Source organism: Podarcis melisellensis (genome assembly GCF_964234715.1).
Source record: "Podarcis melisellensis genome assembly, chromosome: 11".
Lineage (NCBI taxonomy): Eukaryota > Metazoa > Chordata > Lepidosauria > Squamata > Lacertidae > Podarcis > Podarcis melisellensis.
The window spans coordinates 13,458,072-13,530,160 of record NC_138543.1 but is presented as its reverse complement, the minus strand read 5'-3'; the positions used below and the strand labels follow the sequence as shown (position 1 = coordinate 13,530,160).

General features: G+C 43.8%; 1 long non-coding RNA gene across 1 annotated transcript; it reads right to left on the bottom strand.

Annotated features, from left to right (window-relative positions):
• Positions 1-39,857: 39,857 nt before the first annotated feature.
• LOC309380716 lies at positions 39,858-50,520 on the bottom strand. Its single transcript, XR_014173068.1, has 3 exons — positions 50,301-50,520; positions 45,254-45,414; positions 39,858-39,992 (listed from the first exon to the last, which is right to left on the bottom strand). It is a non-coding gene; the product is annotated as an uncharacterized lncRNA (long non-coding RNA).
• Between the last annotated feature and the right edge of the window lie 21,569 nt (positions 50,521-72,089).

The window sequence follows — 72,089 nt, the reverse complement described above, 5'->3', positions numbered from 1 at the left end:
GTAAAATATGCTCCGCGAAACTCCTCCTGCACCCAATATACACTGCGTGACACTCAATTTATGTTGTTTCATGAAGCCATCATTCATCGCTAATTGTTTCTGTTTTCCTTTAACCACAGTATAAGCCATACTGTGCAGCCTTAAGTACCATGATGCTCAAAGGCTGCAAGATAAAAAATTTAGGCATACACATAAATCCAGTTAGGGTGCTCTGCATAAGGAATCAGGCTCACACATGCAAATCGGGGTTGTTTTTGCTGCTGCTGCTGCTGCTGTTTTAAAAATCAGGAAGCTGTGACTGTGGTTCTCCTTGTGGGATTTGAAATATACTCGGAGTCCTGTAGCGACTTCATGCTCTTTATTGCGGCTTGCAAAACAGTGACTGAATTGTCCCCCAAACCTCAGGCTTATATATATTATTTACACAATGAGTCCCGTCTGATTGGCTGATTCTGCTTCCCTCCTGGAGCCTGATTGGTCTTTTCCTGCAGGCCAATCCGTTGTTGCATTCTACGATCCTACCATCCTAATAGGCTGATTAACTTCCTCCTGGAGCCTGATTGATCTTTTCCTGCAAGCCAATCAGTTGTTGCATTCTAGGATCCTACTTGCCTATTGTTCTAGGATCCAAGCTTAGTACATAACAGGATTGCAGATGTATTTAAAACACCACTTGCATAGCGGACCACACTGTGACAAGTTAGATAATAAAAGTCTAAACCGGGGGTTCCCAAAGTGTGGTTTGCAAGTGGTCCACACCAGCAACTCAGTGGAGTAGCAGAGCTTCATGGGTGTGAAAAATGGTGGTCTCAGGAGCATTTCCCATTAATTCATGGAAGCTGATGGTCCACCTTGAATGTGAATGAGACAACTGGAGGAAGCTCTCCCTTCTTTCAGTGGAATGAAGCCATAGCTGGCAGCAATGGGTAGGAAGGCCCCAAGCAGGGACAAAGGGGTGGAGAGTCAATACATGGGGATGAAGAAAGCCATAAAAAATGGGAAGAGTCTAAGAGAGACAGCATTCAATAGAAGGAGAATGATTCCAAGTGAGAATTGCTAAGCACATCCAACACATATTCATATTGATTTTTCAATTGTATTTTATTGCTTCTTTTATTTCTTATTGTACTTTATTGTATTAAATTTTGAATTGCATATATTTCTTTTTTTAAAAAAATACAGTGCATTACAATTGCTAAAAAAAGAGGCAGAAAAATCATGGAAATTCCTTGGTGTCAAAAAAGGTTATTTATGTATGCCACAACTGCGGCTCATGTTTTGTTAGCCCCTAAATAGAAAACAAGCGAAGTCCCAACTAAAGAAGAATGGCAACATAAACTGCTAGAATATGCGCAGCTTGTGGATCTAACATACAGAATAAGAGAACAAGAACAAGGCAAGACACGGTGATAGCAGCAAAAACCTTTATTGAACTACATAACTGGATAACAGGGGCAAAGCAACTGCTTATATACATTTCTGACGGACTGGGCCACTCCCATTCCCATCACGAAGAGGCCAGCAGTGATGAGGGATCCTCCAGTGAAGACGATGACGTGCACCAGACAAAGTGGGAGTGCAGGAAGTTCCAACAAAAGTCCAAGGGCCAACCGGAATGTGCCGGCTGCAGAGGCAACCGTTCCCGTGCCAAGTGTCGATTCAGAGATGCCATCTGTCGGACGTGTTCCAGAAGGGGCCACATCGCTAAGGTCTGCTGATCGGCTCCGTCTGACACCCCCCCCTTCATCGACTCACAAGTCCAAGTCTTCACTCCAGTCTGCCAAGGAAAGCTGTTTCGCTCTCACCAACTGCCACTGCCCGTCTGGAACCACGATTGGGCAAACCGACTCGCCTACGCGATGCAAGCTGAACGTCACGGTGCTCATTGAAGGAGCTCCATGTGACATGGAGATCGACACCGGGTCTGCCCTGTCCATCGTGTCTTGGAGTACCATCAAAAGACTGGTACCCAGAGTGTCCAAAAGGCAATTCGACTCTCACCGTGTACACCTGAGAGACTACCAGGGAAACGACATTCCTGTGGTAGGCGTTGGCCAGTTCCGGATCACCTTCAAGGATTTTTCAGGCCTGCCCCAACTGGTGGTGGTCAAAGGTCAGTGACCAAGCCTCCTAGGGCTAGACTGGTTTGATGCCCTCAGCCTGGAAGTCACCGACATCAACTGCATCTCTAACGCAGAGACTGAGGTTCTGGTCAAAGACTTTGCCGAGGTTTTTGATGGCACTTTGGGGCAATATACAGGTATGCCCATCTCCTTTAGCCTTGATCCACAAGTCGCCCCCATCAAGCTAAAGCCACGCCGGGTTCCCTTTGCTCTCAAGGCTAAGGTGGATGAACAACTGGACAAGCTGATCGCCCAAGGAGTTTTGGAGCCGGTTGACCACGCCAAGTGGGAAACCCCCATCGTCACGCCTGTCAAGCCAGATGGGTCGGTGAGAATCTGGGCTGACTACAAGTGCACAATCAACAAGGCACTTCAGCAGCACGCTTATCCGGTTCCTGTTGTCCAACACCTGCTGCATTCCCTGGGTGAGGATAAGGTCTTCGCTAAGCTGGACCTTGCCCAAGCCTATCAACAACTGCCCGTCGATGATGCCACTGCTGAAGCCCAGACGATCGTCACCCACCGAGGGGCATTTCATTGCCGCCGGTTGCAGTTCGGGGTGAGTGTGGCTCCTGGCATCTTCCAAAGCCTTATGAAGCGTCTCCTGCAAGGGCTTCCGGGTGTGGTACCATATTTTGATGACGTCTTGGTGTCCACAGACTCATACCAGCAGCTGTTCGAGCACCTCCATGCCGTGCTGACCAGGTTCCAAGAGGCCGGGCTCAAGGTAAAGAGGGAGAATGCCAGATCGCTGTGCCACAGGTGAAGTTCCTGGGCTATCTTATCGACGCCTCCGGCCTTCACCCGACCACATCCAAGATCCACGCTATCCAGCAGGCCCCCATCCCAAAGAACAAGACAGAGTTGCAGGCGTTCCTGGGGCTGCTGAACTTTTATAACATGTTCCTGCCCCACAAAGCCACGGTGGTTGAGCCTCTTCACTGACTCCTCAGCACAAAGACGCCTTGGTCCTGGGGTCATCGGGAGACAGCGGCCTTCAACACGGTCAAGGCTCTCCTTTCATCGGACAGTGTACTGGTACAGTACAGTGAAGCCAGGCCGCTGGTCCTTGCCTGCGACGCCTCACCTTTTGGCATTGGCGCTGTCCTTAGTCACCGTTTTCCAGACGGAAGAGACGCACCGCTCACCTACTTTTCCAGGACGCTATCTCTGACTGAACGGAATTACAGCCAGCTCGACAAGGAGGCACTGGCACTTGTGGCTGGAGTGAAGAGGTTCCATGAATACCTCTATGGCAGGACTTTTGACCTCATCACTGACCACAAGCCGCTCCTGGGCCTTCTCGCCGGTGATCGTCCAACTCCACTGGTCCTCTCGCCGCGCATGCTGCAATGGACTGTTTTCCTGGCTGCCTACCACTACCGGCTCATTCATCGCCCGGGGAAATCGATGGGCCATGCCGATGCCCTCAGCCGTTGCCCTCTTCCAGCGTTTGTGGAAGACCCGGCTCCAGCTTCATCGCTCCTCCTGATTGAGGATCTTCCGGCAGCGCCTGTATCGGCTGCCACTGTGGCCTCCGCATCTGCCCAGGATCGCACCATCAGCCATGTGCTCAACTGGGTGTGGAGGGGGTGGCCACAAGGGCCTTTTGCATCGGAGTTCCAACCATTCGCAACAAGACAACATGAACTCTTGGCTCATCACGGCTGTCTGCTGTGGGCTGACTGAGCCCCTCAACTTAGTTCTGTTCTGGCATCTGAATAAAGAAGAGCTGTTTGAAGAATCGCTGTGTCGTCTGATATGTTTGCCCACAACTTAACAGATATCATGTATCGAATCAGAACACAGAGGCCCAGAATCCTTAGTCCAGACCATAGCTGTCCACGTTTCCCTTGTTTTAAGGGAAATTCCCTTGTTCCAAATAGGATTCCTCGCAAGAAAAGGGAAAAGTTGACAGCTATGGTCCAGACTCAAGCTTAGGCAAACATAGACCACTGAATACATAACAAAATCCTTTTTGAATCTGCAGTAATAAAACTCACCACAAATTCACCTGTTTGTTTCGCATTATACCCAGGTGTGTGTGTCACAGGGAAATGTTTGAACGTTTTCCAGACTTATACCTTTAACAAACATTAAAGCTTATTTGAAGAAAAGTTGGCCTTACATCTCTGCCAAGGCTACAGCCCTGCAACTAGTGGAGCATATAATGGAAAGGGTGGAGGAGGGTTCTTAATGTTTTAAACCATCATTATTACAGAAAAGAAGATATGCTCTTGCTGGACTAATTGAATTGCTATCTGATGGTGTCATTAATAGCTAAAATTTCCTGGGGGTGTATATTATTGACGATGGCCAGCGTGCAGTTACAGACAGTGATAGTTCTCAAATCATTTGGGGCCTCAGCAGCATTTTACGGGGGTTTTGCTTTAAATGCATATTAATTGGAGGGAAATGTTGTGCAGCCAGCTTTAGAAATTTAATTTCCTGCATCTTCTATACAACCAGGTAGCATCTTGTGGGCATTTTTAACTGGAGATCCAATATCAAAGAATCTTGTTCTACGCAGTAATGAAGTCTCATGGCCTCTGCGTGCAGATTGCCTTGTTAATCATTTTCTCTTGAGGCAGAGGGAAGCAATTCTTTCCTAGAGAGATCCAGAAAATCACCTGATGGATTCTTTCACCCAATATTTTAACATTGTCCCTTTAATGTGACAGATGCAGCTCACAGCTTCTTTCATGTTGGCATTTTTATATATATTTCACCTTCTCAAATAAGAAGGTCTGATGGAATAAGCTGAAGACTGTTCAAAGCAGTGCAGATGAACAGTTTCAAAGCTTTCTCAAATGGTACACCTGGGGTGAGAGATTAAGACCATCCTCTCTCTTTAGTTCCCAGCTACCTATATTAGTTTCTCCTTGGTATACGTATATGATTTAACTCGCACCCGTCTGGATATTATAGGGACTTTTGTACATATCCTTGAAAAAATAAATCAGACTGAAGGCCTCTCCACAGAACATAAGAAGATGCCTTATATTGAAGCAGACCATTGGTCCATATAGCTCATTATTGTCTCCACTGATTGGTGGTGACTGTCCATCTGTACCTAGAGATGCCAGGGACATCTTCCCCAGCCACTAGGGTGGGTGGTAGGGTTTGGTCACTGTCTGAAGTACCACCATGCAGAAGCCTTGAGCAAAGGCTTCATGCGGAGGCTGTAACGCTTGAACAGAGACAATATTCAGTTGAGGGTCTGCAAAGGTTGTGGCAGTCCACAAGGCAATCTGACTTGCAGGTTTTCTTTGGAGCAAAATATAATGCATCTATTAGATCATGACTCCCCCTGCATGCGTAGAAAGGCTCTGGGAGATTGAACAGACGCAACTAAGTGTGGGTCCAATGGTCAAGAAAGTGGTTTCTGTTTCTGTATGAGAACTGAGGGACAGATGGGGCTCATCAACCTGGGAAGGTAGCTCATCTAGAAAAAGGGAAATCTGACCCCTTACGGGGTCCTTGCCAAGGGAGCACATCATCCAGTGCTTTACCAACTGCACTGGCTCCTGGTGGAGGACAGGGTCAGGTTTAAGGTGCTGGTTTTGACCTTTAAAGCCCTCATACCTATGGGACCGCCTCTCCTGGTATGCCCCGCAGAGGACCTTAAGGTCCACAAATGACAACATTTTGGAGGTCCCAAGTCACAAGGTGGTTAGATTAGCCTCAACCTTTTCAGTACTGGCCTCGACTTGGTGGAACGCTCTGTCACAAGAGACTAGGGAACTGCGGGATTTGACATCTTTTCTCAGGGCCTGCAGACAGAGCTGTTCAACCTGGCCTTTGGTTTGGACTCAGTCTGACCCTTATGTTTCCCTTCCCTTATGGTTTTGATCTATGGACTACCATTAAAATGAGGCTGCATTTTAAATTGTATTTTAACCTGTACAGTGGTACCTCAGGTTAAGTACTTAATTATTTCCGGAGGTCTGTATTTAACCTGAAACTGTTCTTAACCTGAAGCACCACTTTAGCTAATGGGGCCTCCTGCTGCCACCATGCCGCTAGAGCACGATTTCTGTTCTCATCCTGAAGCAAAGTTCTTAACCTGAAGCACTATTTCTGGGTTTGCGGCATCTGTAACCTGAAGCGTATGTAACCTGAGGTACCACTGTATTTTAATAAATTGGTTTGTGTGTGTGTCCCATTATGTTTTTATTTTAATTTTACTGGTGTTAGCTGCCCTGAGCCTGGCTCTGGCCAGGGAGGATGGGGTATAAATAAAAGTTATTATTATTATTATTATTATTATTATTATTATTATTATTATTATTAACCTCTGCTGCATTGTGGAATAACTTCAGGAGAAGAAAAGGCTAAGGCGTAAACCCTACATAAATCTGGTGGACTCCCTAAGATGGTTGCCTTGCATGCCTCCTTCCAGAAACTTCTGCAGCCAAGCTGGTGCTCTGCTTTCCTTTGGATGACATCAGTGTGCAACTGCTTCGTCTTGCGCCTCAGGGAGGCTGATGCTGCTAACACAGAGGTTTGACTTCACCTCCCGGGGCACACTCCATTGTCTCTTGAGACAGATGGGTGCCAACAAGAACAAATGAGATCATGCAATATCCGGCAACAGAGGTTGTGGGTCAACTCACTAACATATTGTACATTTCTTGCACTAAAAAACAGCTATGCAAAGAGTGTTTTCTATACTGCATTATGAAACGTTCTTCAGAATTTCTCTTACAGTCACTCCCAGAAATTAAACGGACAATATAATATCTGCTTTGGTCTTGTTTTTACCTCAACAACATATAAAGAGTTCCATTCATTCTTATAAGTGTTTTGAAAGTTTTTCTCAGACTAAAAGTCTCCATTGATAGGCACCACGTGCCCATTCCTGTAGGTATTCGAGCATGACAATTCCAACTCTAAAAATAAATCTCCACACGCAACATTCCCTGAAGCCTTATGGAGTTTCTGCCTGCCCTCCTTTTGCTGCCCAAGCAGCAAAATCATTTTCTTTTTCACTTGTAAGTGAAATACCTGGGAGTGATTGTCAAACTATATAACTATTGGAAATAAGTAATAATGGTAGCCATCAGACCTGTGTGCAGCCATTGCCACAAAAAGCACAGCGTCTTATGTCTCTTGAAAAGTAGGCAAAAAAAAATCCCTACCTTGACAAAGGAAGTGGCAGAAATCTTTTGGGAAAGATGCCTACTTGTTGCAGAGGCAAGGCCAAGGAAGTATCTCAGATGTACCCAGTGCTTTTTTCCGGGGGGATGTAGGGGTACAGATACCCCTAAACATTTTGTGAGTCTAAGTTTGGCCTCATTGAGGGGCAGTATTTCAATATGAATAGGAAAATGAGAGGACAGTGGTACTTCGGGTTAAGAACTCAATTCATTCTGGAGGTCCGTTCTTAACCTGAAACTGTTCTTAACCTGAGATACCACTTTAGCCAATGGAGCCTCACACTGAGCCAGGCAATTTCTGTTCTCATCCTGAGGTAAAGTTCTTAACCCGAGGTACTATTTCTGGGTTATCGGAGTCTGTAACCTGAAGCATCTGTAACCTGAAGTGTCTGTAACCTGAGGTACCACTGTACCCCTAAACATTTTTTTAGGGAAAAAAGCACTGGATGTACCTGATGGTTGATTATCATGCCAAAGGTTCAGATTTGGATGGAGGAATGACAGGTGAAGCACTGTTTCTCAAACCCTATAAAAACAAGACCTGTTCAGGTGTTCCAGCTCCCCACAGCTCTCTCCATCACAGCATCACCTCTTGGCTCCATTATGTCCACATGTAGACATAACTGGCAGGAGCTGGACAATGTTGGGGTCTGGTTAAAGGATGTTCTCTTCCCCCACCCCCACAATCCTTTCCTCACACTTTCAATAAGCACCAAAGTTGTGTCTCTGTGTTGTGATCCCATGATGCAGGCCATGAAGCAATTGTATGAGCAGAACCAGTTACAGTTTTTCAAGCAGAGTTCAAAGCAAGTATGGAGTCACCTTGTCAAGAAAGTCGTCAGCACTGCTCCCCCATTACAACTAACAAAATATAGGCAAGTTTGCATAAGCCACTACAGTTTCAAGGGGCTTGCAATGTCCCCAAACCTTAATCTTATGAATTGCTATATTGGTGCTCACAGAAATTTGTGTTCCTGGGTCTCTAAGGAGTTGCCAAGTGCTCAAATATCTGACAATGACAATCTGTTAGGAAGCCTAACAATGCCTTGAAGGTTCAGCTTGTGTGCCAAGCCTACAGTTTTGGGGGAACACATTACCCAGGCAGGTGCGAATGGAGGTCCTGCAAAAGAGATGAAATAAGGATACAGATATTGTGTGAAATTGGGCCAAATCTTTATTGACTACAGACAAATTTTGTCAGCCACCACTAATCAGTCTGTTAACCCCCGTTGTTATCCTAAGGTAACTGTGCAAAATATTAACAGCAAAATACATGGCATTTTATTTTATTTATCTGCCAGACGTAGGACACCCAGTAGCAAATGCTCTTATACCAAAGGAGAAAAACATTAAAAGTTGGGGAAGTGGAATTCAAAAATCTGACAGCTATATAAAAGCAGCAATTAAACAACAACAAAAAGCCACATGCTCTTTCTGACTATCTTGTCCTATTTGTGAAACGCTGAGCTCCACTTGTCAGAGACAGTCATTTAGCTATTGTTTACCTCTTTGCTTTTCTCTGGGTGAAAGAAACAGGAGTCATGAACTCCTAATATTGCCAGGAGTTGTTGATGCTTTTTCCTGTCACTTCCACCATGATTGTGCAGGCAGGCCAGAGGTTGATAAGAGAGGGGGGGTGTTATCCTAGCTAAATGTGCCAACAAGCCACAGATAAGCAAACTTCCTGTCAGCCAACTGCAAGATGGGTGCAATGCAACTGGTGCCTTATCCAAAAAAATCCAAATCTATTTGCTGCCCTCTAATAGCATTCAAAATTACCTCAGCTTAGGTCTCATTCCACTTACGGCAGGGCCATCCTTTGGTCGTTCAGTCAAGTTGTTACACATCCCTTCCCTTAACACAATCTGCTAAACTTGGCTGAGTGCAGAAACGTGATCAGAAGCGACACATTCATTGAAGCTTGAGCCAAAAGCCTGCTCAGTCCAACCATGTTTCAGTAGCCACTCGTGAGAAATCATTCGCTAAAACCCTCTGGAAGTCCAGCATGTGACCTAAAGCCCTATTGTTATGAGTTTGTGGGTGCCAGACACCTCAAAGCCCTGGATCTAGCAAGTGTTAGAACCTAATCAAGCCAGGCTAGCTTCCTGACCTACTGGATTCAGCAAGTGCTAAAACATTAGCCAAGCTTGCTTCCTGAGGAGGTAATCACCTGGGCGATGGGCCATTAAGAGAGGGGGGAAAGGAAAGATGACAAATGGGTAGGACACCTCCCTCAACTCATGGATAGCGAGAAGGGCCCCCTGTGCTATAAACTATAAGTGAAGCAGCAAGCTGAAGGGGGATCAGAGAGCAATGTTAGAATCCAAGGTTGCAGCTATGGGAGAAACAAGACCCTTTGGGGATGTTAATGCTGGGAATCCCTCCATCATAGACTCAGGTTGTATATAAGTGTAAATAAACTATAAAGACCCCACAGCCTCTGCTGTGCCTCATTCCCAAAAGGAAACACAAACCCCAGATAAACACCTGGAACCTCTGGAATCTTGGGGTGGCATGCAAAACTATTTTACCTCTGAATTGAATAAAGCTAATAATAATTATGACGATGATTTATTATTTATACCCCACCCATCTGGCTGGGTTTCCCCAGCCACTCTGGGCGGCTTCCAGCAAAATATTAAAATACAATAATTCATCAAATATTAAAAGCTTCCCTAAACAGGACTGCCTTCAGATGTCTTCTAAAAGTCAGATAGTTGTTTATTTCTTTGACATCTGGTGGGAGGGGCATTCCACAGGGAGGGTGCCACTACCGAGAAGGCACTTCCAGACTGTCATTATTTTGGATTCAGTAATATACAGGCCACTTCATGAGAAGAGAAGACTCCCTGGAAAAGACCCTGATGTTGGGCAAGATTGAAGGCACAAGGAGAAGGGGACGACAGAGGACAATATGGTTGGACATGAGTTGGACATGAAGCTACCAACATGAGTTTGACCAAATTGTGGGAGGCAGTGGAAGACAGGAGTGCCTGGCCTACTCTGGTCCATGGGGTCATGAAGAGTTGGACATGACTAAACAACAACAACAATATACAAGCAAATTCAAGCTTCCCAGTTATAGCTAATGGGGAGGTCCCGCACAACAAATCCACTTCCCCAAAGTTTGGACTTTTTGTCATAAGGAAATTGATGGGACAACGTGCCGAAAAGTGTGTGATAAAGGTTGCTTTGATGAGATGCCTTCCCACCTCCCCACAAACAAATCACAATGAATACTCAATAACCAGGTCATCTGCAAGCGTCTCAGTCTCACCAAGCAGACTTGCATAGGATTGAATTACAGTATATAATGCATGCTATGCATAGTTGAAGAAATGCCTTTAGCCACACAGATGGAGCCCATCAACCATTTTTATATTCAAAACAACTCATCACCGTTTACATGCCACAAAAGTGGCATTTTCCCATTTTTAAAGTCTAAAGCGGAACTATCCCTGTACTGATATAGCTGTGCCAAATAATTGCTTAATTTTCCTCTCTTGTAATACTTGGGGGAGGGGGGTCTTTAGCACATTCTTGGTATTTAGCATTGGTATTGTATACCTGATATTTCATGTTTCATTTCAGTACTTTGACAGTTTATTTAGATTTGATGGTTGACTGATTTGATCCTATTTCACAGATAGCATATAACCTTTCACTGTACAGTGGTACCTCTGGTTAAGAACTTAATTTGTTCCAGAGGTTCGTTCTTAACCTGAAACCCTTCTTAACCTGAGGTACCACTTTAGCTAATGGGGCCTCCTGCTGCCACCGCATCGCCAGAGCACGATTTCTGTTCGCATCCTGAAGCAAAGTTCTTAACCCAAGGTACTTCTTCCGGGTTAGTGGAGACTGTAACCTGAAGCATTTGTAACCTGAGATACCACTGTATATGATAATTGACTGTATGTGATAATTGACTTAGTAAAGGCAAAAAAGAAAAAGAAAAAAGGTAAAGGACCCCTGGATGGTTAAGTCCAGTCAAAGGGGTTGTGGCGCTCATCTCGCGTTCAGGCTGAAGGAGCTGGCATTTGTCCACAGACAGCTTTCTGGGTCATGTGGCCAGCATGACTAAACTGCTTCTGGCACAATGGGACACTGTAGCGGAAACCAGAGCACATGGAAACACCATTTACCTTCCCGCGTTTTATCTACTTGCACTGGCGTGCTTTCGAACTGCTGGGTTGGCAGGAACTGGGACAAAACAACAGGAGCTCACCCCGTCACGGGGATTTGAAATGCGGACCTTCTGTTTGGCAAGTCCAAGAAGCTCAGTGGTTTAGACCACAGTGCCACCTGTGTCCCCAATTAACTTAGTATCTAGGGTGGAGGGGGATGAGGAAGTATAAACCCACATGGGATACATCCAGTGCTTGGATCCAAGCTGCAAGAACAGCAGCGTGAATCTACATTGTAGATCCTTTCCCATATAATAGTTAAACAAATACACAGTTCCTGGTTTCATTAGGAGTCCCCACTGCCCATTTTGTCAGAGGGGTTACAAGAACTGCCATGGAAATCAATGGGAAATCTAGGATTTGACAGGAGAAGCAGCAGTTGGAGGCAGCCATACTGTTCTGAAAACCAGTTGCTGGAAACCACAAGATGGAAGAATGCTCTTGTCTGGAGACTGCACAGGGTTCGTAGCAACTTCCTGCCAGGCCATGTAGCAGCCAGAGATTACACATCTGAGCATGGATTGCTTTACTTCTGTTGTGCCATGTGGGATTCACCTGTTACTCAAACCAATATTGTGCTTGTCCATACAATCCTGCTTTGTAACAGTCGTTGCTTACTGCAACCGCTACTATGCTATAAGATCACCATCCTGTAATATTACATATGGTATGTATAGTTGTTTATGATTTTTTATATTATTTTTGCTGTAAAAATATGTGAGATTACAATATTGTATGTATTTGCATTACCTAGAGCCTGTTCTACTGATGAAGCCTAGGATGGCGAAACAAGGCTAATATTCCGAAAATCCTTGTCTTAGACTCTGTGAAAGGATTCTGTGGGACTGTAGCAACCCTTCATGTAGATTATTGGACCCTATGAACAGACAGGTGGAATAGACACTTATACATGTAAGGACCTTGTGCATGAACTGACTAGAGAATGAACTGATCTACTGGGTCTTCTGCTTTTTTCGTTGAACTTTGTGAAACTTCCGTTGAAATCTACAATATGATACAATGAATAGTATACCTTATTTATTCAAAAGTACAGCCAGTTACGTCTTGTGTGTTTATTGCGTGGCCCTGGGTGACATCCTGCCCAGCCACACCATGTTGGGATGGCATCCCATCAGGCCTCCTCTGCCCCTCAAAATTGGGGGGCTAAGCCCCATCCCGGTGGACATTGGGGGGTTGTAGAAGCCTCAGTCCCATAGACTTGATGTGCCTGCTTCCAAAATAGAGAAGGAAGTGGTGTTCGCAGGAGGGATATGAAGAAGGCAATGCTAACTAGAGCACCCCTACTCTTCCAACATCTGATTCTAATCCCAAAAGAATAATGCCTTCATAAAGCTAAACACTTTCTTCAAAAACTGATGAACACAACCAGCAAGCTGATGGGATGTGTTTATCTCAGCAATTAGTGGTTTTTTCTTTTCTTTTGTGACTAGTATAAGCCCTACTGAGCAAATAAGAGGCTGTGATAAGTTAGTTACAAGCCCAGAGCAATGTTGCTGAGGCAGTGGCAACATTTACTATTTGACAATTGACGTACAATTCTAACATCTGGCTGTATGTGCATGCCAGCAAGCAACGAGCGTCAGCATTTGACAATTGTCGACACCTGAAAAAAGTTCCTGCTAGGATAAAGAGGAGCTATTGGAAAGAAGAGGTTTCATATGTTACACATTTTAACCTACTTATTGCTTCTACTGCTCTTCCTTTCTGTGATTTTTGGATTCCAGAAAGCGACAACGCCAACAAATTCCATTCCAAGGAGGAAGCGGGTCAATATTTGCTCAGGTTGGAAAATTCTTTTTGTTGACTCGATGGCCAAGTCAAGACTTTGCTGCCTGCTCTGCAAAATGGTTCAGGATGTCATGAATTGTTGCCTGTTAACCAGCTCCTGTCTTTATGTTCAGGGAACTACCCTGGACAGTGTCAAGCAGAACCAAGTTTGGCATGAAGCCAGACGAAAGTTGCTTGGGATTCAACAACTGTCAGTATAATAAATGTGACCGCTGCTACAAAGGCAAGACCTATTACTTGCATCCATCTTTCTCCTGCATTACCTCTACCTCTGTTCCACCCCATCACCAGTGTTTCTTAACAGTGGGGTATTTTAATTGTCATCCAAGCACAAAACAAACTTGCCTAAGTGCCATTGATTTCAGCTGATGTTACTCCCAAGCAAATGTGCTTTGTATCAAAGCCAATATAGGACCAGGCGTCCTTTTTGTTGCATTGTCATGATCATTTGCACTCATTATACTATCAGGGTGGTTGTATGCAATCCAACTCTCAATACCACTTGTCCCTGCAAAAGGTTTGGGATGGGCAAAGCTGCTCCATTTCCAATCAATGCATGTCCCATAACTTCTGCTGAAGTCCCATTTTTTTCATATCTCAAAGGTTCTTGCAGGAGGAGGCGTTGTTCTGCTTTTGTTGCACCATAGCCCCTCGGGACAGCAATAATGCAGTACCACTGGGGAAGCATCCCAGAACAATGAAGAAAGCAGAATCAATCCACTGCTAATGCCCTATTATTGTGACACAAACACATCAGAGATAAAACACCAGTCTGGAGGGGCCCACAGGGCTGTGGTTGTTTTTTACACAAAGCTCCAGAAATCTTTGCTGTGATGTGAAAAGAACCCTAACCTGGCAAGAAAATAAACTTGGTTGCAGATCCACCCAGAAAGCCCCACTCCCAGAGGGAGAAACCAAAGCAACCACAGGTGTAAACAAACCAGACGGACAATGTTCTGAGATTTAAGTTGGCCACAACGTTTATTGTTGAATCCTGACAAGACAGAAGTACTATTTTGGGGGGACAGGGAACAGGCAGGTATGGGGGACTCCTTGGTCCCGAATAGGGTAACTGTGCCCCTGAAGTACCAGCTGTGCAGCCTGGGAGTCATTTTGGACTCAAAGTTGTCCATGGAAGGGCAGGTCAGCTCTGTGTCCAGGGCAGCTGTCTACAAGCTCCATCTGGTACGCAGGCTATGACTCTACCTGACCGTCGACTGTCTTGCCAAAGTGGTGCATGCTCTGGTTATCTCCTGCTTGGATTACTGCAATGTGCTCTATGGGGGCTACCTTTGAAGGTGACCCGGAAACTGCAACTAATCCAAACGCAGCAGCTAGAATGGTGACTGGGAGTGACCACCAAGACCATATAACACTGGTCCTGAAAGACTTACATTGGCTCCCAATACGTTTCCGAGCACAATTCAGTGTTTCCACATCATTCAAAGTGAACCCCCATTGTTCAGCCCGGACACTGAGGTCCAGCTCTGAGGGCCTTCTGGTGGTTCCCTCACTGCAAGAAGCGAGGTTACAGGGAACCAGGCAGAGGGCCTTCTCAGTAGTGGTGCCTGCCCTGTGGAACATCCTCCCATCAGATGTCAAGGAAATAAACAACTCTCTAGCTTTTAGAAAACATCTGAAGGCAGCCCTGTTTAGGGAAGTTTTTAATGTTTGATGTTTTATCGTTTTTTAATATTCTGTTGGGAGCCGCCCAGAGTGGCTGGGGAAACCAACAAATAATAAATTGTTGATGTTGTTGTTGATGATTACAGATGTAAGTAGGCTTTGATCAGGCATTGGGTAAATATCCATTATCAGCCTCCAGATGGAGGGCTGGCCAATAAGCAGGGACCTAGGCTCTACCCTCAGCCTGCTCTCCATAGGGCAATTTCAAACTCCAGGATGGAGGCAATCTAATGGCCAGCCACCATGCTGAGGTCATTTTGCTCCCCCCCCCAGCGGTGTGAGGGGCCGACAGGTTGGGCCACAACCACTGCCCACCTCTGGACCAGGTAAGTAGCCATTCTATACAGAAGAAGAAGAAGAAGAAGAAGAAGAAGAAGAAGAAGAAGAAGAAGAAGAAGAAGAAGAAGAATAGTAGTAGTAGTAGTAGTTTGGATTTGATATCCCGCTTTATCACTACCCGAAGGAGTCTCAAAGTGGCTAACATTCTCCTTTCCCTTCCTCCCCCACAACAAACACTCTGTGAGGTGAGTGGGGCTGAGAGACTTCAGAGAAGCGTGACTGGCCCAAGGTCACCCAGCAGCTGCATGTGGAGGAGCGGAGACGCAAACCCGGTTCACCAGATTACAAGTCTACCGCTCTTAACCACTACACCACACTGGCTCTCAAGGACCCTATGTTTATATAGTTGTGAGGCCAGTGGGAGCGGTTCTGCTCTCTGCCCCTGCATCTGAATCAGAAATTGTTGCGCCATAAGAGCTGGACTGCAGAGAGATTTTTCTAAACTATTCTGCTATGCACCAGATCCCATCCACAAGCAAACTTGAAAGTAACATTAGCAAATCAGCCACGTTGTCTCACCCTATTAATTTTTTTTTTAAAAAAAGAAAAAGTCTATACTCCTTTTGAAATGTGTGGCTAGTCTGGAAAAAAGTCTGCATTGCATCATTTCAGACCACTGAATTCAATCAACAATAAATTTGTTCACTGTTTTCAGCATTCCTGTTCCATAAGCAGTACATCTGGCTGCTCTTTGTAGCGGGAGAAATTAGCCTGTCTGAAAGAGAACTTGCCAAAGTCAATGTTAAAAATACTTCCTTTGTCTCGTATTTGACACACACCTCAATTTGCGAAAGCCCAAATATAGAACATCGAATGAGAGGAACACCTAAAATGAAGCGCAGTGGGAAAGTTGAGAGAGTGCAGCTCCTTGCAACAGATTGCATCAGCACTAATGGGAGTCAACCCCATCACTGTCCATGGGCAAGCAGAAATAAATTGGAATACTACACTCAATAATAAGTGCATCAGATGGGCATATCTATGACTCTTGTGTTTAATTTTTTAACATTAACGAATGGCCAAAAACAAACAGATGCCATTTTTAAAATTAAACTATATGAGAGATGTTCTTAAGAGGCAAGTACTTGCCCATGATGATGCAATTCCCCTGAATGTTTATGGTACCAACTATCCTGAAATATAATCAATAAGAAAATTTTTGTCAGTCATACATACAGTGGTACCTTGGTTCTCAAACACCTTGGCACTCAAACAACTTGGAACCCAAACACTGCAAACCTGGAAGCAAGTGTTCCGGTTTGTGTACATTTTTCGGAAGCCGAACGTGCTCCATTTTGAGTGCCACACTTCCGTTTTGAGTGTTACGCTGAGGTCTGTCTGTTTTTGCTATTTATTTTGCATTTTTGTTTTTGTGGCTCTTTTTGTTTTGTTTTTGTGACTGCGTGGAACCCAGTTCAGATACAGATTGATTGATTGTGTGACTGCAGTACATTGTTTATTGCTTTCATTTTATTGATCAATGGCCTCGTTAGATAGTAAAATTCATGTTAAATTGCTGTTTTAGGGGTTGTTTTTAAAAGCCTGGAATGGATCAGTCCATTTTGCATTACTTTCTATGGGAAAGTGTGTCTTGGTTTTGGAATATTTTGGTTTTGGAACGGATTTCTGGAACAGATTAAGTTTGAGAACCAAGGTATCACTGTATCTGCCCATGTTATTCCAGTCCTGCACCACCAAAAAATAAAACCTCTCGAATCTTAAAAAGTGTCATCTTTACACCATAACAATAGTATCCTTAGTTTAGGAAAATGCTGGGTGCTCCTAGACCTAGTGGATTGAAAAGACCAATGATCTGACTGTGTAAAGACACACACACACATTTGGAAGCAGTCCTCTGAGTATAACATGAATCTGCTTGGACATTGCTCCCTAAATATAGCCATTTATCTCAATTCTTCTTCTTGGAACAAACTGTTCCAAGATATCTACGCTGGAGTCTCTTGTCTTCTTGCCGAATCTCATTGTTATTCTGGTGCAAACAGACAGCAGAGACACTTTTAAGAGAGTACGCTGAATGTGGCATTTCCATTATGCTTGATTACACAAGCTATAGCTATGAACAAATCCCAATAAATAGAAGCTGGCACAAAGGAGAACCCTGTTTTCATCCCATTACCATCCTCCAACCAGCACCGCCAGCTCTGACAGCAGGAACAGAAATTAAATGCTAGGTGAAATAAGCAAAATGCACAACTCCAAGTGCGTAGTGGCAAATTTGCTTCCGATTGACAACTGAGTCATTAATGGGCTGAATCCAGTCAGAAAGACAAAAGTGTTGTAGGCTATTAACACAATTTGTCATTATCTCAAACAACTGCGAAGCGTACCCTTTCTTGTTTTTATTAAGTGTGAATATTGTGGATGGAAATCGAGGCAGAACACATTTTCCTGATGGATTAGCCACTATGGGAAAAAAGAGTGCAAGAGATCATTCTGAGAGAAGTTCAGGATCATTGTGTGTAGTTGACTAGCCCGTCAATGTTGTGGCAAAGTTGCTCGCTTCTGGCCTAATCCTACAAGCCACTGAAAAACTGCTGGCAGGGTTGGAAATTGGAACCGAATGAGTCCTGTCATTAGGATTCAATTGCCCCCTTTTACGCCAGCCATTGCCCAATTCTGCCTTATATAGTCAGTGATGCAGTGTTGTGTTTGTATATTGGGGGAAAGCCCAGGATCCTGTCCCTAGCCAGCCATCCTGCTTAGGTAAGTTACTGTCTTCCCTACCTAAGCAGCATCACAGGCTGGCTAGGAGGATGAATGTTCAGAGAATTTGTGGAATACTTTGTAGCCTGAAAAGTACTATAGAAATTAAAAGCATAGCCTTGCTTAATACCTCACAGGTAAAATAAAAGCCCAGTCATATAGTGTAAAAGCAGGCATGATTCATTTTGATCATCTCTTTCCTTATTCCTGTCTACTCTTCAAATTCCTCCTCCCAGGTCTCTTTTTATGTCTTCCTTGTAAAAGATGTTATGGCTTCTGGGGAAGTGCCAAATGCCATATTTTCCTGCTATGCATAAGCTTTGAAGCTGGTCGTGGGAGCAAGTAGGAATGGATGGCACTGTCAATTTCAGTTTGCTTAATTTCTCATTTTTCCAATTTTAAGTTCAGTTCTATCATTTCCACACCAGTTTGTAGAGATGATAGATAGATGATAGATTAGATAGATGATAGATAGATAGATGATAGATAGATGATAGATATAGATAGATAGATAGATAGATAGATAGATGATAGATAGATAGATAGATAGATAGATAGATAGATGATAGATAGATAGATGATAGATAGATAGATGATGATAGATAGATAGATAGATAGATAGATAGATAGATAGATAGATGATAGATAGATAGATAGATAGATAGATAGATAGATAGATAGATAGATACATGATATAGATAGATAGATTATAGATAGATGATAGATAGATAGATAGATGATAGATAGATGATAGATAGATAGATGATAGATAGATGATAGATAGATGATAGATAGATAGATGATAGATAGATAGATAGATGATAGATAGATAGATAGATAGATAGATGATAGATAGATAGATAGATAGATAGATAGATAGATGATAGATGATAGATAGATAGATGATAGATAATAGACGATAGATAGATGATAGATGATAGATAGATAGATAGATAGATAGACAGATAGATAGATAGATAGATGATAGATAGATAGATAGATGATAGATAGATGATAGATAGATAGATGATAGATAGATGATAGATAGATGATAGATAGATAGATGATAGATAGATAGATAGATAGATAGATGATAGATAGATAGATAGATAGATAGATAGATAGATAGATAGATAGATGATAGATAGATAGATGATAGATAGATGATAGATAGATGATAGATAGATAGATGATAGATAGATAGATAGATAGATAGATAGATAGATAGATAGATAGATAGATGATAGATAGATAGATAGATGATAGATAGATAGATAGATAGATAGATAGATAGATAGATAGATGATAGATGATAGATAGATAGATGATAGATAATAGACGATAGATAGATGATAGATAGATAGATAGATAGATAGATAGATAGATAGACAGATAGATAGATAGATAGATAGATGATAGATAGATGATAGATAGATAGATGATAGATAATAGATAGATAGATAGATAGATGATAGATAGATAGATAGATAGATAGATAGATAGATAGATAGATACATGATATAGATAGATAGATGATAGATAGATGATAGATAGATAGATAGATGATAGATAGATGATAGATAGATAGATGATAGATAGATGATAGATAGATGATAGATAGATAGATGATAGATAGATAGATAGATAGATAGATAGATGATAGATGATAGATAGATAGATGATAGATAATAGACGATAGATAGATGATAGATGATAGATAGATAGATAGATAGATAGATAGATAGATAGACAGATAGATATAGATGATAGAGATAGGTGATAGATTTAAAAGTTCTCATGAAAATTCATCAGCATTTTTGTGCAAATTTCTCCAAATATTTTTATAAGCAATTTCCCTTAATACACAACCTTCTTCAAAGCAATTTCCCCTAATATTATGCACCTTTGGATATTTTATTCAGCCATATACGCATTTTTATTCACAGTACCTGGTGGGACCACCGCACTGCAAAATTCAGAGAAATTCGCATTTCAAAGGATGACTGTGTTTTGACTCTTGTATTATTTCAGAAAGTACATATTAGGCGAGTTTGCCTTTAAATGCAAACTGAATCACATTGCCCCCACATTCCTAGTACCGAGATGCAAAGGAGCTGTTTTTTTGTGTGTGTGTCTTTGAAAATGATGGCCATCATACGAATCTTGGTGCTTAGTAAAAAGACCAGCTATAAGCTTGTGGAAAATTGCAGGCAGTTCTTGCTTTACTAGAAGAGGAAGATCAGTGGCTGCCTGCCATCTCCTGTTGGCCCCTAGTTCTGGTTCTTAGTTTGAAAAACACTCATTACGGGCAGCAGCGGAGTGTGTTTTCATGGCACCCAGGAAGGGTGTCCACAGGGAGACATTGTGCAGCGCACGATATGAGGAGGACTCAACAGGACATGCATGTGCCCTTCCAATCAGTACAAATCAGATGGGTTCTCTGAGAGAGTGGGAAAAGGCTGTCAAGATGGAGGCACCGCTGGTTGCTTCCCCTAAAAAAACCAAAAGGGCCAAAAAAACCCAACGTACCCCACTTTAAACATGGGTTACCTTATGTTCGAGTTTTCCCGGATATTTACAATGGGAATTGAAAATTCTACCTGAATGCCATTTTTGGGTGCTAAATCTCAGCGATGCCCAGGATTTTCCAAATGTATGACAGCCCTAGAATGTATCCTAGGTCTTCATAGTGGAGACTCCATAGTCATTGGTCTTAGCACATAGATATTTCTGTCTCTATTTTTTTAGAAGACATCTGAAGGCAGCCCTGTTTAGGGAAGCTTTTAATGTTTGAGGGACTACTGTGTTTTAATATTTTGTTGGAAGCTGCCCAGAGTGGCTGGGGAAACCCAGCCAGATGGGTGGGGTATAAATAAATCATCATCATCATCATCATCATCATCTAAGTTGCCTGATTCCTTATCTGAGCCAAGGCTGTACTCTGGGCTGTCACGAATCTTTCCCAGATCACTTGCTAGCAGTACTATAGTGTATTGAAACATATCTGAATAAACACCGAAGAGACATCTGACTTTTTCTTTCATTTGTTTGCATCCACTTTCCCGCAGATCTGATAAGGAGCGATGGAGCGTTGCTCCAATAGCAGCAATCTGTGTCACATGCACTGTAACCTAATTAAACGTAATTGTGTCTTGGGTCCTGAATTGATTTAATTCATCTCCAGAGTTATTTATGTAGCTGAAGCACATTTCCTATTTCATTCAATTAAACTTAATTAAGAAGGTATCATTATACTGAAGTTTTTATCTTTCCATTTTTTAAAAACAACAACACCTATCTTGATAAGGCACAAAGCACTGGCTTTAAATAATTAGAGGCTGTTATTGTTAAGCTTTGCTGAATAACAAAGGATGTGATGGTTCACAAAATATTCTCATTTGGCTTTTTGCATATATATACATGTTCCAAATGGTTTAAGAAAACTGAAATTTTATTGAGGTCCTTTTCTCCAAAGACCTAGGCTTCAGCACCAGCAGCAAAGGCCAAGGCCTATAATTTAGTAGCAGTGCATGTTTTGTATGCACAGTAATCTCAGGTTCAAACCCTAGTTTCTCCAGTTAAATAATTTCTAGCAGGATAATCAGTGAAAGCAAACTGGAAACTTTAAGAGCTCTTTTCGGCCAGAACTGACAATAATGGGCCAGGGGTTTGGTCCACAGTGATTCAATTTGTTGTGCCACCTCCAAGAAGCAGGGAGATCTGTATGGAGGTGATATAAAGGTATAGGTAAAGGGACCCCTGACCATTAGTTCCAGTCGTGACCGATTCTGGGGTTGCGGCGCTCATCTCGCTTTATTGGCCGAGGGAGCCGGCATACAGCTTCCGGGTCATGTGGTCAGCATGACTAAGCCGCTTCTGGCAAACCAGAGCAGCGCACAGAAACGCCGTTTACCTTCCCGCTGGAGCGGTACCTATTTATCTACTTGCACTTTGACGTGCTTTCAAATTGCTAGGTTGGCAGGAACAGGGATCAAGCAACGGGAGCTCACCCCGTCGTGGGGATTCAAACCGCCAACCTTCTGATCGGCAAGTCCTAGGCTCTGTGGTTTAACCCACAGCACCACCTGTGTCCCTTATGGAGGAGATATAGAGTGGGTTAATTTTACCTGATTCATACGACTGTTGCTAATTGTGTGGTGGGTGGGACGCAGCACAAGACACCACGTGACACGTCACGTGATGAGCCCCCCCCAATATGGGGGGCAAGTCAGCACCCCTGAACTGAATTAAAATGCAAATTGAACCAAATTTCTTCTCCATCCCTATCACCTGTTCACAAAACGTAGAATGTTTAAACCAGGCATAGGCAAACTCCAGTCCTCCAGATGTTTGGGACTACAATTCCCATCATCCCTAGCTAACAGAACCAGTGGTCAGGGATGATGGGAATTGTAGTCCCAAACATCTGGAGGGTTGGAGTTTGCCTATGCCTGGTTTAAAGTGAGGTCTTAAGTAGGTCTGTGACGTTAACATATGGGAGTGCTGAAGGTGAAATAGTTAAACAGGTTACCCAATCAGAACCCAGGGGGTGGAGTCAGAGGGACCATAAAACCAGCTCTGCGAGGGGCGAAGGAGGAGTTTGTTGGGAGTTGGGTGGTTGGTTGGAGTAGGAGTGAATTGGGATAGAGTCTGTGGGGAGGTTGAGTTAGTGTAGTGAAATAAGCTGAGTCAGGAACAGTTAGGAACTAGGAAGACAAGTAAATATCTGAGAGGTGGTTTAGTGAGTGAGAGCAGGTAGCGAAGTTACAGGTCTAGATAGGCACCCCATGAAATTGACCAATACCATTTATGAAACCATACGCTTGTTAAACTGCAATAAATAAACAGGAGTTTATGTTCCAATTTAACCCTGACTGGACTCAGTATTGTACCAGGTAGGGCCTGGGTGGTGGCAGCGAGAAATAAAGTGGTGGCACAGGGATCAATAGACGGTGAAACGTCCGGGGACCCTGTGTGATCGCCACAAGGTCAACAACTGAGAGAGAAAGTGTTTCTCCTGTCTCCACACAGACTCTTCAAGTATATAACTTTTAAACTTTAAACATATATCAGCCCTTTCCTAGCCAAGCACCCATTTCCTACTCTTGCTGGAGTGGGAAGAATGTGAGAAAAGGAAAATACTGAGTTTGCTGATAAGGCTGAGATTTCTGATAAGGCTGCTGCAGTAAATGAACAAATAATGCACAGAAAAAGGCCAAGTATAGCAATAAAAGCAAGTAGACAATAAAATGAAAATTAAAAATATACCTTTCTCCTGCAATATCACATGTATTGTATAAGGGAACAAGGCTTCTCTTAAGACCGGTCAAGAAATGGTCCAGTAAACCTATCTCTATGCAAGCTTATTCCAAAGTCAATAGACTCTTCCGTGTAACAACACTTGGCATTTCAGAACATCTTGCTAAACACAAACCCTTTATCTCAATGCTGATCATTAGATGGAGATAATTGAAATACATTGCAGTTCCACTAAATAGCAGCTCAATGAACTAATTGTAGATTTCAACTCAGGCTAAAATGCGTTATAGCATTCCCCAAGATAGGATGATTTCTTGGCGGCCAGCAAAGTGAAGGGGCTATTTGCAGTACTGGGAATAGTTAATTCTAGTTAGATGTAGAAAATGTGGGTGTCGCAGCAGCATGTAAAGAGAAATGGTTTAAAAATCTTGCATTCATTCTCTGATATATTTAGGGCCTTGAAACGTATCACTCTGCCTTTAAAATCTGCAGGACAGGTTGACAGGGAGAGATTTCGAGAACGCGGCTTCATCTCTCGTCATTCAAACACTATGACAGGTGAAGCTAAACTTGGAACACAGCTATCAAAGACTCAGACACTCTACTTAGTCATAATTGGCAGCTGTGTTGCAGCTTCACTGTGAAAATTCTGCTTTTTAAAGTAAGTGCTACATAATTACTCTTTTTTTATTAAGAGCATTATTGGCTGTACTGCAGCAGTAGGAGAGATATAAATTATATTCAGCAGGTGGAACTGGTAAAGAACAAGGGGGTGTCTCATGATTTGGGGTGTAGTGGTGATTGGCGGCCATTGTGATGGACAGGGTGGAGAGCAAGTAAATGAACAGTAGATGGAGGTGGAGCCAGCGATAGGCAGATCCACCACCTGATTGGTTGCAACTAAGAAGGCAGGAGCATAGGGCTGGCAGGCTAAGGTTGGTGGGAAAGGGGCCCAATCCTCCACTGTTTGGGTGTAGACAACTGAGGTGTGTGTTTCTTCCTAGAAATAAGTTGAAGAATAGATGCCGGTTGCCTGTAGAATCAGAAAAATTCTGGGCTGCTTCAGCTGTTGCCTGACGTGTCACCAGTTGAATCTACTAGGAGTTTGTATATCTCACTTGTATACCATGGTCCTCCTCCAAGGAACACAGAGAAGAAAACAGGAACATCTGTCATTTGTCCTGCTAACAGCCCTTTGAGAAGTAGGTTAGGCTGCTAGAGAATGCTCCAGGAAGGTCATGTGGTGAGCTTTGTGTATAAGTAGGGATTTGGATGCGGGACTCTCAGGTTGTAGTCGAAACATCTACAGTGGTACCTTGGGTTAAATACTTAATTCGTTCCGGAGGTCTGTTCTTAATCTGAAATTGTTCTTAACCTGAGGACCACTTTAACTAATGGGACCTCCTGCTCCTGCTGCCGCGCTGCCGGAACACGGTTTTTGTTCTCACCCTGAAGCAAATTTCTTAATCCAAGTACTATTTCTGGGTTAGTGGAGTCTGTAACCTGAAGCGGATGTAACCCGAGGTACCACTGTAAATGAAGCTGCTGGGAGAGATCATCATAGGGTTTGGGCTGCGTATTCATCAGTATGCGGATGATACCCAGCTCTACCTCTCTTTCAAATCAGAACCAGTGAAGGCGGTGAAGGTCCTGTGTGAGTGTCTAGAGGCAGTTGGAGAATGGATGGCAGCTAACAGATTGAGGTTGAATCCTGACAAGACAGAAGTACTGTTTTGGGGGGGGCAGGGAGTAGGCAGGTGTGGGGGATTTCCTGGTCTTGAATGGGGTAACTGTGCCCCTGAAGGACCAGGTGTGCAGTCTGGGAGTCATTTTGGAGTCACAGCTGTCCATGGAGGTGCAGGTCAGTTCTGTGTCCAGGACAGCTATCTACAAGCTCCATCTGGTACACAGACTGAGACCCTACCTGGCTGTGGACTGTCTCACCAGAGGGGTGCATGCTCTAGTTATCGCCCGCTTGGACTACTGCAATGCACTCTATGTGGGGCTACCTTTGAAGGTGACCCGGAAACTACAACTAATTCAGAATGTGGCAGCTAGACTGGTGACTGGGAGCAGCCGCCGAGACCTACTTTGGCTCCCAGTATGTTTCCAAGCACAATTCAAAGTGTTGGTGCTGACTATTAAAGCCCTAAATGGCCTCGGTCCAGTATACCTGAAGGAGCATCTCCACCCCCATCATTCTGCCCGGACACTGAGGTCCAGCGTTGAGGGCCTTCTGGCGGTTCCCTCGCTGCGAGAAGCCAAGTTACAGGGAACCAGGCAGAGGGCCTTCTCGGGAGTGGCACCTGCCCTGTGGAATGCCCTCCCATCAGATGTCAAACAGATAAACAGTCGTGTAATTTGTAAAAGATATCTGAAGATATCAGGGAAGTTTTTAGTGCTTCATGTTGCATTGTGCTTTTGCTATTTTTTGCTAGGGCAACCCAATCAGATGAGCGACATACAGATACTGTTGTTGTTTTTGTTATATCTACCTAGCCATGTCATTTTGATCCAAATTTTAATATGACATTTATTTTATAATGTGTATTTTTTTTTAAGTGCTGGTTTTATTTTAGGGCAGGCATCCCCAACCTGCGGCCCTCCAGATGTTTTGGACTATAATTCCCATCATCCCTGACCACTGGTCCTGTTAGCTAGGGATCATGGGAGTTATAGGCCAAAACATCTAGAGGGCTGCAGGTTGGGGATGGCTGTTTTAGGGGGTGGGGAATAGGCTAACTCTGTCATTAGCATCTGGTTTTAATAAGTTATTGCAATGCATATTTCATGTAAACTGCTTAGAGGTTTCGATTGAGTAGTATATAAATCTTATTAAAAGAGTAAAAAAAAAAAAGGTCTTTGGCATCCAAATAGCAAGGCAGGCCTGAAGTCTGCATAGTTCAACTTCACGCTGCGCAGAGTCAAGCCGGCAGTAAAACAAACTGAATATTCTGTTGGCTGCTGCTGCTCCTGCTTCAGCAGGCCTTCTAAATATTCAGATAATCCTTGCTATGAAAAAGCTGTCTAGCCTTGCTCTTTGCTTTCTCCTGCTGCTCTGTGTTTCACAGCGCACTGAACTGAGTAAATCTGGCTCATAAGCAAAGAACGGGGCTGCTGCCACCTCCTGCGTCTGAGAGCTATCTCAAGGCACTCAGAAATACATTAGGTGGGAATAGAAGTCAGTTATCACAACTGCTTAAAAAATATATATTATTTAATCATTTTTTCGATACAAACATCAACTGCAAAAGACACATACAACAAAAACCATAATAACAATAATAACACAATTTAACAGTTCAGATTTGAATACATTGATATACCTATGACTACACCTTTTTTTAAACAATATTTCCCCACCTCTCTCTCCTCCCCCTACTTCCCACCACTATCCGCCTCATCGCTTAAATATTCATTCCAGATTTCTTCGTATTTATCCATTCTTATTTTGCGTTGACATGCAATTCGTTCGTATGTAGCTAATCTGTCCATATTATCAATCCATGTTCTCAATGGAATCTTTTTGCAGCTCTTCCAACTCATCAAAATAAGTTTTTTTGCTTCTAATATAGTACATCCATTTTTTTGTTGACCCCTTGAAATCTCCTACGTTTCCGGAATATGATTTAGAATTAAATTCAGTTCCCCTAAATAACAATTTCTTTTTATTACTCTTGCTATAAATATCCTCACCTCGCACCAAAATGATCTTATCATCAAGCAGTTAATCAACGTATGTACTAAGCTTGCACTGTTACTCCCACATCTCTAGCAATTGTCTGCACCTGTTATTTTCTTTTGGTATAGTTTTGCTGGAGTCCAGTGGACTCTGAATATTATTTTCTGTTGAATAAGTCTTAGTCTTAGATCCATAGAGACCATTTCTATTGATTTTATACTTGACTCCCATATATCATTTGTTATCTGTACCCCTAACTCTTCACTCCATTTTTGTCTATCATACTCTAAATCATATTTCTTCCTGTTGAGTAGTATTTTATATAGTGCAAGTGTAGGGTTTTTTGTTTTTGTTGCAGTTCACAACTGAGATTTTATATATATATATATATATATATATATATATATATATATATATATATATATATATGCAGGTTTTGGTGTCCTCGGGTGTCTTCCCGTGTAAAAGTTGGGGTGTCTAGGCGACGTTTCGACGAGGTCTCACTCGTCATCTTCAGGCTGGTGCTTTCGGCTTCTTGTTACTGGAACAGAGCAGGATCTCAGTGTTTGAGTTCCTATAAATACTGTTGAGGGGGTGTGGTGTATAGCTATACACCACACCCCCTCAACAGTATTTATAGGAACTCAAACACTGAGATCCTGCTCTGTTCCAGTAACAAGAAGCCGAAAGCACCAGCCTGAAGATGACGAGTGAGACCTCGTCGAAACGTCGCCTAGACACCCCAACTTTTACACGGGAAGACACCCGAGGACACCAAAACCTGCATTCCTGTACCCGTGAAAATCTACGAAAGCATATATATATATATATATATATCAATCACTGCCCTGCCTGCAGTTCATCTCAGCATAAAGGAGAAGACCATGACCAGACGACCTGCCTACTGTCCAGAATTGAATAGCTGATGGGCAACTTCCCAGTCCCTCCGTTCCTTCTCACAATTCTGTTATTTTTAAACCAGACATGGACCAGGCAGCCCTTCAGTCTGAGGCAGGGCCGTAGCGTGGGGACGGTCAGGGGGCACATGATTTTGAGGGGGCACAAACCACACTGGGATCCCCACCCTGCCTGCCGCTGGGGGTTTCTGGGCCCTGGAGCCCAGCCTGACCTTGCCGTCACATCCCTGGCCCCCTCACTGAATGACTGACCAGCTATTGTTGGAGGGATGTGCCTGTCAAGGGCCGTGTCAGCTGACCGGATTCCCACCTTTACAGGTAGGTGGCGCAGTGCAGCCCCCATGAACCCTCCATGCCCCGTGCCTGCCTAGTGGTGGCAAGGGTTTGGCTTCCACAGTGGGCTGTTCTTCCCCTTCTGCACCCAGCCTCTGGTCCCGGGCACAAGCAAAGGATGCTACACCACTGAAGTGGGGACACCTTCAGATAGAGCAAGGTTGTCCAACAGGTCGATCGCAATCTACTGGTAGATCCCTGGGAGGTTTTGGTAGATTGCAGTCTATTGCTGGGTCCCTTTCTTTAGCGTTGGTAAAATCGAATCCAGCCCTGCCCCCTCGCCCTGCCTTCCATTGGTGCACAATCTGCAGAACAGAAAAAGGAGTTTACTCAGTGAGGCTGTTTGTTTCCCCAGAGATTTGTTGGTGAGTGGCTTTTCTTCTCCCCCCCCCCATCCCCTAAAAATGGAACAAAATAAAATAACTAAAATAAAATAAAAAAAATCCCTTCCAGTAGCACCTTAGAGACCAACTAAGTTTGTTATTGGTATGTGCTGGTATGTGGCATGCACACTTCTTCAGATACACTGAAACAGAAGTCACCAGACCCTTATATATAGTTAGAGGGTGGGGAGGGGTATTACTCAGAAGGGTGGTGGGAATGGGTGATTGGCTGATAGGTGTGGAAAACCTGTTGACGACTGTTAAGGACTGCAATTGGTCTTACACGAAAAAGCAAGGGGTGAGATGGCTAAGAATGGCTTTGTCATGTATAATGAGATAAGAATCCAATGTCTTTGTTCAGACCAGGTCTCTCCATGGTTTTAAGTTTGGTAATAAGTTGCAATTCAGGAACTTCTCTTTCCAGTCTATTTCTGAAATTCTTTTGTAATAAGACAGCTACTTTGAGATCTTGTATAGAGTGTCCTGGGAGATTGAAGTGTTTTCCTACTGGTTTCTCTGTCTTGTGATTTCTGATGTCAGATTTATGTCCATTTATCCTTTGGCGTAGGGTTTGGCCTGTTTGTCCAATATAAAGAGCTGAAGGGCACTGTTAGCATTTAATGGCATACACAATGTTAGAAGATGAGTAATTAAATAGTCCTGAGATGGTATGTTTGATGTTGTTGGGGCCAGTAATGGTGTTGTCCAAGTGTAAAAACGGGTCTTTCCTTTTCCTCCTCCCTAAAAAAAGCTCAACAACTTTTTGACCTTAACCCCTAAAAATGGGGGTAGATCACTGACAGTTTTTAATTCTGTAAGTAGATCGCAGTATCTTGGGAGTTTGCCACCCCTGAGATAGAGGACTGGAATCTGGTAGTCCTTCAGACAGAAAACTGTTTTCCCTAAAGTAGGACACAGAGATAAGTAAAGGCAATCCAGAGGTGCGAAACCTTTCTTTCTGTGCCTCGGGACTCTCACCAGGCTACAGCTCTCCCCAAACTTGTTTCGCACACCCCTTGGGTGTTTTTGGTTGGCTGGAAAGTCTCTCTGAACCCTTATAATGCTTTCTGATTCCCTGGCTCAAGGGCAGAGAAGGGTGCATGAGTGTGTACAGAAACTAGCCTGCCGAAATAGCTAAAATGACCGGAAGAATCAGAAATCAGGAAGAGCAAAATTTTAATAAGGAATGGAGAATTTTAAAAAAACTTAAAGACCATTGTAAACAGTTAAAACCATTAGTGGGATTGGAATATCACTTGTAGTTTAATGATGGATTTTGGATACAATGGAGACATATAAAAGATTTGGATTATTGTAAAAGATCCAGGAGGAAATGATTAACAGTAGGACCCACAAAGGGGAGGAGGGAAGTCCAGGAGATTCCTTGGAATCTTGTTTTGTTGTTGTACGTTGGGTATGTGACTGTAAAATTTTAATCTGAAAAACCAAATAAATAAATTTTGAGAAAGAAAGAAAGAAAGAAAGAAAGAAAGAAAGAAAGAAAGAAAGAAAGAAAGACTAGCCTGCTGTACAAAGTTATTTGCTGTGCCCACTTTTGGATCTGGGCCTGTCCACCACTAAACCTCCCCCCCCCCATGAAATGTGGCCCTCTAGCTGGCAATGGTTCCTCCACACCTGCAGTAACCCTCCTATGAACAAACATATAAGCTCAGATCGCCTAGTGTAGAATCCTGCTGGAGTTGTTATCCTCGCCATAAATGGTGCAATACGTTTACTGGGTTGGGGTGAGCAGGTTCCTTCACTTCCCTGTAGATCATGGAATTATGAGTCATTCTTCAGTCTTCCCCACCACCACCACCACTGCCACCGCCACCTCCTCTCCAGTTACTGTTAGCTTTTTAGCCTCGGCTCTGTTTCCATCTGCCTGTGTGGAATCAGCGTAAAAGGAATTTATAAGATGCCATATTTGGTGAGCTGATGGTAAATTGCAACACTGCAGCAGGAACCCTTTCCAGCAACTTCAAAATGTGTCACAGCCTAAACATCTGTAATCCAAAGAGTGTCTAGCTGTGATATTTATAAATCATTTCAAAAGCTAAAGGGCAGCCAGCAAAGGAGGGAAGCAAAGTTCCTAAACTCAGAGCTGCCTTTTCTCGTTATAAATGGAAATAATCATTTTTGCCCCCTTCTAATTATGCATTTGCTTTGTGGTTGGGCCTCCTGACACGCAAGACCTGTTGTAAATCGCTAGTGAATTGTCATTCCCAGATAAGTTAACACAAAACCCATCTTCTGCAGAGAACTCTTTAACAATAAATTCTGCAAGGGAAGCATTAAAGGGGGAAGGAAAGAGGGAACCTTTAAAACTTTAATTTCCAGTTCATAAAATATCCCTCTGTGTGATTCTAGTTTCTATTTTTGATTTCCTCTGGTATGAAGAGACCAATGATTTGGGGAAATGACTCAAAGGGGCGCTTTGGATACATTATGGTGCAGTTTTTTGTGTGTTTGAAAACGCTGGGGGGAGTTTGGAGCAACTGAAATATTTTTGCTTCTTATGCCCTGGTTTCTACATGTGCCCTAAGACAGAGAACAGTCACACTGCAAGTAAATTTCACCAGCAAGCACTATTCAATTGGGTAATGCTTGGAGGATTGAGCTTAAAAGATTATTTGGAGAAACTACATTTCTTCTTTGTGGAGGGGAGACATTTAGAGCTATGGAGAAATCATATGGATGAAGTATCCACATATGAGGAATTATCCCATAGGTATAATAAAATGTAAAGGACTCCTGGATGATTAAGTCCAGTCAAAGGCGATCATAGGGTTGTGGCGCTCATCTCGCTTTCAGGCCAAGGGAGCCGGAGTTTGTCCACAGCTTTCTGGGTCATGTAACCACCATGACTTAACCGCTTCTGGTACAACGGGGCACCGTGATGAAAGCCAGAGCACATGGAAATACCGTTTACCTTCCCGCCACAGGAATTCAACTATTCATCTACTTGCACTGGCATGCTTTCAAACTGCTAGGTTGGCAGGAGCTGGGACAGAGCAATGGGAGCTCACTCCGTTGTGGGGATTCGAACCGCCGACCTTCTGATCAGCAAGCCCAAGAGGCTCAGTGGTTTAGACCACAGCACCGCCCACACCCCTCCCCCATAGGTATATGCTATGGCTTTTAAGACTGATTCGCCTGGGAGATGTGACTTCAAGAACAACTTGAATATCACACTGATGGTGCAAAATGAGATTTTGAGTACCTCACCTTGTGCAGAAGCCTGGTGGAGGGAAGGGGTTAAATCAGCTTTCTAAACCTTTGTCATTGATATCTGTGAAAACCGGATTCAGCTGTGCAACTGTTCATCTAGTTCTTTTTACCTGGAGAAAGGAAGTCTTCATTTTACCTGGAGGCAGGCTGCATGCTTTTACCCAGTCACTCACGGTTGCACTGCATCAGAGATTAAAACATCAACAGAATGAAAGTGGTATAGTATGAAAGAATTAGTTTGAGATGAGCAAACTTGCTCAGTACAAATTCCATGAAATAAGCTGACCTGCCAGCTTAAGCTGGAGTGGATTTTTCCGTGGAGTTTGAAGTCTAAGTAGCTCCTACAATGGGAATCCATCAGGTCTCTCGAGTCTCACAAATCTTGCCAGGAGCTTTTAAACCTAGAAGCCTCAACAGTGAATGCGGGGCAGGGTGTGAGTGAAAGAAGAAAAGGAAATTATTTCATCCCTATCTGAGGCACCATTGTCAGTTTTCGTTATAAGAACTTGTTCTGTCAAATCCATGCCACTTCCACACCCGTCTATCATACAAATCTAAGAGCCATGTGGTAGAAAGTATACTGTGGTAAAACTAGCATACATATAACTGTACGCTAGATATTGGCGGAGAAATGCTACGATATGTGCGAAACATTCCCCAGATGTTAGCAGAAGGACACCAGTGTTTTAAGTCACAATTTCCTGTATCCCATGAGAGCGAGCTACAAAGCCCTGCTTCAACAGCATCTCTCAGTGGCAAGAGTGATCTGAGTCTGTTATGTACTGAGTTGAATAGGATCCAAAATGCAGCAGTCTGATTGGTCCTAGAACAATAGGATCCAGAATGCAGCAGTCTGATTGGTCCTAGAACAATAGGATCCAGAATGCAGCAGTCTGATTGGTCCGCAGGAGCCACCCAATCCAGCTCCAGGTGGAAGTGAATCCACAACCTGATTGGCCTACAGGGAAATCCAGGAATTAGCCAATCACATGGGTCCCATTGTGTAAGTAATGTATATAAAGCAGACATTTCAGGGGAACTGGCATTCCTCACTACTATGAGCTGAATAAAGAGCATAAAATCCACACTTGTCTCCGAGTATATTTCAGAGTCCAACAAGCCCTTCCAGGCAAGGGGCTCCATGTCTGGGACCATCCTGAGGAGGGCTGCATTGAGGAGCAATGGTGGGAGCCACCCCCTCCCCCTGATCCTGAATCTTCCCAGGAGCAGGAGGACAGTATAGATTTTGAACAGCGGTTTGCAGAGGGACATAGTTCAGAAGGCAGAAGCTGGGAAATACTGGGTGGGGAACAGCCAGGAGAAGAAACACTGGAAGAGAGAGAGTGATCAGATTCATAGTCTCTGGATAGTATTCATCCCCCCTTCTCCAAAGTCACGGAGAGCTCAGAAAGCATCAGAACACAAAGCGCAGAGGCTATAACCTCAGATTACAAAACGTTGGAGTGATGTAGATTAAGAGGGATGGGGTGGATGACCCTTAATTGGGAGCACTGCCACTTCTAGGAGATGTGTTCTTTGTTCTCTCCCTGTGATTATTAAAGATTCTAACTGGTAAGAGGTTCCTTTCGTTTGATCTTCTTATCTACTGCCACAGGGGGGAGGAAGCCAATTCCCCAAAGCCTGACGTTGCAAGAGGCTCCATCACTGATAAGGGCTTCCCTGCTCTTTCTTATGGGAGATGCAGCTTTCTGTGTACAAAAAAGTTTTGCACTGCTCAGTTCATCCATGAAACTGAATGGGAAAGTTTGTCAATTTGTAGGCACTCATACACTATTGCATTATAATCCAGGTGGAATGTCCAAGGGGACAGTCCTAGGTCTTCGCGTCCTTCTTTGCATTAGGTCATATAACTGATACAATGTTTTAAAACTTCCATTCTCATCTGGCATCAGTGATGTGCTTCTGAATTAATGGCTTTTCAAGGTGAAGGGCAACCTGTCTGTTCTCTCCTTCCTGGCATCAAGCCGCAACCAGAGAAAACCTGTCATATCAGTTAAAAGGCACTGTATATTAAATTGAAGCAGTGCTCCGGGGAATCTCACATGCCCCTCTTAGCTGTCGAAAAAGGAGGCTTGCATTTTTCAACAGGAGAGTTGGATCGCTCAGGTGTCATTCCCAGTTATGACAGGAGGGGGGCACACTGGAGGAGGAAGAGGGGTGCGGGGGGAGTGCACCGCCCCCAGCAGTGCGATCCCGGTGGGGTGCCATGGCGGCTGCCCCCGCCTGCGCTGGGTGCCACGCCCCTGCAGGCAGTGTGCCATGCCCCCAGGACACGCGCCAGTCCTGCCCCCACCTGCTCTCCGCCCCCCAGTGCTGGAGCATGAAGATCCGCCACTGGGTTGGCAACAGCACCTACTGGACACTTGAACTGATCCAAATGTTTTCAAAAGCAGCGCCAGGTCATTCTTTTTTCCGGTTCCTTGTGGAAACACGGTGGGGTACTTTCCATGTGGACGCAGGTGGCGTTGTGGGCTAAACCACAGAGCCTAGGACTTGCCGATCAGAAGGTCGGCAGTTTGAATCCCCACAACAGGGTGAGCTCCCATTGCTCGGTCCCTGCTCCTGCCCACCTAGCAGTTCAAAAGCACATCAAAGTGCAAGTAGATAAATAGGTACCACTCCGGCGGGAAGGTAAACGGCATTTCCGTGTGCTGCTCTTGTTCACCAGAAGTGGCTTAGTCATGCTGGCCACATGACCTGGAAGCTGTATGCCGGCTCCCTCGGCCAATAAAGTGAGATGAGCGCCGCAACCCCAGAGTCGGTCACGACTGGACCTAATGGTCAGGGGTCCCTTTACCTTTACTTTCCATGTAAAAAGACGTGATTCGGAAAGCCCCTTTTCTGCATGTGTGGGAAGGAGCAGAATTGCACTTGTTAGTCACACCACTCCCCCCTCTCTCTTACACACACACACAATGGCCAACCCCCTTACAGCAGATGTTCGTGGTGGATGAGACTGCATCTTCCCTTCCACCGGGAAGAATTAGGGATGCTGATTCTCAGCCTCTCAGCCTCTCAATTACCTTGTGGGAGCTGGAGAGATGGTATTGTCGGCCATCTTCTGTGGCGCCCCAAGCGGAGCCCTGCTCCAGACATTTTTAAGGAATTATTAGAAACGTTATTAAGTCCTCTTATCATTCTTTAATATACGCTTAGGTACATCAGCAGTTTCACCAAGAGACCTATCACTTGGGATGTGGTAGACTCTCCTTCCTCAGAGGTTTTGAAGCAAAGGTTGGATGGCCATCTGTCATGGACACTTTTTAGTTGAGATTCCTGCATTGCAGTGGGTTGGACTAGATGACCCTTGGTGTCCCTCCCAACTCAATGATTCCATGACCATATTTTTTTTACATGACTTGCCATCAGTTCTGCCAGAAGAGGATAGAATTAGTTAAAGCAATGTAGGCTACTCAAATTAGAACCAGATAGACGAAGGTTACCAGACATCCCCGTTTCCCAGGGACAGTCCCCAGATTTACACATCAGTCCCCATACAAAATCCATTGAAGTTGAAAAGTGTCCCCAGCTTCATTGAAAAGAAATCTGGTAACCTTAAGATAGACCACAACCAACCAGGAATACCTGCTCAGCTCCTCTTAGCGTATTCTTGTATCCTTAAGAGATGCTGTCCTTTGGCATCCACAAATTCTCACCAGGGAGGACCCCATGGGCAGCTATGGCAGAAGAGCAATAGAAGTTTAAGTTAAGTCTGCTGCAACTGGATATCTTATGGACAGGGCCAATCCTGAATGTGTTGGATTTGTGACCATTACACTCATTTGCCTTCAGTAGCAGTGAAGCTCTGCTGGGCGATATACAATTGCCTCTGGTCTATTTTTTGGGAATCCTGCAATGTGTTTAAGTTTTTACTCTGCTAACTATACATTGGAGTTCTGCTCTGGAACAATATTGAGTAGAATTCCATGACAGGGCCATCATAAGGAGCATGGGAATTTGGCCCTCAAGTGGAAAACATTCCTCACCCCTGCTATAGATTGACTCGATCTGATCAAAGTGAAAGGCGGGGGGGGGGGAGACTAAGCTAGAGGAAGACCACTTTTCCTTATCTGTTGTTGTTTAGTCGTTTAGTCGTGTCCGACTCTTCGTGACCCCATGGACCAGAGCATGTCAGGCACTTCTGTCCTCCACTGCCTCCCACAGTTCGGTCAAACTCATGCTGGTAGCTTCAAGAACGCCATCCAACCACCTCGTCCTCTGTCGTCCCCTTCTCCTTGTGCCCTCCATCTTTCCCAACGTCAGGGTCTTTTTTCCTTATCTATACATCCTTATTTTTGTTGCCTTTACGATGATGGTGGTTTTATTGTAAAAGTAATACATAATTACACAGGGATACTAAAAATAACCCGTGTATTTCTGAGTTCATCCTTTGGGACTCAGCTCAGCTGGGACCTGCTTTTGCCATCTACATTTTGCTAATTGACTTTGCTTATTTAGAAGCAATCAGGTCAGATAAAACTTCAGTTTGGCTCCTGGAATCTTGATGGTGGCAGAGGGAGTCTGAAAGTAAATAAAGAAGCAGTAAAAGCCTTGGATTTAAAAGGACACAAATGTGAAATCAATGAGATGGAAAGAGGCAATCCACCAGCATCAGGGTTCCAATTAGACTTTCTAGAGCCTTTTAAAATCAAGCCCATTCATTCTTCCCTTTCTGAAACCACTCCTGAGTGATTAAGTCAGATGCTGTCAGAAAAATACCTTGGGGGTGGGGAAGATCTGCAATTGCTATTTGTCTCAAAGATGCTTCATGCCACTCTAGGCTACCATTCTAATCCCATTTACCTAGGGGTAAGACCCACTGAATTCAACAGGACTTACTCGTCTGAGGAGGCGTTTGTGCAGAAAATTAGGAAATAGATTTCTCAGCATCAGTCACACTTGTGTTGAAATGGAACTATTTCAATGCCAACGCAAACTCTCGGTGGTGCTTATCTTTTATAGAAACCTTTAAAAGATTTTATATTGATTCCTGAAAGAGTCAGTTTTCTTTTAGCATATTTTAAAAATGCATAATATTTTTATAGCATCCTTTAAAGATGGTCCTCGTGAGAGTTCATCCCATGAAAATAGAACAAATGGGTGGGAGAATGGCAGTTCTGGTCTTTTAATTTATGAAGATGACTTTGTTACCTTACCTGTATGTGCACAATAAAGATGTCCATAGTTGCACCTGCATGCAGAATCTCACAGCAATCCAACTATTTTAAAAATGTAAATAAAGGTAAAGGTAAAGGGACCCCTGACCATTAGGTCCAGTCGTGGCCGATTCTGGGGTTGTGGCGCTCATCTCACTTTATTCGCCGAGGGAGCCGGCGTACAGCTTCCGGGTCATGTGGCCAGCATGACTAAGCCACTTCTGGCGAACCAGAGCAGTGCACAGAAACGCCGTTTACCTTCCCGCTGGAGCGGTACCTATTTATCTACTTGCACTTTGACGTACTTTCGAACTGCTAGGTTGGCAGGAGCAGGGACCAAGCAACGGGAGCTCACCTCGTCACGGGGTTTCAAACCGCCGACCTTCTGATCAGCAAGTCCTAGGCTCTGTGGTTTAACCCACAGCGCCACCCACGTCCCTTCCTCAAAAAGAATAGGATGGTCACCCTGGATTGTGTATCATCTCACAGGAATCTTGATCGCTATAGGGCTTGAACCTCATTATTCCGGTCCTTCACAAAACAAACATAGCAAAGGATTCTGTCCATGTAAACTGAGCACAGATGGTGTTGCATAGAAACTGGTGACAACTTTGCAAACAGGCATGTCAAAATGGCAGTCACAGTGCTATTTGGATTTGAATTGTCAAGTTGGGCAGATGGAGCTGGACAAACATATGGAGCACCATAGCCCTCAAGATAGGCCTACTTGTGGATTCGGACTTCATCACTGAATCAGAACCAAAATCCACTGCCTCAACAGTTGCCCAAGCTCCCATTAGCCCAACTTCTTGAAGCCACACTTTAAGATCTCCTCCACTTCTGGTGGTGCACTGGTGTAACTGGTTATGGTAGCATAAGGGGCATATTGGCCAAGAAGATCTAAAGCTCCATAAGTGTAATGGTTCTAGGGGGTTGCTCATGCGTAAGTTGCCGCCACTCCTGGCTAGGTTGCCTGGTTGAACCCTTTCTCTCTGGACAGCCTTTCACCCGTGGCTGTCTCAGTCGCTGGCAGAATCCGTCAGTGGGCGTTTCTTGAACTTCTTCCAGCAAAGAAGTTCTTTGACGCCAAGTCTCCTCCTACTCTCCCTGCGCGGAAGTCTTCTGCGCAGGGAGGGTGTGGGCAGCGGAGTACCCGTGCTCTTCCCACTGGTCTCTGGTGAAGAGTCCTGGAGCCTCCTCTCCGATTCCCCCATCTGCCCCCCTTCACCACTGGTGTTACGCTGATTTCCTTCCCCAGCTGATGAGCTGCCTCTCTCCCTGCTGGGACCCTCTCCGGCATAGCTCTGGAGCCTTCCCTCTGCCTCTGGCTCCGATGGCAGTTCCCTGACAATAAGCTTCAACTGTACACCTCTATATCTGCAAGGGCCAACTAGCTCTCTTCAAATTATCTTGCATCCTTTTGGCTTGCATGAAGCATTCCCAGACACAGACAATGGGTGCCACTGATTACCTGCAGTTTTCTGTGCTGCAGGAGCCCCTCCTTTTGTATTGGGAAGCTGGATTACAGTCATTATGTATACAAGTCTGTTCTTTGTGGCTGACTCTTCTACACAGGATGATTCAGCTTCCAAGTGGTTAGAAGCAACTGAACAATAATTGAAAACACTGATTTCATTAAAGCTACCTTTGTCAACTCGCAGAAATGACATTCAATGCCTCCATTATAAACAGAGCTTGAATTAGCTTGTGAGTTATGACACCTTCTAACTGCCCCAGGCTCATTGTGTTAGCAGTGTACAAACATATAACGAAGACGCCATCCTTCAGCCAAAGACAATGCTCTCCATATTCTTGAATCTTTGTCTCGAAAGGTGTCTAAAATGTGTATTTTCCCGCATTTCTCAGTACATTTATCTCCACCCTGTCTGCTCCCCTGGTGAGTTTTCAGAGCTCTGTGCTCTAGTAGCCATCTTCCATAGTAACAAACTCCACCCGCCTCCAGACATCTTTATTGAAAGTTCAAAAAGTACATAATTAGATATGAACTAAAACATGATGAGATGTAAATAAAAGAGAGAGAAAGAAAAAGAGAAACAGCACTTGTGTAGAAGGGAAAACAAAGGGAGGAGGGGGGGACCCAAAACTGTGTAGTTTACAAAGTTGTTGTACTTCACCAGATCTTCATCTATTGCAGTGTTTGTAAGAATGGATTCCAAATATCATTGAATTCGTCCATGGCAAGTCTGCATTTATATGCAAGTTGTTCGTATGTTGCAAGTTTGTACAGGTCTTCGATCCAATCATAGAAGGGAGATGCATTTTTCTTTTTCCAATTCATCAGTATCAGTCTTTTCCCATAGTAACGAACTTGATGGATGTGGAAGATGGTGAGAACTCAGTTAGTGGATTCACAGCTCCAAAAACGCAACATTGATTCAATGGTAAACATTATTCATTTCATTCAATCCCACATGAAGTTTGTAAGAGGGGGCAGGTAAAGGTAAAGGGATCCCTGACCATTAGGTCCAGTCGTGACCGACTCTGGGGTTGCGGCGCTCATCTCGCTTTATTGGCCGAGGGAGCCGGCGTACAGCTTCCGGGTCATGTGGCCAGCATGACTAAGCCTCTTCTGGCGAACCAGAGCAGTGCACGGAAATGCCATTTACCTTCCCGCCGGAGTGGTACCTATTTATCTACTTGCACTTTGATGTGCTTTCGAACTGCTAGGTTGACAGGAGCAGGGACTAAGCAACGGGAGCTCATCCCGTCGCGGGGATTTGAACCGCCGACCTTCTGATTGGCAAGTCCTAGGCTCAGTGGTTTAACCCACAGCGCCACCCACGTCCCTGTAAGAGGGGACAGTTGATGGCAAAAAAGGAGAATGATCAGACCCTAAAGCTGCTTTGGTTCATTCTGTAGTCTAAAGACCCGCTTCCCATGTTTCTGTAATGTTATCTTAAGGTACTGTTTCCATCACCTCACTTCTCACTCTTCCATAGATGTATAACACCAAACACTTGAACATCTGTAAAGTAACATCAAAGGTGTCTGAAATCATGATAGAAGTGAATTGGAGCCCAGGAAAAGGTACCAAGTGCATGTCAAACTTTCCTGCCTGAATCATGCAAATTTGGCAATCTAGCAAAACAAACGGAATGGATTTGGTTTCTACTGCTCCTCTCTCAAACAGCTGCCTATTAGAAAATGTAAACATGTAATGACAAGTGTTAATAATTTATCTGGAAATATCAACTAGTCTGAAAATGTATGGGCTCAGGACTTGTTTGTTTAGGGCATTTTAGCTTCATAGATGGACTGTGGGGATTTAAAGAGGTCCTAGTTTGACACTCCACAAGGGAGCCTAATCTCTTAAAAAAGATTTTTCCCCCAGAATGCAGCCTGTCTGTACACTGATTCTGAAAACTGTATGTACAATCTAGCATTGTGGCCATCACTCTATGAAAATGCAGTTCACCCACGTGGAACAGTTGTAAGATTGCCTGGAGATGGCTCCCACCCCCTCACAAATTAAAAGAGAATGTAATTTCTACTTGGCAGGCAAGCTGTCAAGAAAATGCATTAAGGTTCCTATAGTACTCTGAATGCCTAGTTAAATGTTCTGTAGCATTAGCATTATTTTAATTTCCTGGCCGTACATCACCCTAAGGTCCCAGTGCAGGTTACAACATTTAAACACAATGTTTAAAACAGTTTAAAACAACTTATAATCACAAAAGCAAGGTGGGCCAAAAAAAAACAACAAAAAAAACCCAGGCATCTCAGGTGTCTAAATGTATTACTGATACAGTAGCAGCATCTTTTCTGCTGCATACTAACAACTGTCTTTAAAAAGCCAGATGGAGACAAATATGAACCACGATCCTGCATGCTGTTAAACTGGTGGGGGCAGCACATTTCTATACATGCCTACTCAGAGGTAAGCCTGAAGGAAGTCTATGGAATTGACTCCCAGGTAAGCGTGTGAAGAATTGGAGTCCATGAATTCATGCAGAATTTCAGGCACATCTCATCTCATCTCTGAGAAACACCTAATCATATATTATTATTATTATTATTATTATTATTATTATTATTATTATTATTATTATTGATGAGCTTATTACTGCTGCTCTAGGAAATTGCTTTTGCATTCATCTCTTTGAGCTGCCCAGAGAACATATGTTATCGGACAGCGATAAGAGAGAGGAAATGCAATTAATAAATTAAATACCGGTACATAGATGCTGCAAGGGAGTTCTGCAGGCTAACATGAAAGGAAGGATAAAATTACGGAGCCCAAAGCGAAGAAAACAAGAAGATTCTTGCTGGTTCACGCCAAGGGCCCATCTAGTCCAGTATTCTGTTCTCACAGCCAGGTGCCTTGGGGAAGCCTGACAGCCGTACATGGGTACAACAGCACTCTGCCCCACCTGTGAATCCTGGCAGCTGGGGCTCAGAGGCATACTGTGACTCAACCAGGGTATAAAGACACCATTGTTTCAAGTGACGCGACTGAAAAACGAACAACTGTTCTAGCTTGAGAAGAGATAATCCCTGGAACGCATCCTAGTGCTATTTCCAGCATGACAAACGAATCTTGGGTGACAGCAAAATATGCATAACAGTACAGGATAGCCCTAAGGTTGAAGATCCAGTTGCGCAACAACTCCGAGGTGCATAATATTTTGGTTTTTAAAAAAATAAAATAAAATAAATGTATTGTAAAGCAGCATAGGGATGCAGGTGGCACTGTGGGTTAAACCACAGAGCCTAGGACTTGCTGATCAGAAGGTTGGCGGTTCGAATCCCCGTGACGGGGTGAGCTCCCGTTGCTCAGTCCCTGCTCCTGCCAACCTAGCAGTTTGAAAGCACATCAAAGTGCAAGTAGATAAATAGGTACCGCTCCAGAGGGAAGGTAAACTGCGTTTCCGTGCGCTGCTCTGGTTCGCCAGAAGCGGCTTAGTCATGCTGGCCACATGACCCAGAAGCTGTACACTGGCTCCCTTGGCCAATAAAGCAAGATGAGCGCCGCAACCCCAGAGTCGGTCATGACTAGGCCTAATGGTCAGGGGTCCCTTTACCTTTACCTTTAATCGCAGCATACAGACAAGCCAGTCAGTACCCTGTCCCCTCAAATGTAGAATAGGGGAGGCAACTGTCCTGGTAGCATGTTTTCATTGCCATCAGTCCATTGGTTTCCCCCAGGACCAACATGATCTGTGATTGGCGACGCACTGGCAGTGGTTCTATAGACACTGAAGTGTGGGTCTCACTGTTGTTGCAATGAACATTGTGTTGTCCCTCTCCTGTCCTAGTATGGTAAGAATAGGATTTGGTGGCCATTGTATGGGCAAGTTGGCAGCCTATTTCTGTCCCCAGCCACACATACACACACACACACACACACACACACACACATGCATATAGGATTGCTTGGCTAGCACAACATTAAAATCTCCCCCTTTTTTCCTTTTCTCAGTTGACAATCTAAGCATTATTAGGATCAGGTAGTTCAAAGACATACTTTAAGTGTTTGAAAGACCAGGTGATCCAATAAAATATGCGTTCTCAATTTCCCTTGCCTTTCTCGCAATGTTTTTAATTGCTAGTAGGCATTGTGAGCATCTCATCATAAAGATCTGGTTAAGAAAAAGGAAGGGAAACTAGCATTAAAATGTAAGACGCAAATCATGTACTAATGCTCTGTGTCTAATCCCCCCTTTTGCAAATTCTGGAATCACTTTTAAATAATATTTGGTTCATGTAATACTGATGAAGTTAATATATGTATCCTCATTTGAATAATCTCTGCTTCTTATTTAAACAATGCTCAAAGCTGCTCATTCTTCTTCGGGGTGATATTCAGCTCTGCAGAAATCTTGGGAGAAGAACTGCCATATTCTGCTTCTACTTTTGCTTGGTTTACAAATGTCATGGAGGTTAAGCGATGGTGCCAGAATTTGTAATTACCTGGTTCAGCTGAGCACTCTTACTTCTTTAATCTTTAGAAGTAAATCCAACTTTTCAATGAAGTATTGCCAGAGTAAAGCATTTCAAATATCAATAATAAAATCAATAAATAAACAATAGGAGCCAACAGATACTTTCAAAGAGGAGGGGCAGTCAGTCACTGGAACTGGAATATTCAGCAATCAAAAGCTAACCTGAGGGTCAAAGTAGACATGACAGTTAATTGCATGAATGCCATTAATATGCACATTTTTGTTGAGTAAATAAGAAGACCGAGTTCCACTGGAATAATGAGGGTGGGAAGTGCAAGCTTAACTCTTTCTCTCCCTGCCAGGGTTCCAATAAAAAAATTGTACACATTACAAGGAGAGTCTTCATTGGTGCTGCCAATGGACGTGTTGCCTGAAGCGAAGTATCAGTTTGGGTCAGCTGCTGGAAGAGAAGATCATCTCCCATGGTCCTGATGCTACTTAGGCGTCTCTGTGGTTGCCATTTACAGAATAAAAAAATGTGCACATTGATGTTGACATCTCTGGCTGTGTACATGCTATATCTTTAAAGCACATTCAAAGCACGTTCTTTCCCTCACCGTAGTTTACTCCTCACGGAGTCACAGTTCCCGGAAACCCATTGCTTCCAACACACATTAAAGTTGGAAATTGTACCTAGCCATAGAAGGCGCTTGCAATCACCGGTTACTGCTGGATCGCAGCGCCATTTCCCCAAGAAGTTCCTGCTTGATTTTCAGAGGCAGCCCCAACCCACACGCTGAAAACATGTAATCAGTGCTTTCAAATCTGTCGGGGCAAATTATCTCTGCAGTGCTGAATATTTGCTTCTTGTTCCATTTCTTGGAACTCTGTATGGAACCCTTTGTGTTAAATCCAATTGTCCAGTGCTAAGAAATCAGTGTCGTCATGTACTTTTATGAATGCTCTTCCCAATCCAGGGAAGGGTACGTGTGCAGATAGGGCTCTAACTTGATCAGTTTGCTTCTTCTTCTTCTTCTTCTTTGGAGATCACTTTAGCCAAGTAAGATTGTCTTCCATGATCATGGTTTTAACACTGAGTCTGTAAGTGACTGTGGAGGCCAATTCTGGATCCACACATCCTTCCACAGTGGGGACAGAGGTTCCCAGGTGGGAGTTGATCACGGTGAGGGTTTGCCAAGCATGCTTTCCTCTTTGCATGTTTCTCCCTTTAGTCCTGAGTTTGAGCGTCTTTGAAATCCATTGCACCTTTGGTCAAGGCTGTTCTCCAATTAGAGTGCTCGCAGGCCAGTGTTTCCCTGTTGTCAGTGTTTACACTACATTTTTTTTAGATTTGCCTTGAGAGAGTCTTTAAACCTCTTTTGTTGATCAGCATGGAGGTAGTCTGAAAAGCATGTTGTCCTTCATGGAGAGGACATGTTGCGGTGGGGTCTAACAGGACACCCCTCTTGGTTACTGGGCGGGACCATTTGGATGGCCATGACTGAGATTGGGCCAATTTGGGTTGCTGGGGAGATTTTGATGTAACCATTTAGAGGGTTGGCCTGAAGGTTATATATTCTTGGCACGCAGCTTTTTTCAGTCTCTTTTGCTGCGTGTAATTTAGGGCTGTTGCGTTTGACATTGCTATGCCTTTCATGGGGTTGTCTGCTTTGGGGGCAGGGGCCTGGTAGGAATTTTGTCCATTTAACAGATTGGCTGGTGCCATTTGGTTTTTGCCTACTGCATAGCAAATCGTCACAACTTGTAAGGTTGCGGTTAGGCATTGGTTAAAATTTGGTTGGTGGAGGGGATGTGGTTGGCAGTTGCCACTACATTTTTAGTTATTCCAAATCTGTGCATGTGTGATCTAGATCAGTGACATTCTTGAGGAGAGACAGGCCTTCCAACATCCTTTTAAATGTATGGGCAACTTTAGGTACAAGGATGTGTGAGCACAGAGGTGCCAGGTTGCCCCCAAGGTTGAGGGGGCCCGGTGTGCATCACATCTGTGTGACATCACACGTGCAATGAATGTGCGACGTCATATCCTCTGGAGGAGGTCAAGCACTCTGGTGGAGCCGGGTGCTGAAGCTGTGACATGCACCATGCATTGTACACAATGGGTCCCCTCAAAATTGAGGGGGCTGGGCCCCCTTCCATCAAATATTGAGGGGGCTGAAGACTCTTTGGCTTGCCTGTGTGAGCAAGACCATTATCAGCAAAGTTCATTGCTCAACTCCAGGTTTCTAACTCATGCTTTTAGTAAGGAAAACAAAATCAAGTTAAAGTAGCAGGAGAAATCAGAACTGCTTAAAAATACAATTAGCTACAGCTTCTAACTGACCTTATATGGAACATTTTCTAAGTTTCCCACTTGCAAACAGGACAGCATCCTTTGGGGTGGCTAAACAGTCATCTACCAGAAATTGCTGGACTACAACTCTCACCATGTCTGACCATTGACTATGTTGGCTGGAGCAAATGGAACCTGGAGAGCAGCAACATCTAGATATAATAATAATAATAATAATTTATTTATACCCCACCCATCTGGCTGGGTTTCCCCAGCCACTCTGGGTGGCTTCCAACAAAGTATTAAAATACAGTGGTCTGTTAAACATTAAAAGCTTCCCTAAAGAGGGCTGCCTTCAGCTGTCTGGTAGTTGTTGTTCTCTTTGACATCTGGTGGGAGGGCGTTCCACAGGGCGGGTGCCACTACCGAGAAGGCCCTCTGCCTGCTTCCCTGTAACTTGGCTTCTCACAGTGAGGGAACCACCAGAAGGCCCTCGGAGCTGGACCTCAGTGTCCGGGCAGAATGATGGGGGTGGAGACGCTCCTTCAGGTATAGTGGGCCAAGGCCGTTTAGGGCTTTAAAGGTCAGCACTAACACTTTGAACTGTGCTCAGAAACGTACTGAGAGCCAGTGTAGGTCTTTCAAGACTGGTGTTATGTGGTCTTGGCAGCCGCTCCCAGTCACCAGTCTAGCTGCCACATTCTGGATTAGTTGTAGTTTTTGGCTCACCTTCAAAGGTAGCCCCACATAGAGCGCATTGCAGTAATCCAAATGAGAAATAACTAGAGCTATCTAGACAGAAGCAGGTAAGCTGCTCCTCGCTTACATGGATCTGTCAAATGGAATTCCAGTGGAGGCTGAAGCAAGCAAGTAATCAACTATCATCAGGGCAGATGGGGACAAAAGCAATATTTGGACCACCCTATTTTGTGGTGTGTTCCAGGAGAGGCAATGACTGATCGCAGGGGAGCAAGTATCCAATCAAAAGGCAGCGAAATGGTGTCTGGGATGCCTACATATAGATTGTTTTTTGGACACATTTACCTCACTTTTCTTCCAATTTAACCACTATGCCACAACTTCCCCCGTAGGACTCGAGCAATTGTAGAATTCTTTGCCGGAATTCCCTAGAGAGACAGCCACATACTGCTCTGGGGAAGGTGAAAGGAGCCCTTTTAGGTTTGCAGTGTAAGTTTGCCTTACAAGGTAAAAGCTGCATTTGAAAGTAGTTCAGGGATTCAGAAATCGTCAATGAAAAAAAATGGGCCTTGATATTCTAGGCAGCAGTCCAGAAGGAAATTGGATCCCGATGAAGTGAGGGAAATATCCACATTTCACACTGAAAAGATTTGGGAGGCATGTCCAGTGGCTGGACAAATTTATCAAACCGGGAGATTGTTTTGCTCAAGATAAATAAGATCCAGTATATGTGGTAGCCTCTGGAGCCAAACAAAAGCATAATCCTCTTCCAGAGGCAGAGCAGGATTTACATTTATTTTGTTCAATTGTGTTATGTACCAAGGACACTGGCTTATTTACTGAAATGTCAGTACAACTTATTGAGAAGTAGCCGCTGTAACACAAATTACTCCCTTTGGTAGAAGACACAGGAATCACCAGCAACACAAAGCGTTGCTTAAATTGGACATCAGATTGCAGTTTTCTCCTCTCATGTTTAAAGAATAAAAAGCCTGGATTTTCAAGTTTGCAAAAGCTAATTCTTAAAAGCCCTTTACAGAGCAGTAACTTCCTGCTGAAATCCTGTACTTTTTATAAAGGTAAAGGTAAAGGGGCCCCTGACCATTAGGTCTAGTTGTGACCGACTCTGGGGTTGCGGCGCTCATCTTGCTTTATTGGCCGAAGGAGCTGGCATACAGCTTCCGGGTCATGTGGCCAGCATGACTAAGCCGCTTCTGGCGAACCAGAGCAGCGCACGGAAACACCGTTTACCTTCCTGCTGGAGTGGTACCTATTTATCTACTTGCACTTTGAGGTGCTTTCAAACTGCTAGGTTGGCAGGAGCAGGGACCGAGCAACAGGAGCTCACCCTGTTGCGGGGATTCCAACCGCCGACCTTCTGATCAGCAAGTCATAGGCTCTGTACTTTTTATACAATACCACAAAAGTTCTGGGTGTTGGAAGGGAAGTTGTCCTGCTTTCGTTGTACTATAGTGCAAGAGTACCCCTCCAGATGTGGTAATATTGGGGCAGTGGCCTAGTGTGGGTTTGCAGCACCCAGGGCCGTGTGGAAGGTGGGGTGGGAGGAAGCGAAATGGATGCCCATGGGCATTCAACTGCCTAAGGAGTTGCAGCTGCAGAGATAAGAAAAGAAGAGTTGTTCCAGTGTCTGGAGAGGTCACTTCCTGGTTCGCATGGAGAAGCCATTTTCAACAGAGCCCAGCGATGGAAGCACACAGCTGTATTCACCGGGTGTCGAAATTTTATGCACCCGGGGCAACTGCCCCCATCCTGCTATGCCACTGCATTGGGGAAGTACTGCAGAACAACAAATGAAGAACAATGATATGTGGACAGCCCAGAATAAAACTATCACTAACACACAATTATAGAATCACTGAGGTGTTGCAGAATATTCCCCACACAAAAAGTCAGTCAGGAAGGACCCTACAATTGCACTGTTAGAGCCAAAACTAAACCAGTAACTCTCTCTGTGTGTGTTCGTGTGGGAAATCACGAAGGGCGAAGGGACACGGGTGGCGAAGGGACATGGGTGGCGCTGTGGGTTAGACCACAGAGCCTAGGGCTTGTCAATCAGAATGTTGGTGGTTCGAATCCCCATGATGGGATGAGCTCCCATTGCTCTGTCCCAGCTCCTGCCAACCTAGCAGTTTGAAAGCACATCAAAGTGCAAGTAGATAAATATGTACTGCTCCGGCGAGAAGGTAAACGGTGTTTCCGTGCACTGCTCTGGTTCGCCAGAAGTGGCTTAGTCATGCTGGCCACATGACCAAGAAGCTGTACGCTGGCTCCCTCAGCCAATAAAGCAAGATGAGCGCTGCAACCCCAGAGTAGGGCACGACTGGACCTAATGGTCAGGGGTTCCTTTACCTTTACCTTACTGGGAGATGGTTTAAATTCACAGGAAAGAGAAGGGAAGCAAAAGAGCACACACACACAATGGCAGGTAATAAAAGAGTTAAACATTCCTTCCCACTCCTCCCCCCCCCCATTGTGCTCTGGCTGGGGCACCTGCCATTTACATAACAAAAAAATGCACATTAATTGCAGTTCCACAATTACAGCTTGGCCTTAAGTATGCATATCAAAAGTGCTGGAGATGTGAAAAATCTATTGAAAGGGCAGAAGTGGCAAGAACAGCTAGAAATTAATTTCTGAGAATTCAAAAGGCAGAATGGAATGCAATTAAGGCAATGCAAACTTAACATATGCAGTGAGAAAATGTTCCTGCACTTTTGGGCTGCAGATGAATGTTATAGCCACAAGTGCTGAGGCTTCCAAATTTAGGTTGGCAAGGCTCAGATATATTTTAGGGTCCATAGTTAAGGAGGGAGCTGTAAATACAGCTATCTCCAATAATTTTAATGTACAGTCTTTGCCTGAAATGATGTAGACTTGTTTCAGGTGCTGGATTTTTATTTTATGACTTGCTGCAGCAGCAAATAAATACTTAGGGTGGAACTCAGCAGCACAAAAATTCCTAATCGTAACGACATTGAAAGGTCACTTGACATTTTAAGTTTTAGGCACAAACTTTGTCTAGAAACTAGTGCCAGCCTCTGAAGCATGGATTACACTTTCCCATATAGGTAGATACGAAATAACTCTTTTTCTCTCATTCTCTAGCATTTATTACAGTACAAGAATATAGGAAGCTGTCTTCCCCCTTCACCATCCCCCTTTCTCACCCAAAGGACCACAGCGCAGGGAGAGTGCTTCTTCTTTGTCCAGAAATGGAATGAAAAACCAGCTCTGTTTGGGGAATATGCTATTGCCAAATTTGGAGAAGAGTAAGTTTCAGAGGAAGGGACGCAGATGGCGCTGTGGTCTAAACCACTGAGTCTAGGGCTTGTTGATTGGAAGATCAGCAGTTCAAATCCCCACGATGGGGTGAGCTCCCTTTGTTCCGTCCCAGCTCCTGCCCACCTAGCAGTTCAAAAGCATGTCAAAGTGCAAGTAGATAAATAGGTACTGCTCTGGCAGAAACATAAACAGCGTTTTGGTGTGCTGCTCTGGTTCACCAGAAGTGGCTTAGTCATGCTGGCCACATGACCCAGAAGCTGTCTGGGGATAAACATCGGCTCCCTTGGCCTATAGAACAAGATGAGCGCACAACCTCAGAATCGTCCGCGACTGGAAGTAACGGTCAGAGGTACTTTTACCTTTTATGTTTCAGAGGGTCGCTTTGTTTCAGTTCAAAACAGATGATTTCAGGAGCTGCAAGTTAAACAGATTTGCCTTTATATGAAAAACTGAATCGAATTTCCCTCCCCCATCCTCAATTAGGAGGCCCACCCCCTCTTTTTAATCTCTGGTTTTATAAAGGATGTGAAAAGCACACACAGTTTTGTGCAGAAAATTGTGAGACTTGTTACCTTTGGACTCTTCATATATTGCCATTGCTTTATTGCGACATTGTGCGCCTTGCTAAATCTTAGAAAATGGCCAGTGAAAAGAACATGGGAGGGATTATTTTCTTTGCATGCAAAGATCTGGGAAATCTTAACCTCACCCAACATCTCATTTTTCTCTCTCTCCGGTTTGCTCCATTTCCACTGAGTGGCCCCCTCCCTTACCTGGCTTAGCAGCAGCTTAAACTGAGGATACACCTATGGGAGAAAGCTCCTATCGTCATGGAAGATTTTACCCCCAGACTGAAAAAGAGCCAGAATAAATTAAACCGAGTGAGGTTAGGCTAATGTGTATGAATTATGTATATGGGCTAATGGGATGGATGGCAGGGCATCACAAGGAAATTATTCCACAAAGCATCTGCTGTCAGCATACATGATGGGAAATAAAACTGGACTCTGTGATGAATTAATTTCCTGCATCTCCACAGCCCGGTTCTTATTTTTATATAAAATCCCCCCAACAAGGTGCAGAGTGATAAGGCTACCTAAGCTAGCCTTCCGAGCGAGGAAATTGCTAATATGCAAGCAAATCGGCAGCCTGATCTTCTGAGCCACTCTCTGTGCTGAAGCACTAGCAGATAGGATCTCCTGTCTGAAGGGTCCTGGTGCTGAAGCAAAAGGACAGCTCAGAGAGGTCCGTGGTCCTGAAACATGGACAACAACTATCTCTGGAACTAGTGTACCAGTGTTCCTTTATCGTCTCTTTACTGCCGTTCTAGGGCCTCGGAATCTGCCTGAGGATTCCTGGGCCTGCGCCAGATGCTTCGTTGTTTGTGACATCATGAATGGCAAGCAGGTACTCGCTTATAGTTCAGCTTCTTTAAGGGAGTGTGAATCTGGCCAACTTTTCTTTGAGTATCAAACAGAGCAGCAGCCAGCAACTCAGTTCTCTGTGGATGGAATTTGGTGAACCAAGTGCCTGCAGGAATATTTTCCCATAGCTGAAAAAATACATATCTGAACATATTAAAGTGTGTGGAAAGAGCTTCCCTGCTCCATTCAGAACCTTAATCTAAATGGTGTTCCTGGTTTGTTTTGGGGGGTTTTTTTAAGAATGTTGGTAGGCAAGCATAGTAATGGCAGACTCTCCAAGTGTCCCTAATTTCCAGAGAGAGTCCCGGATTTTCAGAAGCTGTCCCAGTTTCCGATTTGATCCTGGGATGTCTTGCTTTTCCTTAGGAAATCCCTATTATCATTGGAGAAATGTTGGAGTGTATGGAGTTATGCGACCCCGGAGACAAGGAGAAGAAGGCAGCCCTGTATAGGGAAGGGGTTTTTTAATGTTTAATGTTTTGTTGTTTATAAAGTGGCATTTCAGTTGTAGAACGTAACCTGTTACTAGAGGGGTATAAATAATAAAGTTGTTGTTGTTGTTCTTGTTACATAAAGGTAAAGGTAAAGATACTCCTGACCGTTAGGTCCAGTCGCGGACGACTCTGGGGTTGCGCGCTCATCTCGCTCTATAGGCCGAGGGAGCTGGCGTTTGTCCACAGACAGCTTCTGGGTCATGTGGCCAGCATGACTTGAACCGCTTCTGGCGAACCAGAGCAGCACACGGAAACACTGTTTACCTGCTGGAGCAGTTCCTGCTGGAGCAGTACCTATTTATCTACTTGCACTTTGACATCCTTTTGAACGGCTAGGTGGGCAGGAGCTGGGACCAAACAATGGGAGCTCACCCCATCGCGGGGATTTGAACCACTGACCTTCTGATTGGCAAGCCCTAGGCTCCGTGGTTTAGACCCCAGCGCCACCCGCGTCCCCTGTTGTTACATAGGATGTCTCTATATTCATTGGAGAAATGTTGGGGTGTATGTGATGGTTAGTCCGGCACTTCAGCAAACTGTGCCAAATAAAATGTATTCTCCAGGAGAAGTAGAGCATCAGATTCTCAGTCAGATGGTTCATGTTTCAAGCCCCCACTCAGACAGGTGAAGGGAAACTTGTTGTCTTTCTTGGAGGAAGCATCTGGAAGTTTCTTTTGCACCTTGCGGAGAGGCATTTGATTTCCCCGGAGGAACCACACCAGGTTTCTCTTTCACCAGCTGTCCAGCTCAGAAGCTACAAGCCCAGGCCTCACACTGCCCCCCTCCTCCGCTCAAATGAGCTACCGGATAAACAAGACTACACAGTTGAATGGGATCGAATCAGGCCACAACTTTATTGACTACAGATAAAGTGGTTTGGCATAGGCATTGGGTAAGCATTTATTTTCTGGGCAGCCTACCGGAAATGACATCAGGGTCAACCTGGCAGCAGGGATTCCTATGACTTACATCATATAGGGGAATCCCTACAGGGACTGCCGCCTTTAGGAGGGATGAGGTCCAAGCCCCCCATGTGGGCAAATGGACAGAAACAACTTGGTCACAGATCTCTTAAACGGGATACCCTATTTTTGGAGGAAAACACAAAGGTACAACCCACTCTCCAACCAAGCCTAAGGTTACCCAATGCCTAAAATGCAAAAGTTGTGATGATTGCTATGAGGTAGGCAAAACCTCCAGGTCATGGCCAATTTGCCCAGTAGGCAAATTCCTACCCAGCCCCGAAAATATGGCGACCACCACAGCCACAGCAAGGTCAATTCAATGAGCAAAATTACAGGAGTGGGTTGATCAGACAAGTAAGAGCTGGGTGCTAGGGACTGGTGTGGGCTGAATTTAAAACCCCTGGAAGTGGGCCTGAGGGAAGTCTGATTGTTACCGTCTGAAATATAAATGACTAATTGGAAAACAGGCATAGAGGTACAGTGTAGATAGTCTGTTGTTTCAGGTCGTAAGACTTGTCTTTATAACTGAAGTGGTATTATTTTTAAGAGGTATTCCTGTCATTTGATCTGGAGAGCTTTTTTAAAAAATGGATTACATTGGAACAGAGCCAGAGGTTTTAAAGAACAATGCAAAAGTACTTTTAAGCTTGTCAAGATAGCACTTTTTGTGAGTTAGTTCAGTATGTACTGCTAAACTTGAATTTATAATAAGGTGTCATGGGGTTAAACCTCTGTGAGGCTTTATTTTTAAATAACATCTGCATTAAGGGTTCCCTAAGTAAATAAAAAGCTTTCAGAAAGGTGCTACGTCCCCTGAGATGTCAAAACTCTCTCCACATATTTTGATTAGTGAGGTCCATGCCTACCAGAAACCTACTCCATCTAAAGAACCAAGTGAGGAAATGTCCTTGCCTTTGTCACTAAGAAACTTGCCATGTGTTTGTTTCATTTCTTCTCCCTTGTCATGCTTTGACCCATTTTAACCAGATCTAAACCCTTCCAGATAAACGTTATTCGCATTAGCCAATGGCCATAGCAACATAAAACAAGCAATACATACAATTAAAAAGACAACACTGGGTAAAAAGGACAATCAAATGACCAAGATTATCGTTCAGATAGTGGCCCTTAATCTCATTGCACCCTCAATAAACCTAGCAACCTTTGCTGTTGTCTGATAAAAGAAAGAAGAATGCGGTCGCAGGTGGGTGGCCTGGGATGGTAAGTAAGAGTGGGGTGATGATCTCATTTCTCAGATCTTTATAAACGGGACAGGACAGGAGAAAATGAGCCACTGTTTCCAGATTGCCATCTCCACAGGGGCAGAGTCGTTTCTCAGTTGGAATCTTTTGGTGTCCGACCTCAAGTACGGCAGAGGGCATCACATCCAATCTGGCCAGTGTGAAGGCACGTCTGTATTTTGGGATAGCTAATTTATACAAATATGGTGCCAGGGAATCAAACTGAGAAGGGGGAAAAAAGGCCTACCAAAGTTTCACCTCAGATCGTATAAACCCCTCCAGTGACCCATCTTTGTCACCTCGACAACTTACATCTTTTATGGATGGCCCCAAAGGAGCATGAAGATTAAGAGTGTCGCCCTCAGTCAATTCATTTGCAAACCATTTCCTTCATTAATTCTCATCTCCATGGAAGGTGGGAAGCATTTTGATGTGAATCAATGCTGTATCACTTTTTAAGTGGTAATGAACCTTTGTAACTTACCCATTTCTGGTTAAGCATCATGGATGCATTTGAGAATCATATTTCAAGAGAATGAATGTGCGCACGAGAGAGACAGCACGCACTCTTCATTTATTATAATTTTGTAAAAAAAAAAATGGGGTTTTTTTAAGGGCATTGGTGCTCCCAAAGAACCAGGGACCATTAAAAAAGAAATCTCTTATACGCAAGGCCAAAAAGAGCTGCAGACAGATGAAAGGGTAGGCTTAAGATCAAACTTCCAAGTAGGCTATTGACAGCACATTAGATTTATATCCTGAAGAAGAACAGCATGGAAGTAAAGTTGCTCACTCAGGAAATCAATAGGCTAATATCCTTTCTAGTTTCACAGACTTTTTACCCCCTTGGGATCATGTTTTTAATTTCCCATATGTGCCCTGCAAACAGAAAGCATTTGAAGTCCGGACCCCGTTGTCTCTTTAGAATATTTTCATTTCACACAGTGCAGTGACCTCTTCAAATGTATGGTCACATCTGGTCATATTCATTAGCGGCTGGTGCATAGAATGGGGCTTGGTCACATGACAGCTTCCCAATCAGCAGGTGTTTGTCTTGCCATTCTCCAAACACCCAGACAGCTTTATGACAATCAAGGGCAGATAGAGAGTTCAAAACAAGCTTTGAGAAAAGGAAGCCGCGGTATCCTAGCCAAGCCATTCAGTAAATGTCCATTCCCTTTTCCCATTCGGCTTTCGGAAGTAATGAAAGAACATATATTAAACATTTCCCACACACGAAAAAGTCTTTTCTCCAAAAGCATTTGATCTTTCATAAAGATAATAAAATTGAAGAGGGAGGCATCATCTAAATTAGAAGCTCCCCCATAAAATTCACAATAAGTCACTTCAAACTGAGGGACAATATTTCAACCCCCCCTTTGATTAGCAAATACCATAGACAGGGAACAGAGTAGCGGCTGATTATTCTGTGCCAGATTTGAGCAGAGATGGATCAAAATGTAACTGCACCCACCTTGTGCTCTAAACTCTAGGAAGACAAATCATATACCCAATTCAGATGGCATACTGAATCATGGTTGTTTAACTTAACGTACAATACGGCCCCTATACTTCCAGGATATCCTGGACATATGTGGGATTCATCCACTGGAAATAGCGTCTGGGTGGAATTTCCGAAAATTGGTAAAATGTCCTAGAAAACCCAGACAACCAGTACATTTCTGAGCACAAGTCGAAGCGCTGGTGCCAACTTTTAAAGCCCTAAACAGCTTTGAAGGAGCATCTCCACCTCAAGGAGTGTCTCCACCCACATCGCTCAGCCCAGACACTGAGGTCCAGCTCCGAGGGCCTTCTGGTGGTTCCCTCATTGTGAGAAGTCAAGCTACAGGGAACCAGGCAGAGGGCCTTCTCGGCAGTGGTGCCCTCCCTGTGGAATGCCCTCCCATCAGATGTCAAGGAGATAAATAACTACAGTGGTACCTTGAGTTACAAACTTAATTCATTCCGGAGGTCCGTTCTTAACCCAAAACCATTCTTAACTTGAGCTGCACTTTCGCTAATGGGGCCTCCCGCTGCCCCTGGGCCACCGGCGCGCGATTTCCATTCTCATCCTGGGGCAAAGTTCTCAACCCGAGGTACTATTTCTGGGTTAGCAGAGTTTGCAACCCAAAGTGTTTGTAACCTGAAGCGTTTGTAAGATATCACTGTATACAACTTTTAGAAGACATCTGAAGGCAGCCCTGTATCAGGAGGTTTGATGTTTTATTGTGTTTTGATATGTGTTGGAAGCTGCCCAGAGTGGCTGGGTATAAATAATAAAATTACATTATTATTATTGTTATTATTAACCTAAACGGAAACAAGGCGCTCCAAGCAACAGAGGCCACTTGTGTGTCTAGTGACAAAGACTTCACTTACCACCTGTATACACAGCTCTCCTGGGTGGGGTAGCCACTATCCCAAACGAGAGGTAGACCGCATGTGCGAAACACTGTGTAGCTTGATCTTTAACATAGCCCTGCCATGCACCAGAACTAGTCATCAGTAGAGGCATATGCTAAAGATCAATGCAGGCAGTGTTCTGCTTCACCTGTTGCTCCCTCCAATGACCATCTTTGTTCAGCAGCTCCTGTGTGATTTATGGGCTACGATTAAAATGAGGCTGCATTTTAAATTGTATTTTAACCTGTATGTTAATAAACTGTTCTTTTTGTTTGTTTTTTGCCCCCCCCCCATAGTGATACCTCGGGTTACATACACTTCAGGTTACAGACTCCGCTAACCCAGAAATATTACCTCAGGTTAAGAACTTTGCTTCAGGATGAGAACAGAAATTGTGCTCCGGCGGCACAGCGGCAGCAGGAGGCCCCATGAGCTAAAGTGGTGCTTCAGGTTAAGAACAGTTTCAGGTAAAGAACGGAGCTCTGGAACGAATTAAGTACTTAACCCGAGGTACCACTGTATTATGTTTTATTGCAATTTTATTGGTGTTAGCTGCCCTGAGCCCAACTCTGACCGGGGAGGGTGGGGTATAAATAAAAATATTATTATTATTACCAACTGCTTTAAAAACCCTCCAGTATTGTGACTTTAAAGAAGAATGGGAACTTTTTACAAATTATCTAAAAAGACAACAAAAGGAATTGGACTCCTTGGCAGGTTTTGAATAAACAATTTTGAATACACAAATTTATTGGTTGGGCACTGTGGGTTAAACCATAGAGCCTAGGACTTGCCGATCAGAAGGTCGGCAGTTCGAATCCCTGTGACGGGTGAGCTCCCGTTGCTCAGTCCCTGCTCCTGCCAACTAAGCAGTTCGAAAGCATGTCAAAGGGCAAGTAGATAAATAGGTACCGCCCCAGCAGGAAGGTAAACAGCATTTCTATGCGCTGCTCTGGTTCGCCAGAAGCGGCTTAGTCATGCTGGCCACATGACCTGGAAGCTGTACGCCGGCTCCCTCGGCCAATAAAGCGAGATGAGCGCCGCAACCCCAGAGCCGGTCACGACTGGACCTAATGGTCAGGGGTCCCTTTACATTTACCTTTATGTTATCAATAGATAGATAGATAGATAGATAGATAGATAGATAGATAGGGCAAGGGTAAGTATAATTTTATAACATGCAGAGAATAATATGTGCAGAGAAATCAGAGAAAGGAGCTGAGGGAAGTCCCGGGGGGGGGAGGGATGGGGGGAGGGGGAAATAATGTATGTGATTATACTGTTTGTTAAGTTGTTATGTTGAAATTGCTTAATTTTTTTTTTAAAAAAATAATCCAATATTTATATAAAGCAGTTTGGGAGCTTGACCTGTCCTGAGAGTTACAGAAGAGCCAATTTTTAAGCAGAGGGGGTGTGGTGGTGGTGTGTGTGTGTGTGTGTATTCCAGAGGTCCTTTGCCTTCCAGCAGTTCTCATGTCATTTTCTCTAACAAATGAGCCTGGCGTCTTGAGTGTGGCCATGATTAGATTCCAACGCAGCTTGATTAACAATACAATGCGATGTGGCTTTCCCTCAAAGCTCGCTCCATCAGTCAAAGTGCTGAGCAGATGTGTGTCTGCAGCACCACAGTTCCTAGATGGCGTGCAGGGAGATAGGTGTCTGAGTGCATCTGAAGAGCAGAGAAACGTGCTTGACTTTTATGAAGTCCTTGATCCACGAACGGGATTTGCATTGGTGCTTGGCCTTCTTAGAACTAAGAACTTGAGCTCATACTTATTTTTTTCTCCCTGTTTACTGTTTTGATACATAAAGGTGGGCACCACTCCCGCATGAATAATAGGCATACAGTTCTAGTGGGAGAGTGAAATATACTCAGAGTCCTGCAGTGATTTCATGCTCGTTATTGCAGCTTGTAAAACAGTGAATGAATTTCCCCCAATACCTCAGGCCTTTATATACATTATTTACACAATGAGTCCCGTCTGATTGGCTGATTCTGCTTCCCTCCTGGAGCCTGATTGGTCTTCTCCTGCAGGCCAATCAGTTGTTGCATTCTACGATCCTACCAGCCTAATAGGCTGATTAACTTCCTCCTGGAGCCTGATTGGTCTTCTCCTGCAAGCCAATCAGTTGTTGCATTCTACGATCCTACTTGCTTATTGTTCTAGGATCCAAGCTTAGTACATAACAGAGAGATTTGCTTCTATTCTATTGATTTAACAGAAACTGCATTTTAGTCCTTTTCTCTGTATAGCTAAGAAGGTTCATTTACTGACATAGGCGCCAACTCCTAGAGGGCAAGGTCTCTTCGGGGGCCCCAATAAAATATCTGAAGGGTCCAGCCACCCCAACCCCCGTTGATAGGCATTGCCATTCAAATGGTGTGTGTGTACCGGGTCTTGTGATCAATTTTGCAGGGCCTAATGCACTTCATTAATTTTACAGTCATTGTAACATTTCAAGGTCTTCCTTCCTCCCTCCTCTTTCTGTGGTTCCTTTAATTTATTTTTAAATATCTTCTGCATATGCAAATTCATTTCATTTGCTCATTTCATTATCTACTTTAAATATATACTCTTATGAAACTGCAGGTTATTACAAGAATCCTGCCAATGTTTTTATCTGTAAATATTCAACATACCATTTCCATTCCTTTATATAAAAAAGTTTGTTATCTTGATTTCTTATTTTTTTCGGTAAGTTTCGCCATTTCTGCATATTCCATAAGTTTTTGTATCCATTATTCCTTTGCTGGGACTTTTGCTTCTTTTCATTTTGGGGTGAGTAACATTCTTGCTGCTGTAGTCACATACATGAATAAATTTCTATATACTCTATGTGGTTCTGTCCCTATAATTCCCAAAATAAAAGCTTCTGGTTTGGTTTTTGTTTGTTTTTTTTACAAAAGTCATTTTAAACATCCTTTTCAATTTATTATATATATCATTTTCCAGTAAGCTTTAACCTTACTACAAGACCACCACATACTTACCTGCCCCTCCTCCCAATATTTTATTCCATTCAGCACCTTCATTGACTGATGTCTCTTTTCATGGATGAATTTTTCTTGGTGAGATTTAGACATACAGGAGCTTTGAACCTATGATAAAGATGGTGAAAACAAACTTCAGAACATGGCTAACATCTGAGACCTGGCAATTCAAAGCGCCATCAGCACCATGTTCATGCTTGGATTCAGTGGCAGACTGAATAAAAGTTGTCAGAGGAATCATGCAGAAGATCTCTCATTCTCTTCCATAAGCTTCAAGACTTAACAATTGATCCTGCACCATCTCTGCAATTTCCCTGTGTCTGCCCTAGTAACTCCCTCAGCCCCATCTCTGTCCTAATCTTCTTTGGTTACTCTTAATAACAAACAACAACAACAACAACAACAACAACAACAACAACAACAACAACAACAACAATAATACCTCTCCCATCTCACTGGGTTGCCCTAGCCACTCTGGGCAGCTTCCAACAAAAATACAGAGGGAAAGTGGGAGGATGAAACATTAAAAGCTTCCCGAAAAAGGACTGCCTTCAGGTGCCTACAGAAAGTTATAAAAAGTTATATAATTGTTTAGATTTTTTACATCTGTTGGGAGGGTAGGTGTGATTACCCCAAAAGCCTTCTGCCTGGTTCCCTGTAATTTCACTTCTCTCAGTGAGGGAGCTGCCAGAAGACTCTGGGAGCTGGACCTCAGTGACCGGGCTGAACAATGTGGGTGGAGATTCTTTCATCCACATGTTTCCCCTGTCCCTTTACCCTGGGGAAAGCCTGTGGTTTAGCGCCCAGTCAGAACAAAGGGCAATTGGGTTTTCTGGGAATTGCCATTTGTTCCTATTTCTTGTTAAAGAGCACTGGGTCAAACGGAAAGCCACTCAGACCAGTGCTTTCAAAGCACAGGGCAAACAGAAATGTGGACAAGCTCGAGAACAGTATCATCTTTCTCAATACGACAGCATCTTAAAACAACCAAACAACCAGTTGCTGTTCAGGCTGTCTGCTAAGGTACAACCTATTAGCATTCCAGACAACTTAGCTGTTAATCTCCATACATAATAGGAAAATATTTCATTTTCCTATTCAGGAGCCACCCTGAATCTAAGATCACAGCATAAACATTTTTAAAAAATAGATCAGATGTCACCACTCTTAATAAATATCCTTCATGCAGCTTCACATTTAAGGTGTTTACCAGTTCCCAGAAATAACAAATGACTTCAATATCGGCACAGTGCCTCTGTTGTTATTACTATTTTTCTATAAAGGTGAGCAATGTGCTTGTTTTACAGAAGGGTTTTAAAGAGGCATATAGACATGCTCTCTCCAGCTAATGCATAGTCCCTATTCACCATTGTCATTAGGCCTGGTTATATTTAACACACACCCCTCCCCTCCATCTACACCACCTGGGACTTCCATTCTGCTAGTTCAGCTGTTTTGCTTGCCATGTGAGTAGCCTGTCAGAAAGATGAATGAATGGAAACCCAAGTGCATTTGGAAAGAATCTGCTGTTGCAGAATGTGTTCTCCAACAAGGCAGAACAGCGTTCTTGACAGCTTGTTGAAAAAAGATAGACCAACGGGCAAGACTTGCTGCCTCCAAAGTACCTTTCTGTGATTAAAGTAGAAAACAAAAGGCTTCCTATTTCTGGAAGCCTTAATCTGACTGAAATTGGAAAGGGCCATGCTGCAATCTGGTCCTAGGAAGGTATTTCCATTCACTAGCCTTCCAAATACGTAACACAGACCTTAGCTGTGAAACTCATAGCTGCAGACGTGCCTTGGATCTGGTATTCACCTCTATGGATGTTGGTGATCTGACTCTAAGTAAAAACAAAACCAAAGAAGTGCCATGGTCAGATCACTTCCTGGTGCAACTGGACTTCTCTGCGACCCTTCCCCTCTGCAGGGAGGTGGGACCTATTTGGATGGTCCTCCCACACCACTTAATGGATCTAAATGGTTTCCAGAGAGTGGTAGGGGATGCTTTATCCCATGTTGATGGCCTTTCAGCTGATTCCCTGGTGGCCTGCTGGAATGTGGAGTTAAGCAGGGCTATTGATAGTTTGCCTCCAAAGCGCCCTCTCCGATTGCACGGAGCCTGGACAGCCCTGTGGTTTTCCATGGATCTGAAACAATTGTTGAGACAGCTAGAGTGCCAGTGGCGGATAACTCATTCTGAAGCTGACCGGACATGGGTTAGAGCTCAATGTCGAGCCTGCCAAGCGGCGGTAGCGATGGCGAAGAAGACTTTCTTCACCACCTCTATTGCATCTCCAGAAAACAGAAGTAGGAGACTCTTTCAGGTGGTTCACAATTTAGCGGAACCACCTGCTCCATTGGGGCCCAGTATGGGCCACATGATCTCCTGCAATGATTTTGCAAAGGTTTTTTGCAGATAAAGTCGCTCAGATTAAAAAATCATCTTTAGATACGGCCAATATGACCAACTATCGCCCAGTCTCAAATCTTCCATTCTTGGGCAAAGTGACTGAGCAAGTGTTGGTGCTGACCTTTAAAGCCCTAAATTACCTTGGCCAAGTATACCTGAAGGAGCATCTCCACCCCCATCATTCTGCCTGGACACTGAGGTCCAGCGCCGAGGGCCTTCTGGCGGTTCCCTCGATGCGAGAAGCCAAGTTACAGGGAACCAGGCAGAGGGCCTTCTCAGTAATAGCACCCACCCTGTGGAATACCCTCCCATCAGATGTCAAGGAAATAAACAACTATCTGACTTTTAGGAGACATCTGAAGGCAGCCCTGTTTAGGGAAGCTTTTAAAGTTTAATAGAATATTTTATTTTAATATTTTGTTGGAAGCCGCCCAGAGTGGCTGGGGAAACCCTGCCAGATGGGCGGGGTGTAAATTATAAATTTTATTTATTTTTTATTATTATTATTATCAGCCACAAGCCAATCACAGGTAACCAGAGCAACATCTTCAGGTGATTCACACAAGCCCCTGAAGAGATTTGTGATTTCAGCACTGAATCTGCTTGTGCGGCCCAGTCTTATGCCGATTTGCTCAGAGGTAAATTCCACTGCATTCAATGGGACTTACTTTCAGGACTGCAGCCTTAATTTGTGCCTTTCTCATCAGACCTGTGGGCACTCTACATTTCCACAAGCGTGCTGAGCTGCGCTAAATTTGGAATCTGACCTGAAAAGTTAACACCCCAAGCAAGAATCTGGTACCTGTAGCTGCAGAGATGTCACAATGGAATACTGTACGTACCAGTTAATATATATGTTTCAACACAGCTATTAAAAAAAAAAGTCCATAAAGTGCTCTTTCTGGAGACCACAGACAGAGAACTGATGCAGTAGAGCAGCTAAGAGGCTGAGCTTTGACTCAGGCAATCACTGGTTTGAATTTTGCCTCTACCATGCGTTCACAGGGTGGACTTAGACCTTAGAGACAGGGTGGTTTAGTGGTTAGGGTGTCACCCATGGAGTGTTTAGCACATGTAAGGTTCGATTGTGGGAAGTCCGTGTTTAAACAACTCTTCAACCATGAGGATTACAGATTGATAATAAACTATTTTCTAAAAGAAGGCCATGTAACTTTTTCAGTATTGTCCTCATGAAAGGGTACTTTCTTGCATGTGGCTTCTGTGAAAAAAAAGGGGATACAAAAAGGGAGACAAGTGATTTCTATATCCGTCTGTTGCAAATGTGCATAAAGACAGAACCTGAAAGAATAAAAAGTCTAGAATCGGTAGTGCTGCAGTGCCCCCACAATTCACTTGGCTTCGGAACGAAATGAGTCATGTAAATGTCTGTGCATGTCATTGCCGTATTGACAGAAAAGGAGCATTATAATCATCTGCTTAATGTTCCAAGGGGAGAATATCTCAAAACTATCAGAAGCCGTCGTTATTTAAAGGCCTCTGGCCATTTGCCACAGTTCTCGCCTGCAAGCCTGAAAGAATATTTTGAAAATCACCACACTCCATTTGCATTGTCCCAGGTCCATGAATGGTTCCTAATCTTCTTTAACGAAATGTATGCCGAGGATTCGAGACTGCACGCAGTTCCCCAAGGGTAGGAAGGCGATTCATCCGTTATTACTGGTTTTAAAGTGAAGTTGGAAATTGATGTGCCAGGTGAGGATTTTGGTAGGGAAAAGATGTTTTATGGATTTGTATAGGAGATTGGCATGGAAACTGCACTTTCTTCCAGCGCTATGCTATATTGTTTATTTGTCTTTAAAGGAGAAGAGCTCCTTTCCATTGGGATAAGAAGATGAGCAGCCTTTGGAATCATAAGTGTAGTGCATCTGGGCATACGTCAAAAGGCTCAGTTCTAGCTTTAATCAGCTAACTCATGATAAATATGGCATCTCAAGAGAATAATCTGTATATCCCACAGTGGAGCAGAACAATAGTAACAGAGGTGTTTTGCTTCTAGGAAGCAATATGATGCTCTCAGTATTCCAATTTATATAGGCTAGGATTCCAAGTTTTCATTCTGCAGGCCCAATCATTTCCATCAGATGTCAAGGAAATAAACAACTACCTGACTTTTAGAAAACATCTGAAGGCAGTTCTAAATTTTTGATGTATTTATCATGTTTTTAATATTCTATTGGGAGCTGCCCAGAGTGGCTAGGGAAACCCAGCCAGAATGGCGGGGTATAAACAATAAATTATTATTATTATTATTATTATTATTATTATTAAGAAGGGGACATGTCTATCCTCTTCCCACCCAGAGGCAGTTTTAGCGTGGCATGACTGGTCCGATCTCACTGGGTGACACATTCCAGGGGGTGCCCAAACAATACTCTAGAAGGGAGCATGAGAACACTAGATTTAGGGCATGGCTGAAATTTGAGAGCCCAAAGCCTTCTGCCCCACCATACTCCTTAGAAAGCAGTACATGCAGGGTGCCTTTATGAAGAGAGGCTGCAGTTTGAAGCAGACTGAAGACCAACACAGACAGTTGTATTAGGGAGCCAACTGTCTCCCTAGAGATATCATGTCAGAACTGCAGATGTTGAGAGTGCTTAAGCTGTACTTCCACCCATGCTCTCTACCACCATTTTTGTAAATAAACACACAGGTTACAAAATACCAGCAAGCCTCCCGGGACCTCTTTCCGAAGGAAACTAAACCCCGATAAGTGTTGCGTCTGCCGAATCTCTCATTGCTTGGATAACGGCAGCGTACACAACAAAATCATCATTTTGGATTTGGGTTCATTTGTTGATTTGTTTCCTAGTTTACGGAATGGGGTTTAAACACACACCCATACTTCATCTCTTCAGTTGCTGCTTGGCTCTGTATTCACTTTATTTGTATGCTTTGCACTAGGCAAATTTGCACAAATTTGATTCCACATTCCAGAAACTGTAGAAAAGAGTAGAATGAATGGGGGGTGGGATCTGTTGCTTTTGCAAAAACGAACCTGAGAACATAGGAATTATCACAAACTCCCTTTTATTTATTTTTTAAAAGCTAATTTGAAATTTATGTTACACAGAAAAGCTCTGCCAGATTCCGGGCTATACAATTACGAGAGATATGAAATTTTACTTTGAGGCCAAGGCCTCAGCTGAACAATATGAAGAGCAGTTTTGCAGAGCATTTAAGCACTACACGAACATTAGGAATATGGCCCTCAATGGTAACGTTCTCCAATCTAAGAAATATACCTTCTTGAGATCCTGCGTCTACGATTGCTACCTTGAAAGGAATCCAGTGTTATGGAGCCTAGTTATATGTTAACTTAAATTTGTAGTGACATTTGCATGCACTTGTCATTGTTGTATAAACAAGAGCCTTCAGAGCCCCAATGTGGTCTGGGATCAGAGCATGAATGGAGGAGGAGTTGCCCTCACCATCTCAGTCCAGGCAACCCCCTGCCTGCCCCCCAGAAAACCAATAGTAGCTCTCCTCCCAGGGAAAATAGCTGCATTGTGGCTATGATGGTGGTGGGAGTCTTAACATCTATGCACGTTGACCAAATCAAGATTGGGGTCTCAGAGATGTAACCTAAAACACAACCACTAATGGGGACATGTGATTAGCACAACGTGTAATTTGGCCTTTGGTTATTATCCAGTCTTTGCAGTGAATGAAAGAATACAGAGGCTGTCAGGCTGCCATGTTTGAAAATCTGCCATGCTAGACCATGAGTTCACATTTTTTACTTTGAATCCCATAATTTTTGTATTATCCCTTTACACCTGATCTGCCAACAGAGAGAGAGAACTTGTTTATCCGTCCATGTCTATCTGTCAGATGAAAAGCTGAGGTGGTAACAGACATAGTAAACTTAGCAAGGAGTACATCACAGAAAATATGAACTGGGCTGAACCAGGAGATGCTGAGCCACTTAATATGTTAGTGTTTTCAAATAGTCTGTCATCAAAAGTTAGCTAGGCCTTAATGACATCACCACTTGAGGTATCACTTTTGCAGCCCAGATCCTCCAAGTGCCCCTATTTTCCAGGGATGTCCCTGATTTGGAGAGGCTGTCCCGCTTTCTGATTTGATCCCGGAATGTCCCGCTTTTCCTTAGGACATCCCTATTTTCAATGGAGAAATGTTGGAGGGTATGGAATTATCTGACCTATGAGCCATCTGAAGGCAATCCTGTATAGGGAAGTTTTTTAAATATTTAATGTTTTATTAAGTTTTTTGATATGTTGTAAGATGCCCAGAGTGGCTGGGGCAACCCAGTAAGATGTGTGGGGCTTAAATAGTAAAATTATCATTATGGAATGGGGTGTTCCCAGTGCTTTTTTTCTGGGGGGACGCAGGCAGACACAAACCCCTAAACATTTCGTGAATCTAAGTTTGGCCTCATGGAGGGGCAGTATTTCAGTATGAGTAGGAAAATGAGAGTACCCCTAAACATTTTTTTAGGGAAAAAGCACTGGGCGTTCCTATTTTCATCGGGGCAAATATTGACAGATATGGCAGCCACAGTAGCCATCACAATACTGGCTTCATTAAACAACACCTTTCCATTAGCAATACTCTCACTTCCAGGGAAATTTGGATTATCTCTATATTTAGACTGCCTGAAGGACACACACAGAGGGAATTTATATATCCAAAGATAAACAAAATGTTTACGTTTTTCTGTCAGTTTCCAACAGTTGTGCCAATCCCAAAATAACAGATAAATAAATTCAATAGAGTTTTAAACTCTGAGGAGAATAAAGAGAGGATTTAAACTCCGGATAGAAATGTTCTATCCTGTGCTTCATTGTAATGGAGGGAGGGAGGTATGAATTGTGGCCTGAAACTCAGAAACAGAATAGGTCAAGAACAGTATTTTCTTCAGGCCCAGGCTGAAATTAGAAATTCTCTTCCATTTGGTTTACATTGATTGACATTTTTCGAACTCATTTTGGAAGAGGTCAAAGAAGATCTCGGATAGAACTATATGGTTCCAATCTTATGTAATCTATTGAAATGACTTCAGAGAAACAGCACTGGAATTTTAAATCCAGAGGGAAAATGAAACTCCACTACAGTTACACTAGTTTCCAGCCTTCCAAAAAGAAAACCACCCCCAAATATAAAAGCATACACATACAGACAAACAAAGAAACAAAGAAACAAACAGATATATCCTATGGGCCTGCTTGTTTGCATATATAGATATATAGATATAGAAAAGCTACCGTATTTTTTGCTCCATAAGATGCACTTTTTTCTTCCTAAAAAGTAAGGGGAAATGTCTGTGCATCTTATGGAGTGAATGAGTGGTCCCTGGAGCCAAATTGCCCGGGGGCAAAAAGCAGATCATGCTGCTGCTGCTGCTGCTGCTGCTGCTGCTGCTGCTGCTGCTTCTTCTTCTTCTTCTTCTTCTTCTTCTTCTTCTTCTTCTTCTTCTTCTTCTTCTTTTTGAAAGAGGGAAGTGGGTGTTGAAACAAAGCCACATGGATCCTCCGGATTTTTTGCGTTGGGTCACCCCAAATTCACCATCAGATCACACAGCATGTCCATGGCTACAGCCTGCACCAAAAAAGCCACTCATCCACTGTTTTGTGGGGCCACAATGGCGCAAAAACATGGTTACAAAGCACCGATCCACATGGATCCTCAGGAATTTTGCATTGAGCTACCTCAAACTCACTGTCAAATCACATGTCTGTGGCCACAGTGCGAACCACAAAAATCATACATCCACTGTTTTGTTCAGAATATTTTTTTCCTGTTTTCCTCCTCTAAAAACTAGGTGTGTCTTAAGGTCAGGTGCGTCTTATGGAGCAAAAAATACGGTAACTCAAGCTGAACTCTCAAAGAGAATTGTAGTTGCAGATAAACCTTCCTCAGGCCTCCATAGTGTTCACAAATTCAGCTTGCTACTAAAATTGGCCTCTTTATGGGCCAGAAGATGAACCATCCATGTAACATTGATTTACCCAAAGTGGTCTAAGGGGAGTCAGGAAATTACAAACCTGTTTGCCTAACTTGCACCCCAGGTAATTTGGTGAAACGTATTATTAAAGCTAGCATTACTAAACACACAAAAGAAACCAGTCTTCCTGGGAAAGAATTAGCATGGCTTCTGTAGAGGAATGTCCTTCTTCTCTGGCCTTTAGGGGTTCTTATGGAGCATCAATAAGCATGTATATAGGAGTGATACAGACTACTACCTATTACGTTATATACCTGGATTTCCTTAAAGATTTTGACAAAAGATTCCTGAGTTAACTTAAGAGTTGTAGGGCTACCTGGATCTTAGGCAAGTCATTCGAAAAGTCAGTCGAAAAGATCAAACAACTCTGGGGTTTTGTCAATGATTTGGGGGTATTTTCCTTTGAAAACCTCAAGAATTTTGGTGGCTTCCTTTTAAAAACGCTCATCAGTTTTGGGGTCTTAAAAAAAAAAAGAGCTCAACAACTCACCCTGGATGTCCTCCAGGATGTACTTTTTGAAATATGGCAACCCTATTTTCTGGAACAGAAGCTGAGTGAAGGACAGGAAGCAAAGGGTAGGAACATAAGATCACTGTTCCAATAGAGGGATGTTTAGCAGAGAGTGGGGGAGAGAAGAGAGAGGGAGAGTTTAAAATCTTTAAATTATTTTGTAATTTTTATTTATTTTTACCATGCTGTAAACTGTCCTGGGCTCCTATGGGAGAAAGAGTGGTTTAGATATAATATTAAAAACAGTGGGTTGTCCAAAAATCTATACTGGAACAAGTGCTTATTTAGCATATTTACATATGATCTGGTATCAGCGGTAAGAAGTAAAATCATTCAGGAAAGTGAAAATCAAGCCAGACGTCAAAGAGCACCAAAATGATTTTTCCAGGCTTAATAATAATAATAATAATAATAATAATAATAATAATTTATTTGTATGCCGCCCATCTGGCTGGGTTTTCCCAGCCACTCTGGGCGGCTCCCAACAGAATATTAAAAGCAGGATATCAGATCAAACATTAAAAACTTCGCTAAACAGGGCTGCCTTCAGATGTCTTCTAAAAGTCAGATACAGTGGAATCTCGAGTTGCGGACGTAATCCGTCCAAGACGCACATACATAACTTGAAGCGTTTGCATCCAGAAGTGCCGCATCTGCACATGTGTGCAGTGCGATTTAGTGCTTCAACGCATGTGCGAGCGGCGAAACCCGGACGTAACCCGAAGCGGGCGCAACATGAGGTATGACTGTAGTTGTTTATTTCCTTGACATCTGGTGGGAGGTTGACATTCCTTGACACCTGGTGGCGTCCCACAGGGTGGGTGCCACTACCGAGAAGGCCCTCTATCTGGTTCCCTGTAACCTCACTTCTCGTGGGGAGGGAACTGCCAGAAGGCCCTTGGAGCTGGACCTCAGTGTCCAGGCTGAACAATGGGGGTGGAGACCTCCTTCAGGATGAATGTGAAATGAAACAAAGAAGGTAAAATTATAAATAAGTGTAAGTGATGGATACTGGGGTGAATCCCCCCAGCTCTTTAACTTTACTTTATGCTCTTGTGAACTGGCCATGGCTAATCAGGAAAGGGACGTCGAAGTCGTGGTGAATAGTTCAATGAAAAAGTCAACATGATATGTCGCCGTGGTAAAAAAGCACAAATTCCATTCTGGGGATAATTAATAAATGGACAGAAAACAAGCCTTCGCAGCATTGCAATGTTCTTATTAAAAGTTGTGATATTGTGTATAGTTCTGGTCAGCCTAACCCTTTGCCACTGCTCCCAGCAGCTGCCACCTGGAACAACAGCTTAACTCTACCTAATGCTAACACCAGCGCTTCCTTCAGGGTTGCATTACTGTCCTGATGGACTTGCTTTGGTTTGCGGGAGTTAAATATTAATATTCAAAAAACTTATCAAGAAGTATTTGCAATTGTTCTAGTATCATGGGAGCACCAAGGTCAAACCAATCGTCAGAATATTTAAAATTTTCAGTTTGGAACTGCAGTCATTTTTGCTAAAATTGGGGCTAAATATAGAATCCATGAAGAGGGAGTTTGTAACTGAATAAGTGCTGGGAAGAGAATTGTGAAGCAGAGGCAAAGCAAGAAATCTGACATGTTGCCTGTTGATTTCATCTCTGATTTTTACAATATAGATGCCCAGTGTTTGAGGTTTGCTTATCGCTGAATGCTTTTACCACTGAAGAATTTCCCCCTCATTGCACACAGTGTCATCCAGGCAGTATGACTGAACAATCTCTTCCTGAATATTTTCGGGTCACTGTCAGTTTCAGTCTCGTGTATTTCTTTCACACTGTTCAGCCACTGCACTGAACAGTGAATCACCACTCACGGATAAAGCCAGTTATGCAAAATGTCTTGTAATACAGCAATAGGCAGAGAACTAGGCCCACCCGTATTTGAAAATTCCCTCTGAAGAATCCGCTGAGACTCTGAGAATTGCAATCACAGGTTGATGAGCCATCTGGTGGTACGTTCCTCTTTCAAACTGATATTTCGGGGCATTGATGGGGAAGTTTTTAAAATGCTAAGGGGAGGAATAAAACAGGAGCAACAAGAGCACCAAAGTGATACGTCTAACTGAATGGTCTCAAACAAGAAATGGCTTTTTTACCAAATGTTAAGGGAGAGATTGCCACACAGAAGTGGCACTTAGGTCATAAATAGCCATTGTAGGAGACACATGAGGGCAACCAAACGCGGCAGCTGCCTCCTAACTCTCCTGAAAAGAAGATCTACTTAATGCAAAATGTGTGATGGGAACTGGTTTGTGAAATTCTGTCTTTGCAAATTACAGTAGGACCCCCAACAGATCTTTTGACTCTCTGGCTCACGTATTGATAGAAGCTTTGTTATCCAAACAACTTTTGCACTTGTGATGGCCTGGGAATCAGATTCAGAGGCTGAACCGGAGGAATCCCAGCCTGTGCAGGAGTCCCCGCCTCCAGGGCCGGCTGAGCCGGGGCAGGGGCTTGAATCTGAAGGGCCCTTACCTGTGCCGGATCCTCAGGAGCAGACACCAGCTGAATCCGCTCTGGCTCCGGAGGTGATTGAGGACACATTGCCTGCAGCCCTGTCAGAAGAAGGTGAAGTTGCCTCTGGGTCCAGTAACCCTCCAGCCTCTCCTGAGCTGCAGAGGCTCAGGGCAGAGAGGCGGAGGGAACTAAGTTCTCTCAGGAGGAGTGCTCGCCTCCAGGCCAGGAGAGGCGAGTCACCTGTGGGTCGGGACCGCCCTAGGCCTCAGAGGAGATAAAGGCTAGTCAGCCCAGTCCCAGGTTGCGGGAGCAACATCGTTGGAAACCTGTTCCTGCCGGCGCCCTGACCTGCTCTCCTGAGTTCCTGACCACGCCCGACTCCTTGCTTTGGACCTCACTTCGCCCCTGACAGACAGCCTCCTTACCCTCGACCAGGAACCGGACTTAGACCACGCTGCACGGTAACTCCTCGGGACCAACACAGCACTTATGAAATGTTTTGATTCAAATATGAATAAAAATACATATTTTGAAAGGCAAAATTATTATTATTATTATTATTATTATTATTATTATTATTATTATTACCCACCCATCTGACTGGGTTTCCCCAGCCACTCTGGGCAGCTCCCAGCATATATCAGAACATACTAAAGCATCAAACATTAAAAAACCTCCCGATACAGGGCTGCCTTCAGATATCTTCTAAAAGTCAGATAGAATCATCATCATCATCATCATTTTATTTATGTTTATTTAAATATACAATTTGTATAGTGGTGCTGTTTTCTGAAAAAAAGAAAATTGAAGATTAACTCAGAAATGGGACTTACGTATGAACACATGTGAACTGGACCAGAACTATTCCTATTCCTAACCACTGATCTGAGAATTTCACTGCCTCCACGTTACATTATTGGCTGCCGCTTCCAGGGACAGAAAAACTCATCACACAGCGACATTCCGCAATGCATTTTATATTTATTTGCATGAATGTAAGGGAGAGAGCAGGAGGAGACACGGGGTTCCTTTTCCAATGGCTGCAACATTTCCTATACCACTGAGTTCCGTACTTTGTTTATTAAATCAAGACTTGTCCTTTGTGGACTATGAAGGAATAGGACTTACAGCCATTTTGTGTGGGGTTTTGTTGTTGTTGTAGAACTCGGATTGTAAAACTGGTTTCTCCCCACATCTCAGAGAGTCAATAGTTCTCAGGGAGGTTAAAAGCTCAATGGGACATTTTGCACAGGGAAGTTAAAAGTTTCAGAGGTGATGTTCTGCAAAGGAGGGTTAACGGTTCATCCTAGGAACCTGGCAATTAATTAACCAGGGCTCTCCTTTCCTCTTGATTGACTAAAAGGTTGGGAGGAGGAGTAAAAATATTGTAAATAAGTCATGCTAGAAAACGGAGACGTTCACTATGGAGTGAGAGACTTGAGGAGCTAAAAAGCATAATGAGGCTGTGGTGGAAAAGGGGGCTCAGAAACTGGAAGGAGCTGGAACACTGGTGTGCTGGTCCCGGGGGGAGGTTACTGTGAGGCATAGTCAGGGACCTGTGTTGAGGGTCCTCCAAGGGCAAAGCGGGGTCCAAGCGAGGAGCCGGGCAAGGACGGGAACTCTGGAAGAACATGTCTGGGTGCTGACCGGAACAGGTCTTCAACGACGTTGCTCCCGCAACCTGGGACCGGGCTGACTGGCCTTTATCTTCTCTGAGGCCAGGGGCAGTCCTGGCCCCCAGGTGACCCGCCTCTTCTGGCCTTAAGGCGAGCACTCCTCCTGGGAGAAACCAGTTCCCTCCACCTCTCTGCCCTGAGCCTCTGCAGCTCAGGAGAGGTTGGAGGGTTACTGGACCCAGGGGGAGACTCACCTTCCCCTGACAGGGCTGGGAGAGGCACACCTGTAGGCAATGTGTCCTCAATCACCTCCGGAGCCAGAGTGGATTCACCTGGTGCCTGCTCCTGAGG